This window comes from Saccostrea echinata, unplaced genomic scaffold (assembly GCF_033153115.1).
Source record: "Saccostrea echinata isolate AGI-Se365-2 ecotype Australia unplaced genomic scaffold, CSIRO_AGI_Sech_v1 ptg000029l, whole genome shotgun sequence".
NCBI lineage: Eukaryota > Metazoa > Mollusca > Bivalvia > Ostreida > Ostreidae > Saccostrea > Saccostrea echinata.
This window is the reverse complement of record NW_026889778.1, coordinates 44,551,350-44,623,438: the sequence shown is the minus strand read 5'-3', so window position 1 is coordinate 44,623,438 and position 72,089 is coordinate 44,551,350. Positions and strand designations below refer to the sequence as shown.

At 32.2% G+C, this 72,089-nt stretch overlaps 4 protein-coding genes across 5 annotated transcripts; 3 read left to right on the top strand and 1 right to left on the bottom strand.

The window, feature by feature from the left end:
• Positions 1–1,486: 1,486 nt before the first annotated feature.
• LOC133194295 (uncharacterized) lies at positions 1,487–4,269 on the bottom strand. Its single transcript, XM_061330278.1, has 8 exons — positions 4,264–4,269; positions 3,542–3,659; positions 3,294–3,397; positions 3,023–3,097; positions 2,779–2,898; positions 2,204–2,335; positions 1,745–1,940; positions 1,487–1,571 (listed from the first exon to the last, which is right to left on the bottom strand). The coding sequence occupies exons 1-8, from the start codon at positions 4,267–4,269 to the stop codon at positions 1,543–1,545; spliced, it is 780 nt and encodes a 259-aa protein (XP_061186262.1). The 3' UTR covers positions 1,487–1,542.
• Positions 4,270–4,564: 295 nt separating this feature from the next.
• Positions 4,565–12,918, top strand: LOC133194862 (uncharacterized). 2 transcript variants are annotated; one of them, XM_061330770.1, is made up of 16 exons: positions 4,565–4,984; positions 5,903–6,028; positions 6,240–6,337; positions 6,557–6,743; positions 6,900–6,973; positions 7,358–7,490; positions 7,693–7,822; positions 8,282–8,399; positions 8,487–8,634; positions 9,403–9,575; positions 10,566–10,758; positions 10,908–10,985; positions 11,107–11,250; positions 11,466–11,662; positions 11,776–12,061; positions 12,527–12,918. In XM_061330770.1, the coding sequence occupies exons 1-16, from the start codon at positions 4,604–4,606 to the stop codon at positions 12,851–12,853; spliced, it is 2,793 nt and encodes a 930-aa protein (XP_061186754.1). In that variant the 5' UTR covers positions 4,565–4,603; the 3' UTR covers positions 12,854–12,918. The 2 variants fall into 2 exon arrangements, with proteins under 2 accessions (XP_061186754.1, XP_061186753.1); XM_061330769.1 differs by lacking the exons at positions 7,358–7,490; positions 7,693–7,822; positions 8,282–8,399 and having other exon boundaries at positions 4,567–4,984.
• Positions 12,919–35,449: 22,531 nt separating this feature from the next.
• On the top strand, positions 35,450–42,185 carry LOC133194861 (uncharacterized). Its single transcript, XM_061330768.1, has 2 exons — positions 35,450–35,890; positions 42,151–42,185. Exons 1-2 carry the CDS (start codon positions 35,485–35,487, stop codon positions 42,168–42,170), a joined length of 426 nt encoding a protein of 141 aa, XP_061186752.1. The 5' UTR covers positions 35,450–35,484; the 3' UTR covers positions 42,171–42,185.
• Positions 42,186–45,085: 2,900 nt separating this feature from the next.
• LOC133194294 (heat shock 70 kDa protein 12A-like) lies at positions 45,086–68,227 on the top strand. Its single transcript, XM_061330277.1, has 5 exons — positions 45,086–45,332; positions 61,384–61,691; positions 61,850–62,071; positions 62,167–62,323; positions 67,101–68,227. The coding sequence occupies exons 1-5, from the start codon at positions 45,086–45,088 to the stop codon at positions 68,225–68,227; spliced, it is 2,061 nt and encodes a 686-aa protein (XP_061186261.1).
• Positions 68,228–72,089: the final 3,862 nt, after the last annotated feature.

Here is a 72,089-nt window from a genome sequence, read left to right as displayed (position 1 = left end):
AAAAAAAAAAAATTAAATTAGGAAGTACAAAATTTCAAGGCCATAATCTTATGAACCTCTATGCTTTAAACAGAGAATGTCTGTAATGGGGTTCAAAATATTATGGCCACAAGGCTATAATATATTGAACCCAGGGTTCAAAATATTATGGCCCTAAGGCTATAATATATTGAACCCTGGGTTCAAAATATTATGGCCATAAAACTATAATATATTGAACCCTGGGTTCAAAATATTATGGCCATAATATTTTGAACCCCAGGATCAATATTTTATAGGGGGGTTCAATATTTCGCAGCGATATTTTGAACCTGGGTTCAAAATATCGTGGGGTTCAATATATTATATGACACCGGGACTGAATTATCCAGGTGTTATTTTTACAATGGACAATCACCATGGCTGCCTAGCGGCAGAAAAGGAACTTCAAAAAGTTGTGGGGGGAATCGATTACTCTTTATATCGAAGGTAAATGTTGACTAAGTTGCATATTTTATATCTCAAATGAAAGATACAATTAATATTTTTTGAATGAAAAGATTCAGCTGATTGATCAAACCAAAGAGCAAATACAGATTTGGCAGAAAAAAAATCCACCTGGGGGTAAACTGAATGGGTCGGTCGGGTTACAGTAAACAAACATAATTTTTTTAGACCCTATATATGCACCATTTGGTTCTTAATCACCTCTGCTTCGTGCTAGTTGGCTAGTATCAGATGCAGACGCCATTTTCTTTCATTAAGGAGAAATAAATTTTAAACCAGAAATGGAGAATTCCGGAATGTATTGTATTAGAAGTATGTTTCCGATGATCGATTATGAAAAATTATAATCGATCATCGGAATCGGTAACATTTTTTCGTCGACAATCGATGTTTTCTGATTATCGGTACAACACTATCTAATATACAGCTGATATAGGTGCAGTTAGATCTATATGTTATTTTCGTGATGCCTAGTTATGGGGAAAACAAAGTTTTGCATAAATTTTACATGAACAGATGAAACATACACTTGTTAAAACATCAAACATATCCTATTTTTGTCATTATTTAGTATGTGTAGACATGATATACAGGTAAAATTGCAACGTATGTTAAACATATGTTAAACATACGTTTTACATATGTTTTGAAACATACGTTAAACATGAAAAACGAACAACATATGCTTAACATATGTTTGAAAACATATGTAAAACGTATGTTTAACATATGTTTAACATATGTTTTTATCACCATGAATGAACATGTGTTTCATAATACACATGTTGAACATATGTTATACCACGTACTACGGTTTCTGGATTGTAATACATTGTTGCATTTATTTCCTCTTCTTTCCTGGGAAATGTTTTTTTTTTACCCGTTAAAATATTTCATCTCTTCATCTTTTGCTAATAATGTGCAGGGCACCAAGTTTGACATGTGTACTTCAACAATTATATCTTTTGTGTAAATGATTTAAATGATAACAGAACACAAATTGTTATCAAGTCTTATTTATTATTCTACATTTTTGCTACATTTTTTCATCTGTCATTAACTAATGAGTGTAGAGTTGGCAGCATCTAAAATCAATAAAAATGTATTTATATATTTTGAAATTAGCATTGTGTAATTATGCATTTTTAATAAAATCTTGCTTTATTTTTGAAATACCGGTAAAATATGAAGTAATGAATTGTACTGTGACATTCCAGAGTAACTCATAAATATCTATTTGTATCAGGAAAAACCAAACCTTGACTGTTGAGGAACTTGTTTCTTCTTCTTCCATCAAGCTCCTCCATCTTTAACCATTTATCCTCAGTTTGGCTGCGATGCTCTTGAATGTATGTTTTGAAATCATTCCAGAAATGGCTTTCTTGCTGGGTCTGGTTCTGGGTCTGATTCTGGTTTGTATAGACAAATATTTTTTGTCTATACAAGAAAGTTCTCTGAAAGTGTTGATATGAAACGGAAATCACCAATGGTCTATATTGTGTAGATAACTAGTGTATTATAAAACAATCTGCATGCATACCAATAAATTTACCAAATATTTAAGATGGAAAAAATGCTGCATCATGCGAGTTTTGATGCTGTGATGAATAATTCTTGTTTTTCAAAATCTTTACATGACAATCACGTACAAATTTTGAGTAACAAGAATTTAAATTTTGTAAAGGATACCAGTACTTATCTTTATACATGTACTTACAAACAGCAGGGCATTTCGGCGTCTCTCAGTGGAGCAAATGTCCTCCCCTGATCTGCAGAATGGACTGAAAACTACTCTACAGAACTCTGCCAATTTCAAACTTCTAAGGTCCACTTTTCTCTTCTGCACAAGCTGTAATCATTATACATTACATGTATTATACATATGAGAGTATGAATGAAGTAAAAATTTTGAGGTTAATTATTACGCACGATAACCCCCATTGTTAAAGTTATGCCAGTTTGAATCAATTTTTAATCCTTTGTTGAATTCTAGTACTTTTATAATGAAGGAATGATATCTCAATTTTTTTCTTTAAGAAAAGTGAACTGAAAACTTCATCTTCTAAAGAGAACACTGAATGTTATATTTGTGAAAATATAGTTGATGTATGTCAGCAATATCTACCGATCAAAATTAAGTTCCATTTTGTCATCGATCTGATAATTAAATATCTAATTTTCCAAGAGCTTCACAATTCCTTACTGATAAGGAGCATGTAAGGAATGCAGAACAACAAAAATGTACTCTTGTCTAATTGCATTGGAATAAAGTTTTTATTTATAGAAACTTACACTCCTTCTGAATTGGTTTCTGAATTCTGTGAATTTCAGCATAGAAAACGAGTTGACTTTTTTCAATGCATCAATATCCGAGGATCTGCCATCCCTCTGTAAGCATTTCTTCACTTCAGACTTATATAGAATGGAAAATAATTATTATAATTAATATTATTATTACTAGTTTATGTACTAAACAATCGTCTTTCAATTTTCTTGTAATGCAATTATTTTGATGTCTAAATGTAGTTTCTCTCACCTGGTATTCTTCATTCTGGAGATCAAGCCACATGTTTTTTGTAAACAAATGTCTCAGAAATAGATGCAACTTCTCCTGTAAACACAGAATTTTTAGATAAGATATTCGATGGGAATGTTCACAAAATATTTAGAATTTCTCTATTAAATTCATATCAATGAATTTAAGAATTATCCATAATAATTTAATTATAAATAACTGTTATGGGCATTAACACCTGAATGTATTAAACCCAACTTTGTGTGTGGGGGGGGGGGGGTGGTATTATTACTTTGAATGAACATGATGCCATATGGAATGGTCTCTGTTGGACAGTACTCGATAACATCTCTTTAAGTTCTGCAACTTCTGATCGTAGAGACTTTAATTCCTTCACTGTAATTTAATGTTTGAAAATTATGATAACTATATAAATGTGACTGTCGTACAAAGAATAAAAATATATCTAATATATTATATATATTGACTCAACTTTTTTTTAGTTTATAATTTGTAACAATGCTATAAAAATGTACTTGCATATTTCTTTTAAGTCATTCTGTTGTCCTCTCCCTAAATCATCGTTCTGTGCACCATAGCCTTGGAAAAGATCCTGACTTTCGGATACTTGTGTTATCTGCGAGTCTTGACTGAGTTCCTAAAATTGAATTATAAATGTAAGTTTAATATGGAATACATAGAGACTGAGAGATGAAGAAGGGGGGGGGGGGAGGGAATATACAAAAAGCAACGATTTAGCAATTATTTATTTATTTATTTATTTTTTTTTTTTGGTTTTTTTACATCCCTAAACTACTGAAGAACAATATTTCTGTGCATTTAAGTCTTTAAAAGTTTTCATATTTAACTTTTTGTATGTATCATCTTATTCATTGATTTTAAATTTAATCTTTAAAAAAAATTGAAAAGATAGATGTAATTATTACATGACTTGATATATGTTTATACTGTCAATGTAAGCGTGTTGTCTTTCCAAAAATATTTATTCTAAAATAAAAATTGGTGGCCATGCAAATTCATTTAAAAATAAAAAATTGTTTCAATTTCTTTCAAGAGAATTTTCAGGGCATTGAATTTCTTATTATTTTTCAATATACTTTAAATCTTGCTTCTCTAAAAAGTTTTTTTTGCGTTAAAAAGACAGTTTTCTCATCAATTTATCTATCATAAATGTATCTTTTTCACTTATTGTGAATGTAAGTCAATAAAAAGGGGGGATAGAGTATAGAACTTTAACCTACCTCCATCCTGCAACGATACCATACGACACCGTCTGCGTCATCAAAGAACCGAAGGGAATTTTGTAAACTGCATTTTGTTGTAGAAAACTTTTTAAAAAAAATAACTATTTGGTCAAATTCCGATCGATTGTAAAATGAAATTAACACAAATTGATGAAAACACCGAATAAAAAAAGAAAAGCTAAGCAATAAAACTCCAAGTTTGTAACTTTTTGGCCGGATGTTACAAAGTGTTACCTTTCGGTTCTCATTGTTTACATTTTAGATAAATCGGAACTCATCGGATAAATCCAACACTTGTTTGCGAGATATCCGAGGAGTTTTGTTTACGCTATTTGAGATGGCGGCGAATTTAACAAATGCAAAGTACCTGTGCAGTTTATGTGATTACTCGAGTGGTCACCGTGGAAATTATCTTAGACATCTTCAGTCTGTATCTCATCAGAATATCTTACATTTTTATTCCGATGCAAAAAGCGATTCGTGTGAAAATATTCCAATATCCACGGAAGATTCTCAAGAAGACATCGTTTTCGATGAGCCGACAAATTATACTGAACATGTGACGTTTCGAGATGACCAGCCATCGAAATGTAATCAATATGTGTCCGCTGAGGAAAAAACTAATTTTGATCACGAACAAAAGTCAGAATGGTTTCCGTTTTTATCCAAAGCAGATTTTTATCTGTATGTTCTCATGAATTCTACCACACATCCAGTGGTAAGTAAAACCATGTCTAGGCCAAGTCAAAAAAAAAAGAAAGAAAATATATATAGTGTTCTACAGAATTTTCAACTACAAATGAAATCTCTCTCTCTCTCTCTCTCCAGAATATCTCATTTTCTACAATGATTAATGACTGATCCAGCAATTTTAATAGTAGCTAGCATACATGTATAACATGTTTAGTCCCAATTTATTATTGGATTATTTTGTTCAGTCAGATTTTCATAATTAGACCTACTTGATATATATTTTTAAACATTATATTACATCTGAAGTCTAGCATAAAATTTTCAAACTCAAAATACATATATATTTGTCCAAAAATAATGCATGCTTCATATTGATCTACAGATCTGTGCCAAAAGTGAAGGTAATTTTATTTGTCCTCTATATATTTTATTGAAAACCACATATAGTTTAATTGCTGACAAATGGTCAATTTTTGTCTAATTTCATTATTTATTTCAGTACTTCAATCATAAAATGTGTAGTTATCTTTTTCTAAGAGATCATTACATATTTCGTTTTTAGAAAAAGATAGTTCATCACTTACCATGCTTACATCAGTTCTAAAATTCAAGATCAATTTTGACTATATAATTCATTGTGCGTATATGAATTAAATTTTCATGTCGCACTTAACATGCTTAAATTACAATATTTTTTAAGTATTGATGCTGATCAGATAAAAACTAATGTTTTTTTTCTGATCAGCATAATGTTTTTATCAAATATAACAATTTCTTGGATTACCAAGAAATTTGTGGTAAAAAATCTGGCAAGAAATGTTGTCATTCAAGTGATTTTTACAAAATATTGTTTTCAATGAAATATATAAGGAAAAAATAAAATTATCTTCACTTTTGGCACATATCTGTACAAATTCTTACACTTTTTATTATTCTTTTTCAGAGTGATGAAGTAGTTAAATATGTTGTTTTCATCTTAAAACAGTGTGGAGTAGAGGATGTTCCTCCCTTTTCTTCAATCAAAAGGAAATGCTTTGGTTCCTTTGATTGGAATGAGTTCCTAATTAAAGTAAATATTCAATTTATTGAAGTATTGCATGATGAAATAGAAAAATAGAGGATATCTATTTTAATACACTGTCTATCCTGGACAATTAGTGTTAATGGTGTACATGTATCTCTCTCTCTCTCTCTCTCTCTCTCTCTCTCTCTCTCTCTCTCTCTCTCTCTCTCTCTTTATCAGTGAATTTGTATCACTTATAATTTTATATTTTGTATAGAGCCATGATGATGACAGTACTCCAATGTGGGCTATTAAACCATCAGCAATAGTAAAGATGGCAGTTGCTCACCCTAATGTTTCCAAAACAATCATCAGGTAAGTGTAAATAAATTTCTTGATATATAATGAGTAAACTAGCCAATGTAGTGAAATGAGTATAATTACAAAGTCTGTAACAAGGTGATTGATTTGCATTTGTTTTAAATATACTTCATGCATGTTGTCACTCTTGTGATGACCAAAAGTCAAGGTCTATATTTTGATCAATTCATATTCTTCACATCTACAACTTAATGTAATATGTATATATAATAGGTATCCCAGAGTAGATTCATTAGGAGAAAAAAGTCATCCTGCATATGGAGAGAAGTGGATAAGTGATTTAGAATTCTGTTATGCTGCAGATGAAAACACAGCTTTTTTTAAAAATGAGGTGTGCATATTTGAATCAGATGAAACTAAGCAGATGGGAATTATTGAAAGCTTTGTAGAGAATGTCAAGGTAAACAGTCTCATACTAAACTTCAAATAAAATCAAAGCGAAGACTGTGAAAATTAACACATCATACTTAACGAAAATTAAAACTTTGACATTCTTTGTGCAAATACATTCACATTTACATTTTATTTTATATATTGTCCATGTTCTAATTATCAGGAAAATGTAAAAGAAGCTGTTATTTCAAGTGTAGAGCCCATGCTACTAAAACCTCCATGCTGCCAAAGTGAAAAGTAAGTCTGATTTAATATTAATTGAATTTTTACAACGTAATTTTTAAAAAAAAGCACAAACTTTTTAAAATATGCTATGCTTGTATAACAAAAGTGAAAAAAACTAGAATTCATTCCTTAAAATTTATTTTTGTACTATAAAATTCATAATTAAAAAAAAATCAATAAAATGATGATTATAAAAATTTTGAATGGGACGTGAAGCTGAGTAATAAGTTCTGCATGAACTTTATACTGAGATGTAGGCAAGCTATGTAATTTAATTTAGATGATACATGTATTTTTCAACCAATAAAGTATTGCTTTACTGTACAGTAGATTAAACTAAAAGTACCTAAATTTAGATTTATAAATATTCTGACTATTATTTTTTTTTCTCAATAGAGCATTTCTTATATCAAGTGATAGAAAGCATTGTAAAAAGTTACAAAGCTTAAAACACAGAAAAACTTATGAAAATGAATCATACTACACAAAAGAAAGTTCAGAGGTGGTTTCTGGACCTATCAACCAGAATGTAAGAAGCGTATAATTTAAAATCCTTTTTGCATTCATGTCGTAAATAAATTTTAAGTTTGAATATATTTTATTTTATAAATGGTATATTAAAGGTTTCTATGCAAGTTTGAATAGCTTAATACAAGATTTCTCCATGTTGTTAGTTGAACCTGTGTTTGAGTTTGGGATTATTATGTAACAAGCAAAATGATATTTTTCAGCACTTTAATCTGTACTCAAGTATGAATATGCCAATTTTGACTGTTCCCGTAAACCTATTTTTGGATGACACGTCAACTCATAGATCAAAGAAATGGCTGGCATTACATTGTATACAGTTGCAACTATCAGGTACTGGTTATTTAATTTCTTGCAGAGTAAAACATACTTATAGTGAACTTGCTTAAAGTGAATTTATGCTTATAGTGAAGTGATTTTCATTCCCCTTGCTTTTGAATAGTATTATGAACTTAACTATATAATTACTGGGACGTTTGTTACGAATTGTCTGTCCCCTGGCACTTCATTATAAGTGTGTTTTACTGTACAGTGATTTGGTTGTAAAAGTCAGAATATTATAATAGGGAAAAAGAATTTGAAACTATATAACCCATGGAATATCATAATTGTTACACTGTCTTTGCTTGATAAACCTTGTCTACATTTCATTCATATTTTGGTTTATGTAGAGGTATAAGAAATTGGCAATCTATAGTCAGGGAATTCATACATCTCTGCAAGATTAAAATAAAGAAAAAGAGGATAGAAGTAAAAATCCATACCCTAGGTTCTTTGGATGTATATTTACAGGAATTCCAGTTGATGAACGGCACAAAGAAAGACATGTACATTTTGTTGGAGCATCAGAGAAAGTAGAAATACTGAAATTGGTGGAAATAGCTATTGCCGATATAAAACAATGTCAAAGGTTATAATTATTTCTAATCTTTACTATGTTTAATGAAAACGCTAAGAAAAATTTACTGTGTTTGTCAATACTTCCCTTTCATTTCAGACATGGTGTAATTTCTTTTGATGCCCTCAACCAAGAAGAATGTATGATAAAGTGTCCTCTGGATGTTATTGTTGCAGATTATAACATGCTTTCACACTGCTGCAACCATCTTGGTGCATCTGCAGACAAATATTGTCCAAGATGCCTTGTGAGTAAAGATTTTTCCAAGTCAAATATCAACTTAAATATGTGAATCATTTCATTTCATGTGGGTTATGTTACAATATAAATTGTATTTATATTTGCAAATATCTTTCCTCATATGAACATATTAACTAGCAAAAATATTCACTATAAATTTGTCATTAATAGGTCAAATTTCTGACATCTCACTGATTATTGATTAACTGATAAATGGGTGATCAAAGTTTTACATAGGAATGCATAGGAAAAATCTTTAAAATTTTCCTCTTCAGAACAGCAAAGCCATATGATTAGTCATTTTTATATGCAGGCATCCTCATGTAGCGTAGATTCAAATTTATTCAAATCATGACCCCAGGGGTAGGGTGGTGGCACAATAGGTGATCAAAGTTTTACATAGGAACACAAAGGAAAAAATCTTTAAAAATCATCTTCTCAAGAACAGCAAAGGCATGATTGGACATATCCTCAAGTAGTATAGATTCAAGTTTGTTCAAATCATGACCCCCAAGGGTAGGGTGGGGCCACAATTAAGTTCAAATCATAACCCCCCCAACCCCCCAACTACGTTGATGCACATGGACCTTGATTGATAAGTCTATTTAACTTATCATTGACTGTAAAAGGCTGCTCTATACACTGCATCATTTCAATTGAGATTACAGTTTCTCATTCCTCAATCTAAATCTGGTTTTCCAACAAAAACCTTAAGAGTCTCGTTGAGATTTATTTACAAGGAAAAGAATTATTTCCAAGTTCTTTTTTTTTTCAGTCATCCTCTGGGACATTTGATCAGGTTATACATTCTAGAAAACCAAAGGAAACACTTCGAACAATTAACAGATTACATCTGAGGTCTAAAGAAGTGGATAAAGCCATGCTACGCAAAGAAACAGGTGTCAAGGAACACTTCAATTGTTTATGGGATGTTATTGACCCACACAGGTACATATTAAATTCTAACTTTTACCAGAGTATAATTAATATTATACATATATTGCATGATCGTGAGGGAAACATGAAGATTTATTCAGTCAAGTAAAATCATATTTCCCGAGGGGAATATATTTCTTGGCAGAATAAATCTTCATGTTTCCCAAACACTCATGCAATAAATTGTTTATTATACCGAAACAAGCAAAAACTTTAAAAATAAACAAAAACTTTCAAATTCAGCACCGCTCTTAAATTCACTTTCAATTTTAACGTAGAGCTACTGAAACAATTTACAGAAGTCCATCATCAATTTTGTGAAGTGAACCAGGCTATTGTGACGTCTTAACTACTCTCGGGAGTTTTCGTTCAACGAACGATTACTATTGCGGGAAAATGCACCAGGTCTCCGAAGAGGTTGAATATGATGAAAATCATGACAGGACAGGGAAATATGAAGTTTTATGGCCTTGTCATGTGATAATCTAGAACCAATTAGATAACGCATTGTATAGAATAATTATAATGAGGTATAATGATACATTGTATTTTTGCTTTATATCCATACACATAGATAAATTCCCTGTTTATATATAATCCCTTCCAGTGAAACTGGAGGAGCTGTAGTCCCCTTTCAGTGAAATTGGAGGGACTATAGTCCTCCCCCAGTGAAACCACAGGGACTATATATAGCCTTAATTGCTGTCTTTCTATCTATTGGTCAGTCTGTACCAACATTTTTTTTTATTGTTTGGAGAATTGATTCAAAATTTGCTGTGTATCTTTATAATGGAAAACCAAAGATCAGGTTTGAGTTTTGTAATGATTGATCAACAGATAGTAAGGAGAACTCCAATTGTTCAAATAACTTTTTTATTATTTTCTTAAACCTTTTTTCAACATAAAAGAATGTTCCTTTAAGAAACTGGTGGTGCCAGTTGCAGACATAAGCAGTGCTCTCTGAATGTTTATTTCATTCACATGTTCTACTTTATCATGCAGAGACATACCAGTGGGATTATTACATCTTGTTCCCCTTGGTTTGACCAAACATCTTGTGACATACATTGTGGAACAAGTAGATCAAGAGAAACTTAAGAAAATGGGTTGCCATTTAGAAACACTTCAACCTTCCAAAGGACCTGAGTTTTTTCAACATATTGGAAGTCGACAAGGAAGAGACTTCAAAAGTTATGTAAGTCCATGCAAGAAAATGTCAGTAGCTGAAGTATATGTTCAAAATTTTTGGTGAGTCTACATGACTTGTAAATGCTAATAGTGGTTTTGTTATGTCACTAAAAATTTTGCATATATATATATTCTTTATGCATCTTAATTTTTTAGCTGCAAGTGGCTCCCTTTAATTTGCTCTTTGCCAAGGTGGATCAAATTTTTATCAAGCTTACCTGCTGTTTGGCCCTTGTAAGTAAAAGTGAATCTTACATCTATAGATTATCGAATGTTAAAATTTTTAAAATGACCATTATTTGTACTTTGTTACAAACATCTTTGTTTATTAAAATTTCTGATTAAAAATCAACAGATACAAAAGCAACTTTACATGAAGAAAACAGATGAGCAAAGTATCAAGAACATGACGGAAAATATTGCAGCGTACCATCGAATGATCACAGAATTTTTACCATCCTTTGCTAGGAAAGCCAAGACTCATCTCCTACTTCATGCTGTAATTATTCTTCAGTGATATATTTTACTTTAAATGGTATTTTTTTAAACCATCTGATAATATTTTTATACATGACAAAGTTTAGATTAAGGATGATGGCATCAACACTCTATTAAACATCTTTATTATTGTAATCAAAATTAGAATTGAAGACTCACAAGTAGCTTGCTAACAGGATGTATCTAGTTGTTATGTATTTTTTTTTTTTTAAACAGATTGATGATATCCATAGGCATGGGCCATTACCTTCTTATGATGAAGAAGCATTTGAAAAAAATCATGGCAGAATTAGGGATCAGATTTTTCTACAAAATCAAAAAGCCCGCAGTCGGGATACTGCTGCGAAATATGCACAGCACATTCTTTGTTCTCATGTCATCACTGGTGGTTACTTTAAAGAAAATGACACTTGGTAGAAACTTATTCTGATTTGAAGAGTGTTTGTAATTTCTCACTTACATTGTACATATACAGAAACGTCAAACATGTAAAGTTTATATTTATCAGTGTCTAAACTCTTTACAGGACACAAGCTGCAGAATGTATTTTAAAAGCTGCTTCGGAGCCATCTGTAAAGTCTTTCCTGGGATTAAAAGAAGACAGCAAAAAAACAGTAGGAGAGCTTTCAAAATTTGAGAGACAATCCAATGGTCATATTAGGAAATACTCCGTTATGAATGATGACCCAATGATTTCTTGTCAAATAGGATTAGACAACACTGCAACATATCATAAAAGCCAGAGTGTAACAACACAGTCATTGGATCTCATCAACAGTGGTGACTGGGTGAGATACAAGAACAGCAATGGCGTAAGTTGTATTTCTAACCTTAAGTTTAAATATTTACATTTGCAAATATCTTTCCACATACCTGTATGAAACTGCTTCAGAGCTACATTGTTCATTTCTGTGTTAACATTTTAACTGGTCAAGAGGTCTAATACATTATGCCTGAAGGAACTTTTTCATTCATGTTTTGAAAAATAAAATTCAGTGTTAAATTTATTACATGAATGATATGTACTGCATATGGAGAAGGCAAAATGATAAAGTATAGTGTTCAACCACTGCTGGCAATGCAAAGTTGTGAAGGATATTTTGTGTCTTCATTTATTGAACATATTTATGTTTAAAGGACTCTAAAATATACTACTAATTATTTGCTAACAGAGTCATACATAATGAAAATATGATTTAGTGTTTGATTAAAAGGTTGTTTTTTTTTTAATTTTTTGACCAGTTGAGATTAACACATTTCTGATTTTGTCTTTCCAGGACACGTGTCATGGTATCTTCACTGGGGGGTTTGAATTTAGTACCAAGCAGACGTTGGTCCGTGTACAGAAAGCCCAGGAATTAGATCACACTGATCCTTTCCTGGATTGTCCATTGCATGAACTTACTTTGAACTATGACTATGTTCCATCTGTACTATTGGAATGTCCATGCTCATTTTTCCATGACTGTTACAGAGGAAATTGTAGAATGACCTATATAATCACTTCAGCTCGAGTTGAGCAACAAAATTTATCAAAGCGTAAATTATCTATTAAACATAATGAAGAACACAGGATATACTTATTTAACAAATTTCACTTGTAAATGTTCTACATAGGTAGATCAACTGTAGACTTTTCATTTAGGTTTGAAGATAATGATAAAGAAAAATTGTTGACAATTATACATGTCTTGGAGTCATTTTTTGTAAAAATGGATCATTTAACCTTTGGGAAAAGGCCACAAAGCCATGTATAGTTATATTGTCAAATAATTTAATTTTGTATTCTAGCCTCTGATTGGTTAATATCCAAAAAGGAACACAAATTATTTCTGTATAACCTGGTTTGGTATGGGGACACCCCCCCCCCCCCCCCCCCCCCCCCTGACAACCAGCTGAATCATCTGTATCCATACAATCCTCTCATTTCCAGTCCTAGGGATTCATAGAAAATTCCAGATTTAATAAATGTACCTTTAACTTCAAACAATAATTCGATCTTACCACATGTAAACAAACAACAAAGCTGCTAGGCCTATGTATCAGTTTTTACCTCCTCTCGCTTCCCATCACTTCCGTTACTACGGTTGTATTATTGAGCGGCAAATTAGAACTAATAAAATGCAACGAAATTTATTCAAGTATAACCAGGTTATACTCGAATAATTTGGCCAAGAATTAGAGTCATTCCTAAAATATACAAACATTATGTATCGATTGTTAATTAGATGCATTTAACAAAAATTGTCAAATCCATTTTACTTTATGATTATGAAGTATGGGGTTTTAGTAAGGTCATGAACACCAAATTTTATGGTACATGGAGAACTTGGATGACGTTCTTCAATTATTAAAGCAAAAACTGGATTATGGTAATTTCCATTTAATACACTGATTATAGGAAAGAAACAAATTTCAAGCTAATAGCCAAGTAGTGCATTAAGCCAGCATTTATTATTTAATGTATGTTTAACATACGTTAGGATTTTCATATGTTGAACATATGTTAAACATATGTTGAACATAGGAAAACCCCAACGTATGTTTAACATATGTTTCGGATCAACATTATGTTTAACATATGTTTAAAACATATGTTTAACATATGTGTTGAACATATGTTAAACATACGTTTGGATTACCATATGTTTGACATGTGTTTAACATATGTTCAACATATGAAAATCCTAACGTATGTTGAACATACGTTGCAATTTTACCTGTTTCTTCAATGAGTACGGTTATAATTCAGTGTACCTATCCCGCATGGAGGATTTGGTATTCGTGGTCTGATTCTTATAAAGAGTTTAAAAATTTTGTTCCTTTTGTCTACTTTATCATAACATTAGAAAAGTGTCTGCAATCTTTATTGTTTCCCCATTTTTCTCTCTCTAATTTTAACTCCATTTATTTTTCGTAGAGAACAAATTCGAAAGAAATCACAAATACCTTGACGTCTCCCGATCATTGTTAGTTTTGTTTGTTTGTTTGTATGTTGTTTAACGTCCCTCTCGAGATTTTTTCACTCATATGGAGACGCCACCACTTGCCGGTGGAGATTTGCAAATTTTGTCCTATACTTGGCACATACGGCCATTGAGCAGTGAGGGATCTTTTTCGTGCCAGCACCTACTGCGACACGGGACCTCGGTTTATACGATCTCATCCGAAGGACCGGTCTCCACGTCCCACAGTGGGATTTGAACCCGCGACGTAAGGATCAACTCCTTACTTCGCGACTCTCGAGCAGATGCTCCAACCACTGCGCCACGCGAGCGACGATCATTGTTAGTATGTAAAATTAAACACAAATAAAATTTTACTATATTTTTTTCTTCAATTCTTCCGAAGTTCCAATTTCTTCACATGTTCGCTAGATCAATACTTGCCTACATTTTATTACAATTCTTTTGTTTACATTTTAACTGTTTACTCGCAAATTAATTCATGTGGGGTTTCGGAAATTAATGGAAGTCGATCTCGATTATTTTTTTCTCCATTAAAATTTATTATATCTAAATTAATTACATAACTATAACTGATTTTTATTTGATGGTCATTTTATAATTTTTTTTTCGTTTTGTCAAATTAACTCATAAATATTAAAAAAAAAACTGAGAGCAGCAGGATACAATGTAGGATAGGATAGGATTAGACTGAAATGACAGGATAGGATTGTGGATGCAGGATTCACGATAGGATAGCTAGGATAGGATTGTCAACTTATAGGATAGAGCACTGTATTGAATTGAATTATGCATGTCACAGAGGACGTCTGATTGTATTTCCTGTCGAGTATCGTCTCTTTTGTCTCTTCCGTTTAAACCGGAAGTGACTATAAATGATGTATTTCTGCAGATATCAACAAAAATTAAATGATTGAATTCAACCAAGACTTTTGACCCAATTTTTTGTCGATTGGGAGTCACTTCCGGTCAAACCGGAAGTAGTCTTGATTTGCTTTATTTAACGAAAATCAGCATAAAAAACCAAATACAGAAAACATCATTTTTGGTCTGGAAGCCTTCTTTTTAAGTATACTTTACTTCCATTTATCCATCTTACAAGCAGTGCTTCTGAAACTTGGACGGAAGACCTACTCGTTGCTTTGCAACGAGCTTTGCTCTAGTTATTATTATTTTTCTTCCTGGGTACTTTTTTGTCCGTGAGTGATCTCCGAAACTACACATCCGATTGAGGTGAAACCTTTTTAGGGTTACTAGGCATGTTATGTAGATTTGCGGAACGAAGGTCATTTTGCGCGTACGCGCATGCACGTGCGTGCGCGTGCAATGCGTAAAATGACCAATATACTTGAAATAGCTGTAACTTTTAAATTTTTTGATAAAATGCTTTGATACTCAGAATATAAGGATATATTAAAAGTATGAACAAGATGACATGGTCAACATGCACATGCATGCACGTGCGCGCACGCGCAAAGCGTAAAATGACCAATTTACTTGATATAGTTGTAACTTTGAAACTTTTTGATGAAATGCTTTGATACTCAAAATATTTATATGTATTTAAAGTGTAGACAAGACGACATGATGATCATGCACATGCATGCATATGCATGCACGTGCGCGCGCGTGCAATGTGTTAAATGACCAATTTACTTAATATAGCCGTACTTTTTATATTTTTTGATGAAAAGCTTTGATATTAAAAATATACAGATATATTAAAAGTGTAGACAAGATGATGTGGCCATCATGCACATGCATGCACATGCGCGCGCGTGCAATGTGTTTAATGACCAATATACTTAATATAGCCGTAACTTTTATATTTTTTGATGAAAAGCTTTGATACTAAGAACAAACAGACATATTATAAGTGTAGACAAAATGGCATGGTCATTATGAACATGCATACAGGTGCGCATGCGCGCAATGCTAAGATGACCAATATACTTGATATAGTCGGAACTTATATATTTTTTGATGAAATGTTTTGATACTGAGAATATAAAGATGCATTTATAGTATAGACGGAATGACATTGTCAACCTGCACATGCATGCACGTGCGCGCGCGTGAAATGCGTTAAATGACCAATATACTTAATTGCCTTATTTAATGAAGCTTACAAGAAATAAGACACCAAAAGGGAGTTGGGGAGCGTTTGGGGAACATCTGTAACGGTCCCCGTTACAATTAATACTAGTTATTTTTAATGTTGTTTTACTACAATTGAAACTCTCAAGAGAAACAATTGCAAGTGCTCTAAATATGTTAAAACACGCATAATTGCCCCAACACAAAAACAACAATAAACTATGGCGGCATATTTCTGCCCCATACAAGCAAGGTAAACTATGTCAACATGCATGTCAGCATGCATGAAAACTGCATTGACATTCAAGAACCAATCTTTTTAGAGAAATTGATTTTAATATGGCTAAATTTACTTACTAACACCAGTATCTGACATACATGCAAGATGGAACATAATTATGTAGACATGCGACTTATTTTTGTCAACATGCGATATAATTATGTAGAAATGCGACGTACGTATTTATGTCAAAAGTGATATAATTATGTAGATATGCGATTTATTTATGTCAATGCGAGGGATGTAATGATACGTATATACATGTACATACAGAGTATTGCACTTCGGGTGCTATGTTTCCATTTCAATCAAGGATAAAGGGATCGAATATGGACATTTTACTTATACATTTATCACATCAACTTACTAATGGTCTTCCTATACATAAATAAATAAATAAATAAATAAATATATATATATATATATATATATATATATATATATATATATATATATATATATATATATATATATATATATATATATATATATATATATATATATATATATATATATTATCACATGTTATACGATTATATTCTATCCGTAGATACTCGCAAGGGGGGGGGGGGGGGGTTACCCCTGTATACTACGTCACAATAAAAACGGTTGTGACCCATAACATAAATGATATATGATGACCTTTTTTTCTTTTTGATTGTCAAGAATTTCCGTAAGGCTGTGCTCCCACCCTTGAATTGATTCCTGTATTTCATTCCCATTCAATTCCAAATAGTGATTAATTCTTTTTTTTAACACCGGGTTCAATGCCATGACATTTTAGAAATTTCCATCAAAACTAAGATCGGGGGGACTGGCGAAAAAAAATATGCACATTTTGTTTTTAATCACAAGTGACTTCTTCTTTATCATTTAAATCAAATGTTAATTGAATAATACACTAAGGAAGTTTTATAAAAAAAAATTAACGATTATTAGTCTTCAGTTTCAATAAAAATTGCCAGCAGCAAATCAATATGTTCTTTTCAAACACTGACAAATATAACTTTACTGTATGCCTACAAAAGTTCACACTCAATTTTTCTTCAAAAACTTGTTATGAGAATAGGATATTACATATTTTATTTTAAAATAAAATATTAGAACTTTTTGACATCCAAAAATATAACTATGTAAACATGATAGTTTGATTCTTATCCTTCTTTATTCTCGGATTGTTGGGACTTTTTTTTTTTTTTTTTTTTTTTTTTTTTTTTTTTTTAGATTTTTCATGCACAAGAATCTTTACAACAGTGAGATATGTTGTATCATCATCTTTTTCAGAAAAAAAGAATTTGATCTGTTACAATTTATAGACAGCTGGCGTGTGATCTTTTGGATGTGTGCTCCTATGGAATACATACATGTTTCCTGAGCCAAAGATTAGTCTGCCCTGTGATCATATGATGATCTTTTGGATGTGTGCTCCTATGGAATATATTCATGTTTCCTGAGCCAAAGATTTGTCTACCCTGTGATCATATGATGAAACTGGTACACCTTTCAAGGGAAACAGGAAAGTCTCAATGGAGAAGAAAACACTCACATTACAACTTTAGTCATTCATAGATTTTCACTGAAGTCCTGTTTTTTTGAGACTCATACATGTATTCTTTGATATCCTTGGATCTCCTACTTGTGACCTTGAATAACAACAACACAGACAGGGCATCTGACTTTGAATCATTCTTCTGCGATATCCATGTGATATCAATATCATACAATATAGGATGGACAATTCATTTACCTTTTCCATTGATTTCAGATTTGGGTGAATGCAAAAATAATGACTGGCAAATTGATTTTTTTTTTAATTCAACGTACCATAACTTATTTTTCAATTGTAACATCATACTCTGTATACATTCTAGTTAAAATTTCTGAAGTGACAACAGAATAGACAATTTTTTATTAGTAGAACTTTATTTGAAAAAGGAAATATGATTACATCCTAAAAGACTTTCTGAAATACACAATTAAAAGAAATTATAAGGATGTTTATTATTAGATCTAAACCTTGATCGAGTTTCTTCTATTGCATATGTGAAAATATTGGATATTTGATTGTTATTTTACATTTGATATTAATTAACTCGAATTCTAGTTTGAAAAATTAAATATGAAAGAAATATGATGCAATAAATTACCCAAATATTAATTTTTTGCCTTTTATGTCAATGTTTTAAATCTAAGCAGAGAAAAAGACACATGTTTTCTAATTACTAGATTTTGAAGTGATCTTATTTTACCTTATTTTGTTGCACTCCTGACATCTGATATGTTGTAAAGAAGTTCGTCGTTTTGATATTTTTTTTTTATCATTTTCTTAAGTTTTTTTTTCATTTTTCTTGATTCCAATATATGATTATTTGCTTATGTAATATGCATTTTAAAAATTATATTTAGTGATGAAAACTGTTCTGTGAATTGACTGTGAAATGTCCAAAACTGTTTGTGTTTGTTGATAGACATAAATATTTCAACTACAAATGGTATAAAACATTTTCTGCAATTTATTTTTTAGTAAAGATAGAAGTCTGTTGATTATTGAAAACATATTTGCTGCATTCCTAACTGCAGTAAAATTTAAAATTAAAAACAAAGAAGCCCAGAATTCATATAGTTATGGCAACATCAAGTTGTAACGAAAGTGTGCGATACTCTAGTTACAATATGTGATGGTTAAGATGCATGGAATTATTTAAACTTGGCTTTATCTGGAATTACTCCCAATTAATGTCACAAAAATAGCTAAAATATATTTAGAAGAAAAAAGTATATTTTATAGGAAATTTTACTTCATGTGACACTGTTAGCAATTGGGGCCAACCAGAAACATTCTACTCATCAATTTTTGTTTACATTTATACACATTTGATCATCAATAATTCTAACATTTTTGTTGCACACCTGACCAAGAGCCCTCAAAGACTTTAAAGTAGAATAATGAAACATAAATTACACCAGAACGTGTTCTGTTGTTTAAATGAAGTTGCAGTAGAATTATTTAAATTTTACAACAGTTTTCAGTGTGTTTTTTAATTTCATAAAGAATTTAAAGAAAAGATAAAAATACATCTGGATTGATAATATTGAAAAAAAGACACAGATTTCAATAACAAAACTGTCAATAATTTTGTATTTAATTATTCAGATAGATGCTTATTGATCAAAGAATGAATGGAAGTCATTCCATTATTGAACTTGGATCTTTGAAAAAATGTGTTGCTCTCCTTACCGTAGAAATACGGTTCTGAAATACAGAAAGATCCTGTAATTGATAGATTTCCTTGATAAAAATGTTCTTTGAGTCTTTATTTTCCAAAATAGAAAGCAAAGAACCATATACTGATAAAAGTTTTTCCGTGTTGGGGAGCAAAACATTAAATGATCCAATCCTGGCCTTAATAGGTATGCATAGATACTTGACTCTCATTAATGCTGCTTGTGGTTCACATAACATTCTAAACATTTAAATGGTATATCAATTATTGTTTTACACTCTAAAAATTCTTTTTTGGCTTAATTGATTTTTATGATCAATGTTTTTGGCAAGATTACAATTTTGTTGTTGCACTCGTGACATGGAACATGTATAACATTTTTTGCAGCATCAGCCGTGACCATAATCTGGTCAAACAAAAGTTACTACAGTCTGAATTTTAAAGCTCAGTATGTTGATTTTTTTTTAGGTTAGTCTTTCTTTCCAGCATAAACCATTATTTTTTTTTTATTAATATCTCAAAATGTCTCAAAAAGTTGTTGCACTCATGACATTTTTATCACCATTTTTGGGCATAACTTTTTGTGACTTTAGATATCAATGAAATATTTGGCAGGTATTTAGCCAGTATCAATCGACACATGCTGAGCTATAGAAATGTATTCACGTCGCCTATATTTTTAGTGCAGGTTGATAAATATATTTCCAGTCATTTTTATTGACTTAACCCATTTACTCATTACAATGAACAGCAGTTAAAAAATATTAAAAACAACCTATGTCGAATAGTCTTATCCACCATTTAAATTAACTGCTACTGTGTAATATTTGAAGAAGCTAATATTAAAAAAAAAATAATTTCAAAATAATATATCTTGAACAAGTTATTGTCTAGATTTTATTATAATTATAGTTAATTTAATTAAATATATGCATATGTACTTGTCTGTCCAATGTGTTCCTTGTGTGGGTTTTCGGCCTTATAGTACTGGCTTCAAATAAAAAATGCAAAATTTATCTGCATTTTAAGATTTTATCCGATGTTTTTATGTGATTAAAAAAAGTGGTTTTGTAAAATAAATATGTGAAGATTGAAGAACTTCAGCGATAGAAATAAATTTGAGCGTTGACACATTATTTCTTAGAAATGTTGAAAAATATATATTGCCATTTTCCTATAACATGTATAACTACATGTAAAAAAAATCACATACTAATTACCTCATTAATTTTTTTTTTCAAATGTAAAATCAGTTAAATTTTCCCATAAAAACCTTTGAAAAGTCTATGAAATTTTTAAAGGGATTTATACAATTTCTATACGTCATATCTTTTTGTTTAACAGCACACATTTAGTTGGAATATTTATGGAGACACATTAGGATGTTAATTTGTTTAACTTCTCATTGGTCCCAGGGTCTGAATTTACCCCTGTTTTCAAAAGGGAATGCCAAAGATTATTAGTGACGTAATTTGTTGCAAACAACAGAACACACCAGAAAGCATCGTGTATGTAATGGAATTATTATAAGAATATACTCTCTCAAGACAATATGTTCGATTTATTAGAATGGTTAATGAAAAGTTGTAATCAATGATAAATTTCAATAATAGAATTGTACTAGTACTTATAAAAAAAAAAGGTGAAAGTAAAATAGCAGTAATGGATAAATTTTTCTATAGCCTCGATTGTTTTTCAAGCTGAAACTATTATGCACATGTAACTTCATATCGGTTTTAAAATAAGCCATACCTATTCGTATTGTCCTATTAGAATAATAGGTTTTATGATAAGTAATTCATAGTTTTTCTATCAGGGTATGTATAGTATGTATGAGATGTTCTTTGCCACTGATACGTCTTTGAGTATTAGGTTCTCGGTAAGTCTCGGACGGTATGGGTTTGATGATATTGTTAAGTACAGAGCATTCACGAACATGTTAATTAAGCCATCATGTCATTTCAACTAAGTTACGGAAAATCAAGAATATTGTTGGATCCCTTTCTATTGGACATAGTTTTGACAATGCTTAATTCTCATGCGTAGGCCTTGAACGTACCACTGTGTCATTTTTTAAACGACTCAAAAATCCCAAATAACAATTAGTCACGAATACAACAAAAACATACAACAAAAACAATGAACAAGTTTTTATAATTAGTTCCTCAATTTATATCTATTTTAAGAATACTTATATGCTTTTTTCCAGGACCATGGGCAATGTCGTAGATGGCAGAAGATGAAGAAGTGATAAAAGAATGTAATATTATTGGAAATAAATTGGAAATAATATGTTTTATGCATTCATATGTATCTAAGCATTTTTGTGTTAAGAATTTAGCTATCTGTATATTATATAATGTGTTAACTTACGCTTCGTAAACTACCTGCATGTTATGTAATGAATAGTCTCAGGTTTTAGGGACCTTGCGGTGTTTAGCTAATAGTTAGAATGTGATCACGTGATCAGTATCAATGTTAGATGCTCAAGCTGCCTGTGCACGCTGAAATTTGTAAAGGAAAACATCGCCTAATAATTATCCAGCGGGTTGTCAGTACATAAGGACTTATATGCACAATCGGTTTAATATGTCAGTGTTGATGTTCTTTGCTTTGTGACTGTTTTTCCTCTCCATCAGAGCCTGTGAACAGTGAAGGGTCAAAGTTCACTGTAATGGCGGGTCGGACGATTGTAATTGGAAATTCGTTGGTAAATCGACTTGGCAAGTTTATTGAAGCTAACACGCCAGTATTGAACCCTGTTTGGATCAGGACCGATTCTTTGTGATGATGCGTGGTCAAGTGGGACTAACGTTTAAAAGTGTGTTGACATGAAGAACATTCCGAATTTTAACCCCCTCCCCCCACAGCCCCATGCATTTGTTTTTTACTTACAAATCAGGGGTAACGATGTGTCTTTCAACACCCCGGGAAAATTGTTCGGAATATCAGTTAATAACTTTTTTATTCACGGTACGGGTACCCAACTGGAATCTCTCAAGAATCGTCGCCAGTATAATTATGGCGTATTGGAATAAATCGCCTTTTGAACAATGTTTTTTATACCTCCGTACCAAATGCGACATTCTGAGGACACCGAGGAATTTTATCGGACTGTCAGCACTACAGGCTAAATGGAGCTCATCCAGGGCTACAAAATTATTCAGTACCGATCCAGTACACATGATGACAATTTTCAGACATGGTCAATACATCAATGGAATCAAATATACAGTGAACAACACTTTCAGAAGTCTAAGGCCAGTATATAAAACTTAATATTGAAGCAAAAGATATATTTTAATATATATGTAATGTATAGGGAATAAGTTTGAGAGTAAGATATAAAGCAATAAAGAAAAGAAAAATATTATTGCATCTAACATTGTGTCAAAGATTACTCTCTGTCAGACTAATATGATTTTTCAAAATTTGTGCACACCATGCTATAAGGTTTGTAAGTACATGAACTTTCCATACATGATGTCTGAGTACATGTAAATCATGTCACATCCTCTAATGTATTGGTTCTCAATGTGAACTCGCAGTATACATGATGTCTAAGTTTTCCATGTTACTGCCTCTAAGTTATTGGTTCGCTATGTGAACTCGCAGTATACATGATGTCTAAGTTTTCCATGTTACTGCCTCTAAGTTATTGGTTCGCTATGTGAACTCGCAGTATACATGATGTCTAAGTTTTTTATGTTACTGCCTCTAAGTTATTGGTTTGCAGTGTGAACTTGCAGTATATGATGGCGAAGTAATTCATGCTACTGTCTCAAAGATTTTGGTTCTCAATTTGAACTAACAGTACATAATGTCTAAGTAGAATTAGTTGTGTCACTGCATCTATTCTAAGCTATTGGTTCTCAGTGAGATCTAGGAGCACATGATGTATAAGTAAGTCATGTTACTGTCTCAATGATTTTGGTTCTCAATATGAACCAGCTGTACATGATGTCAAAGTAATTCATGTTAATGTCTCAAAGATTTTAGGTCTTAATGTGAACTAACTGTACACATGGTACTTGATGTCTTAGAACTCAAAGTTAGTCTTTGTTACTGTCTCAAAGATTTATTTCTCAATGCGAAATAGCAGGATATGATGACTAAGTAAGTTTAGTTCATTGTTTCTTAGTTATTGGTTCTCAACATGAAATAGCAATACATGATGTCTAGGTAAAGTTAGTCATGTCACAGTCTCTATGTTTTGCAATTGGTTCTCAATATTGAACTAGCTGTACATAATGTTTAAGTTCTAAGTCATGTCAAATTTTCTAAGTTATTGGTTCTTAAGATGAACTAGCAATACATAATCAATGTCTAAATTACTTGTGTCATGGTTGCTGAATTATTGGTGCTCAATATTATCAAGCAGTACATAATGTCTAAGTTAGTCATGCCATGGTCTCTAAGTTATTGATCCTTAATATGTACTAGCAGTACATAATGTCTAAGTAAAGTTAGTCAATTTACTGTCTCAAAGTTATTACTTAGTTACTTATGTGCACTTCTATTCACATATGTATATTGAAGTAAGACATATCTCTCTCTCTCTTTTACAAGAAGTAAACAAGAATAAAGTTAGCAGTACATGAATCTCAATATCACTTCAAAATGTTTAAGTCAAATATCAATACAGAATCACAAACAAAGCATGGCTTTTAATTTTAATTTAATTTTTATAAATCACCATGAAGTGATTTATTTACCATTTTCTTATGTCTAAAAATATTTAAAGTTTCTTATGCTTTTAAACCACTGTCATGATTTTATCAAAGTATATGTATAATAATGAAACGTCAATATAAAATTTTTTTGATGAGGCATTTCAATCTAAAATGAAAAAGTACCAGATGGTGTTTTCCTGGTTAGATAATAAGTTTAATATAGAGGGAAAGTAATATATATACATTGGTAACATATGAAATTAGAATTTGCCCTTTCAGTTTCATCTGTCAAAGAAATGACTAGACACAGACGATTCCCCAGTAAGTAGAAAGAGAGTAATTTGGCAGCCGAGAATTGGAAACAGCAGAATGATGTCAAGTCTCTCGACTCTCAAAGTGCCATCACCAATGCCGAACCTATACAAGTGGATAACAAGAGTCATCAAATACACTTTCCACTGAACCCAGTGATCAAGTTGCTAATCATCCTGGACATTCTTGAGATTCTACTATATATCCGCTTTGCTTAATCATTGGTCACATTGAAGGGGTTATTTGAAAATGTTATGTTTTATGTATATCTAAAATTTGGTACTACCCTTCCATACAGCCATGAATCATTTCATTCTTTGTTTTCCAAATTCAATGATATTTAAGTTTAGGAATGTATTTGTTGCTTCTTGGTTAGAGGTTAATGTATGCCCTCCAACTCAATCAAAAGAAATGAATCTGTCAAAGATACATTAATTCCATGATTTGGTAGATAAACAGTAGTCCATCTAGCTTTAGCATTTTTAGAAAAGAAGAAGTCAGACTGCAATTAATTTTACATATAAACCATTTTTTATGAATGTTGTATCTGAACAGGCAGAAAAAGTTAAATACAAGTATTATAATTTATAAAGTTAGAAATGTTTAAGTTTATTAGCACATTAATATGTTCGGTCTACCCACAATTGAATATAATTTCAAGTAGATCAGTTGTGACACATTTACACTATATAATGTGTTCAGGTTACCTACAATTGAATATAACTAGAAGTGGATCAGTTGTGTCTCATTTACTCTAATGTAATATGTTCAGGTTACCTACAATTGAATATTACTTGAAGTGGATCAGTTGTGACTCATTTACTCTAAATACATAATTTAAATAAAATTTCATGAGGCATGTAATTTTATTCTGTACATGCAGGTTTTGTTTGGAGAAATCTACTCAAACTGATCAGGAATTATTCTTAAAGGTTTTGTTACAATAGTTACAAAATACCTACAGCATGTACAGTAAAATATATTTTTAAATTTGGCTTGACATATTGTTTGTGCAGAGATGAGCTTATTCAATGATGATCTGTAGTTATAATGAGTATAAGAATACATAAAAAAAGGTAATGGTAATTTTTATAAATTACTTTTGCAAAGTAGTTGTACTTTAATTAATAAAATGTAATTTAAATGTAACTTAATAGAAGAAAAAGTCAAATTGATAGTGATTGTAATGTTTTTGCTAATCTTTTTAATAACTAATATTCATTAAGCAATTAAGCATCATTTGTTTGGCCAGTTCATTCCTTCATAAATTATGAATTTGCCAGAGCCATCCCAGGATTTTCTTTAAAAGGCAGTCAACATGGTCAAAAGTCATGTCAGACAGCAGGCTCCCATCAGATGGGGAAAATCTCTAATAAAACTTTTCTATGTGGATGCCATTAATCATGCATGTTCTATTGGGAATCACTGAAGTGAGTGTAGTCTTCAAAAAGTGTTGTACGTTTCTTTGGGTTTTTATGTGGACTTTATTAGGAGAATTAATTATAAGGACACCCCAATCTATAGATCAGGGGTTGCAAAGTTCAGACATTATAGATACCATTCATTTGTTTCAATACACTTAGAAGTAGCTTTTGCAGTCATATTTTAAATCCAACAAAGTACAAAGGACATAGTTTTTATATTAGGGCAGCATCACAACCAGCTGGGTAGGTTTCTCTGAAAATTACATTCAGTGTATGGGTATATGGAAACCTGATGCAGTCAAGAGATATATAAGGACAGGATCTTTTACTCTTTTTCTCCAATACATTGTCCATTTTCAGAATTATTTTGGTCAGACAGGGTTACCCATCTTCCCTCAAGTATATTGAGCATAATACCAATCATCCTCTTACAAAGGTGTTTATGCAAATAGTCTCAGATGAGTCAGATTAGGTCTGCTATCGCATTGTAGGCTATTCCTAGATCAGCTTTTGGTGGCCCAGATTATGTCTGTCACCCTCATGCAGGCTGTCCCTAGATTAGCTTTAGGTGGTTCAGATTATGTCTGCCACCCTTAGGCAGGCTGTCCCTAGATCAATTTTAGGTGGTTCAGATTATGTCTGCCACCCTCACACAGGCTGTCCCTAGGTCAGTTTTAGGTGGTTCAGATTATGTCTGCCATCTTTCTGCAGGTTGTCCCTAGATCAGTTTTAGATGGGTCAGATTATGTCTGCCATTCTTCACATACATTATCAGTTTCAGATGGGTCAGGTTATCATATAACTTAGTTGCCTACAATTAATTATTAGGTAGTAGGAATTGAAAGCATGAAGTTTTGTTTGTGAATAATTCGTTTAGGTCAGAATAACGTCAGATATTCAATTGAGTTGTCAGAAAAGTTTCACTTACTTAAATCTTTGCTGTTATTATGCAGATAATGCCAGCCCTGGTACTGCAAATTAATGCTCTTCATTTATTCAATCAATATGGTAGGATTAAGGATGTGTGTAGAACTATTTGTCATTATTTCTAAGATACAATATTGTGTTTAGAAAATTCCCTGTGATGTAAAATAGATGTGAGTTGTTTCCCTTGGGTGGCGGAAAATCCAATGAAGTTGGATTTTGGTGGCCTATTTTTGGTTGCCACCTTATTTTTCACCATAAGTGTTTGATAAAATTGTATTTTTGATTACTATCATGCTGTACCTTTAAGTTTTGGGAGATCCAAATCTTGGTGTATATACAAATTGTAGAAAAACATAGGATCTCCCAATTTTCATGTCTTACCTTTGTGTCATTAATAAATGACATATTGACAACTACATTCATTCTTAGTTTTGTATTCTGGCTGAAAAATAACAAAGCTGCGGGAAACAATATGTTTAAAAATTTTCATTCTGAGCATATGGAAGGCATAATGTAATATTATTGGAAATAAATTGGAAATAATATGTTTTATGCATTCATATGTATCTAAGCATTTTTGTGTTAAGAATTTAGCAATCTGTATATTATATAATGTGTTAACTTACGCTTCGTAAACTACCTGCATGTTATGTAATGAATAGTCTCAGGTTTTAGGGACCTTGCGGTGTTTAGCTAATAGTTAGAATGTGATCACGTGATCAGTATCAATGTTAGATGCTCAAGCTGCAAGTGTCTGTGCACGCTGAAATTTGTAAAGGAAAACATACCCACCACCACCCCGTTCAACCGTCCCATTGGTAGTTAATTCTTTACATAGTGTTATCATTTTGTTTGTTGGCCTATTTAAAAAGGGAGATACTTCTAATGCACAGTATTAGTTAATTTGTACCTACTTTTACTGGTAATACATATCTTGTCCAAAATTGAAAATTAACCATTTGATATAAATCAAATAATCTTAATTGTTTGTTACCACCTTATTTTTCAACAAAAGTGTTTACATTCATTCTTAGTTTTGTATTCTGGCTGAAAAATAACAAAGCTGCGGGAAACAATATGTTTAAAAATTTTCATTCTGAGCATATGGAAGGCATAAAAGACTTTTCATAAATCACCATTGTTTCAATTATATTTTTAACATAAATTCCATTACTATTCAAATAGTCTTTACATTTAAAGTTTTTGGTGGTGTGTAGAATACAATTTTGGATAAACAACAGAACAACAATATGAAAGACGTTTTTTATCGTGTGTGATCCGATTAGAAAAAGAAAAAAAAATTCCTAGGAAATTAAACTGTTTTCCGTATTCAAATTATTCTAGTTTGCAATTCTAAATTATTCTAAAATCATCAAAAGTTTACTGGCCAATAGAGTGGCTGTTTTATTTTTTTAAAATTGGAAATAGAAGGTAACGGCTAACGTAAGTATTTGTACCTTTGGCTTGAGACCATAAATATTATCAACAATATGAGAGAGAGAGAGAGAGAGAGAGAGAGAGAGAGAGAGAGAGAGAACTGCTAGTGCACGCAATAGCATATGTCATCCTGAACTGATTAAAGACGCAATTTTGGAGTTGAATGCAGAGCAGCAACTTCAACTCTAAAAATTATAAAAAGATTCAATTTAAAAAAAGAAATTAAACCAATTTTGTTTCCATGGTTACGAAAGCCGTTTTGTAATTTTTGAACCCGAGGAACTTGACAATACATCAATATTTAGCAGTTTGAATACTCAAAAGGAAAAAAAAGTAAAAAAAAAAAAAAGATCTTTTAAAGTTTCAAAAAGATTAGATGGTCAGTTATTCAAAAAAATGAAATTAAAATTCTTACTCTGTTTTCATTGCAAAGATCGCATTTTCTTAAAATTTCAAGTGTTGAATGCACAACTAGACTTGGTGATTATCAATTCTGTGAAATTTCATTAAGATTGTTCGAGTTGTTTGCGAGAACATCTTCGGACAGAATTATCAGTGGAAGATGGATTGATTGATTATTTGTTTTCACGTCTCTTGGAGGAATATTTCCAACATTTTAGACAGCACCAAATACCGGTAAGGGCTTCAAATTTAGACCTTTACTCGGCACTCAAGGCCATTGAGCAACGAGAGTTCTTCAGTTTGCCAACCCCAGTCGAAGCACGTAACTCTCATCCGAAAGACTTTTACTTCAGTAGATCCACGTGCTTGGCAAAGATACAGTAGCTATATATATTTTTTTTATCGACCTAGGTTTGTCTCGAACGGGGCTCAACCCACGATCCACAACCTACGGAGCGAACGCTCTACCGAATGAGCTACCTTGCCGGTTTATAGCTGGATAAAAAGCAACAATCACTGGGGTGCCATATTTAACATTACTCCAATGTGTCACAATGCCTACCTGAAACTCTTTGGTCCTCTTGCTCTTCTTCTGTAGATTTTAATATTTCCTCCTTTTTTTATCCTCATAAAAAAAAGACCCCATATTGTGGCCCCACCCTAGCCCAAACGGGTTTTGATTAAACTAAACTTGAACCCACAAGACACTCGGAAGCTTCCATATTAATATGACATACATGGCCATACTGTTCTGAAAAAGATGATTTGCAACAATTTTTTTGTTGTGTGCATACATAATGTTCTTTGAATTTTGGTCCCCTGTCTTAGACCAAACCAAGTAGGGACAATGATTAAAAAAACTTTAATCAACAGAACATATTAACCTCTATAATTAATATGACCAATCAATACCCTGGCCTGTTGTTTCTGAGAATAAGATTTTCTTTCACAAGCTTATCTTTTAAAAAGATTCGTGAGATAGCGCTTTAGCATAATAAAATACAGAAGAAGATATCTGAACCATTTGTTAAATTTGCTGAATCGATTAATTATTAATAAGAAGGCAGATTGGTGCACTGGGGGTTGAGTTTTGTTTTGTTTTGTTTTTTTTTTTTTTGGGGGGGGGGGGGGGTCACAATTCAGAATGGTGAATCTAAGAGTGTGCTTCACGTCGGCTATGGCATATTACTCCTAACTGTGCTTTAAGCGTTCTGTATTTTACTGTAATTTCAATTTCGAGGTGAAAAATAAAAGGTCAGTAGAACCAATAAGCACCTTCGGGCCTTTCCGGCAAGCTCGGAAAACATATCCGAGGTTGCCGCGGTTTTCCGAGCTTGCCGGAAAGATCCATGAAGGTAGATTAGAAAAGCTATGTATTCATTACAACTTTAGAAATAACAGTCTTGGTTTTATAAGACCCGAGTTACTGTTACTTTTTGTTCATTTACGTGCAGGTTAGACAACAAAACACGAAACTTCAGATCATATGTTTTTTCAGATGATAAACACTAAATTGACATGTCTTTCCGACATACTCTGAAAAAGATTTTTGTTGTTGTTGTTGTTGTTTTTTTCCGAGCTTGCCGGAATTATCCACTAAGGTGGTAAAACTGTAAGGAAAGCTAGATGTCTAGAATCATGGCATTATATGGCCAATTTTTTTGTACTTTTATGTGTAGGTTAGACAATAAATTAAAAAAATTCAGAATCCGGATCTAGACTGGTATTTAGTCAGCCCGGTCTCTAACCTACGAAATGTATATCGCGCAACAGACAGGAAAGGCCAGTGTAAATTCGGATCATTTCTTTTTTTGTATGACAAAACGAAATTGTTATCGTACAGTCTATCTACAGTAGTTTTCCTAGAATCCCCGACCGTGAAGTCGAGCATGCGTATTTCAGAAATATAGACTAACGTAGTTGCTAGCGCTCGAGAGCGCTAGCAATTATAGTCGATGTATTCCAGTGTATGACTACGATCCCCTATTGTTGACCTACCCTATCCCTGGAGGCATTATTTGAACAATCTCTTATTATCGGAAGCTGCTTGCATATTTAAATGATAAATCATGAATTTGTTGTTCTTGCGAGGAAAACTTTTTTAAAAGACTTTTTTTCATATATTTCCATGTTAAGCTTTGATCCCCTGTTATTGCCAAACCTTCCCCCTTAGGACCATAATTGGAACATTTTTGAAATATCACTAACTAAGCTTGCTTGCATAATAATATTATTTTATGCAATAATATTGCTCCCTTTTTTTAAAAATGAGATTTTCAAGATTTTTTCCCTATTAACTTCCATTTGATCCCCTATTGTGGTCCCAGCCCGGGAACCCACCTGACAATTGTATTCACCGATAGTAAAACAAAGGAATACAGACACAAATCGCCTTGCAGTATGGCTTTGAGAATTCCACCTTTATTTAACAAATGAATTTTTAAAATTATGAACATGGAATAGAATAAGAATGGACAGATTGCTATTCATCTACGAAATGCATGGAAAGAAAGCTCTTTGTGTCTTTCCGATCGCCTGCATTAGATTTGTTTTTTTTTTTCAAGCGTAAAATTCCTGTAGTATCCGTAGTAACACATAATACAATCAACTCATTCAGCTGATATGTCTGTTTAAGCCATGTTGCTACATCATTTGTTAATCTGACGCCAAAAATATAGTCCCAGTTCCCATGAAAGTAAATTATATGTTTGAGCAAAAAGAAATTTTAATACATAACTGCAGAAACTAATGTCATAAAGAATACTTAATGAAGTTTGAATGAATTCAAGAGAGATTGAAGTACATTTCTACAGATATAATACAGTGGTGAAAACTGAAACGCAAAAGAATCAAAACTGACTTCCGGTGTAACCTAGACGAAAGATAGCGCTTTTGGTGACTACGCCATCTTTCGTCCATTTTCTGAAAATTTCTGACCGTAATGTCGGATGGGAGTAAGCATATATATATATATGAACCCTCTCACAAGAAACATAAGAAATCATCGATGCATTCAAATGTTAACAATAAACACATATTTTTCTCAAAGTAATTTACAGCTATTTCTCTATATTTTTTTTTTAATTTGTCAAATTTTGAAAGGAAGGAGACAATTAAGTTAAATGATTAAGACAACAAGTAACTCTACGAAGAGAAAAGAAAACAATCACGAGCAATGGAAATGATCCACATAAAATTTCTTTGACTGCGATTAACTTGATCGAAATTTATTTGAAACAACTTTGTGTAGTCATTACAACAAGTATAAAAAAAAAGCAACAAGAGGCCCATTGGGGGCCACAACGCTCACCTGAGTAACTATGGCCCTTCTGTTCTTCTTCAGCAAATTCCCTACACATTTTTATGTAAGACTTTGCTGTATATTCCTTTGTAAAACTTTGATCCTTTGTTGTGGTCCCGCCCTACTCCCCCAACCCGGGGGTGGGGGTGGGGGGTTGTTGGGGGGGTTATGATTTGAACAAATTTGAATCTACACTACCTGAAGATGCTTCTGTATTAATCTGACTAATAATGTCTTTGCTGTTATAAAAAAAAGATTTTAAAGATATTTCCTATATATTCCTGTGTAAAACACTGACCTCCTGTTGTGGTCCCGCCATATCCCCGGGGGTTATGATATGAACAAACTTCAATCTACAGTGTATAATGAAGTTTTCACATAAGTTTCTTCTTTTCTGGCCAAGTGGTTCTTGAGAAAAAGATTTTTGAAAGATGCAATCAAATTTTTACGAAGTCTTAATTATCTCCCCTTGAAAGAGGGCGTGGAACTTCCTGTGAACAAAGTTGAACCCCCTTCACTTAAAAAAGCTTTGTGACAAGTTTGGTTGAAATTGGATTAGTGGACGAAAATGTGAACATTTTAGAGACACACGAGAGACAGACAAAATTTTTTTTGATCAGAAAATCTCACTTGAGCCTTCGGCTCAGATGAACAAAAACTAAAGATTTAAAGAAATTCAAAGTCTTTCAAAAAGTATATGAGAACCTTGATAAGACGACAGAATATGTTTATTATACATACTTTTTAAATTGTTTTTACTATCAATTTACTGGATACTATTTTGCATGGCTACCTGTCTAGCTTTTGATAATTTAACGTACGTGATAAACACTTCACATTATATATTAAGTTTACGACTTAAAGTGCACATTTTCCTATTGCCTGTGAATTAAAAATATATGGTAGGGTAAGCTTACTTGTATATCCGGTTTGTAACGTTAACACGTGTTACTTAATTCCGTCGATTAATGTTTCAACTGATTTCTAACCATATACAGTCTGAAATACACGTAGTTCGATATGGAAACAATCCATTGTAGATTTTATCTTTCCTTAATCATTCTTTTTTTAATTACTGTTAGCATTTTATTTTTTGCAAAATTTGTCAAAATGCCAAGTATTATATAGACTGTATGTACATGTTGGATTTTGCCTCATAAACAGAAAAAGATGGTTTAAAATAATACTAAGTATATAAAACTACCTTGAATTATTTTTATTCAATTAATCATCGGTAGACTTCTTTCCTCCTTTTATCTTTTGATTAATATTAAAAATTTGAGATATGTACATATATAGATCTTTATACGTTTTGTGAATTCACCTATCTTGATGTTTCGGCCATTAAGATAAATCTCACATGCAATAGAAGTAGATAAGTCAAACGCAATCATTCGTGATCATTTTCAAAATACCTCAGTCACAACAGCATGTATTTTAAAAACCGGAATGACTTACTTTTGGATAATCTGTTTGACCCAGACCCTTATAAAGTCTTCATCAACTCGACTCCCGCTGATATTTATCAATGTGGCAGTTTGTATTTTAAACGTTTACAAACTGTTCATCGTTCACCACTATTTTGTACTCTATGTAATTCATCGATTAATTTGAAGAATGTTTTATAAAATTCAATGTATTCTGATTCAGAGATTTTTTTTTTTTTTATAATTTCACACATTGAGTTTGGCTAATTTGTTTCTGCAACATGCAATGGTTTTCTCTGATTTTCCAATTTTATTATTAATGAAAATCACTCAACCTTATAGTATAAATATTTATTCATTTCCTTATATGTAACCATGTAGATAGTGAACTAGTACAACATAATCATTTTTCGACGCTGAAGCTTGAATGGGATATGACCCATTTTAACACCGCTATCTGAAAAATATGCTCCATTTGATATATACATGTACATGAACATGTAGATGATTGTAAATTATAGAATAACTATATTGTGGTGTCTTCATTAGATACTTATTACTTAGAGGCAAACACTAATTATAACATGGAGGTAAAACTGTCCTTTGGCAGCATCTACCTACTAGTACAGGTAGTTGAAAAGTTTTGTTACATTTATCAAAATTATTGCAACATGTAAGTGCATGTTATCGTGATTGTAATATTTTTTGGTTACATCACTATACGTATAAAAAACTGAATTACTTTAATTCCAAGTCTGTTTAGACAAGTATACATGTAAAATAGACAGGATTAAACATAGATTAAATACATTTATTATATACCCAAGTGTGTATCACTCAATTTTACTGTAGATTTCGTACAATCACGTGACGGTGTGATCCGACTTTCCGGATCACCACACTGTGGTTTTCTGAATCCATATCACCCCTCTCTGAAACTGATGACGTAGTACACAGAAACATGACGTTATTTTTCATGCGCATCAAAAAGTTCCTTGAAAAATGCTTTGTTTAATGGAAAAATCTTATATAATTGATCTCAAAAGTTTTTTTTAAAACTATATTTTGCTACTTGTAAGGGAGGGTTTAATAATATTCGCGTCTCGTTTGATCTGATGAACCGCGCCTGTCAACTCGACGTGATACGACTCTTCGGATCAAGTTACTGTTATAATAATGTATATTTATCATAAAAAAATGCACTACATGTATATTGTCTAGTCTACTAAAATTAATGCAATCATTAATCTTATTAATTGCATTATTATATACTGATGATTTTGCCATGCTTTGAATGAAATTAAAGTAAATGTTACATGTACGAATTTGTCTAATATATATATATATATATATATATATATATATATATATATATATATATATATATATATATATATATATATATTCAATTTGATATTTAATAGCTTAGTCTAGTCAAGTATTTCAAGATAAACACGATTATAAGGTTCGAACTTTTGAACCAAAAATGCCTTTTAATACACATGTTATAATACGTAATAAAGTGAACGATAAATCATATTATTTGCATTGACTATTTAAAAGAAAACATTATCGATATATTTAGATTAACTTGACAAAAACATAAATGTTGCTCCATTAACTGAAAAGAAACATCAAACCACTTTCTGGAAATTGCACATAAAACGCGCTTTTAAGATAAAAATAAAAGCGAAACTAAAATGTATTTCTCAGAAACGAAAAGAAAAATAAATACATCTCACACGCTGACTGACAAGGCTGCACAATGGGAAACGGAGAATCTGTTGCGTATATGAGACCGTCTGAAATTCGTTATACCCACGATAGCATCCAGGCAAATTTTCGAGATGGAACACCCCTTGAATCGACTTTTCACCAACTTGTTTATAAAAAAATCCAAGTAGACACGTTACCTATGATTGAAGTCATGCAGTATAACGGCTACTGGTTTGTAGTGCGTGGAAACAGAAGACTTTTCCTGCTGAAGAAATTAGAAGAATATGATCAAGTGTCAACTGTCCAGGTGCTTAGAAAACCCTTCGATCCAGACGTATTCGAGAGACAGTTTACGACAAACAATATGGGAACTAGTGTCAAAATAAGAGGCGGGATTTACGGTACGCCTTTGGAGCTGAGACTGAACGAGATTTGGACTGAGTACCAAAATTCTGGTAAGTTTTACAGCTAAATATCCGAATTATCTTTATATCACATGTTTACTCTTTTATACAGTGGATATAGTTCATATGATTATGATATCGTTTTCATATTCACGGTTGTGACGTCACAATGGTTTTTGCGTGAATTCGATCAAGTCAAATATTTTGTATTGTATAAAACAGTGTAATCATAATAATCATAAAATAACATAATAAAATAAATATGTGATGAAACATGTGAAGGATAGCTATGTGTAAAACATGTGATAAAAAAAAAATCTCTCATGGTCTGTGGTTGAATATTATTTATTATATAACTCGTTTGTTTTTATCTCCTCGCCAAGTCTCGGGGATAAAGACACGCACAACTCGCTGGATAAAAAATCATATCCAACCACAAACCATGGTAGATTCTATATATATTCCACATGAGCACGTCTACTTAACTGTAATATTAGACGATTGCTCATCTAAAGTAAAATATCTTCAATTTTCTTTCATTTCCAACCTTCAAACATTCCATTTTATCACAATTTTTCACGTCTACGGAGATATTTGTTGATGTTGGCAAGTGGTACCGGTCCAACCATAGACCTACATACATGTATGCTGTAAGCCCATGTCTCGCTAAACAGATGAAGCTTAAGTACATTAGGGTACTTAAAGCAATATCTTTGTGGATGTTTAGACTTTAGTATAACCAAATAAATTTAGGATATAAACCCAATTCTCTTTGGGCACTCGGGAGTACCGTGTTTTTTTCTTTCAATGCGACTCCAAAAAATCTTAAATATAAAAGGAATTAATATTTAACATGTTTTTATAAATGATATATGTGTAAAACTATAAGAATTTCAACGTGTTTTTTGAGATTAAAAAAACACAGTTGTACAAGCTGCAGATAATGCACTCCACCAAAGACGGATGTTAAAAGGATGCAAGAATGCCGGGTTTTGTGTTTTTTTCAAAACGTAAGTTATCAATCCTATTTGTTTTACTACAATACGTATACATGTATATATTATAGATATACATGTACGTATATATGCAGGCACTCAAAAACCCAAGGTTTCATATGCATGTAGATGCCAAAGAAAATATATTTAGCGAAGTCATATAAGTGCACACCTATTTATATCAGTAGAATGAAAGTAAAGCTCGGAAAGTAAAGGTCATAAATATGAGCACACTTTTGGTTCTATTTCACTTGTCAGGTTTTCAATTTAACCATGCACTGTACACAAAAAATTGTTCAAGTATGCAAATCTAAACAATCTGAATGTCTAATCATTAAACACACAAAGCAAACTTTGATAGCCTTTATTTATGATAAAATTTTATTTTAACGCTATTCCACGTTTTTTTTCTGTTTAGCGCCCGCCTTGGTTTCTGATACCACAGATCAGAGATAAATAAACATAATCAGGTGTCGTGAAATTGATAATTTTGGTGGATTCTGTCAATTTATTTCTTTATATGTCTAAAATCTGTCAGATTATGTATAATATATAAAAGGCATTTAATACCTGGATATTGCCAAGGACTATAAAGTCTGTATTTTATTTTTTTGGTTTTTTGCGTTTTTGTGAACAGGGTACGTCTTTGAAAGATGGGTGGACGCTGAACAGAGAAATAACTTGGAGTGGCCTAGTGGTTTTATCTTCTGGAGTATAATATTCTTATGAACAGACAATGTGAGTTGAAGGCAAATTAAAATTCTGAGGACAGTACAATTAATTTTTGATCGGAGGAAACGTGATTGTATCAGGTCCTTCTTTTTTGACTAGTAAGTTCATACAAATGAAAATGTCTTGACGCTTTTCACAGTATATATATATTTTTTTTTAGATTGGAACTTATGCTATTAGAAATCTGAAATTAAAAATTGCATAAGATCTTTTTTGATGTACACGTTGGCACATACTCTGTAAACATGATACATGTACAGGTATAATCATTTAAACTTTATTTTCATTGTTGAGGATTAATTTTGCTAGGATTTTATTATTTTCCTGCAATAGAATCTTTGCAATAGTAAAATGTGTTTAAACTCATCTATTTACAGAATGGGATGCTTGCTCTTGTGGGTGATGTGATTTGTAGGATATATTACATAAATGACTTGACTTATTGGCTGGACTAAAGATTAGTTTTCTCAGTGACCAGTGGATAAGATTGGTACCTACTCCACAGAAGTATGAATGTTTCATTGGAGAGAGAAAAAAAAAATTCTTGATGTCCAACTTATTCACCAAGTTTTTTTCTCGTAGTTATAATGCCTTTGATGACATATTCTTTTGTACCTTGGGACTTCCTAACCTCGGACACCTAAAGAGTCACTAGACTTTGATTCATTCTTTTGCATTTTCCTTGTAATATCGCCAACCCCTCAAATTCTATCAATACCGTAACTCCGTCACTCTCGGGAAACTCCGCGCTATTTGTAAACGAATGCAACTGTGACGTAATTTTTCTATGCAGAAATATTTACAATCATATAACAGCCAAGTTCAAGAATGCGTCAAAAACAAATATTAATAACACTGAATCTATTGTATCTATCATATTTTATGTGAAATCAATAAGCACCTTTTCCTTTATGCGCTAAACCATCGACACCTTCAACATATACCTCAACATGCTCATTTTCACATGTCAGACATTTTTATAAAGGTCTGTATCAAAGGTTCACAGCACAATCCATATTGAATACCGCTAAAAGTATTTTATTTTTCTCCTGCATTTGCCCTAATGCACTAAACGTTATAAATCACAGGCACTTGGGGTCTGGACCCCCCCCCCTTTTCCATTTTTTTTTCTTTTTAAATATGGGGTCGAGTCACCTATTTTTGTATTCTAATATGCACTATATGTTATCAATAATGTAACTCTTTTGTCTCTATATGCTGTTTTTAAATATACCGTTTTCGACTGATACATAAAAAGAGAGAAGGCTTGCAACTCTTTTCTCGTCGTCTGCCTCACCTCGCTTAAACTTCGCCTGATTATTTATCTAAAGCATAAGAACACATGGAATATGCATACATCAATAAATTTGTTACACATTCTTCTTCCTTTTCATATTTCCATTTAATTTTTATGTGCCCCCGATTTGTAAATATTTCGATTAAATCAACCGCATCTAGGGTAAATATTGTTGATGTGCACTAGCTGGGACGGAAGTGTCCGGTATTTTCGGGCGTCATCATTAAGTGTAACGTCATTCGGAACATTAAATGAAAGAGGGAAAAATCCCGAATTTTCTCTTCTTAATATATGTAACGGTAAGTTTTGTGTATAACAAGATAACTCTAACTAGCAGATTCTAATGGATGAATATTAACATTTAACATACGACTTAGACAACCAAATTTCTCAATATTTTTATTTCAAAGCTTGGAATTTTTATTTAATACAGAACATTTGTAAAGTTAGAGTTACCGTTATTGCACTTCCGTCCCAGCTAGTGCACATCAACAATATTTACCCTAGATGCGGTTGATTTAATCGAAATATTTACAAATCGGGGGCACATAAAAATTAAATGGAAATATGAAAAGGAAGAAGAATGTGTAACAAATTTATTGATGTATGCATATTCCATGTGTTCTTATGCTTTAGATAAATAATCAGGCGAAGTTTAAGCGAGGTGAGGCAGACGACGAGAAAAGAGTTGCAAGCCTTCTCTCTTTTTATGTATCAGTCGAAAACGGTATATTTAAAAACAGCATATAGAGACAAAAGAGTTACATTATTGATAACATATAGTGCATATTAGAATACAAAAATAGGAAAAAGGTGACTCGACCCCATATTTAAAAAGAAAAAAAATGGAAAAAGGGGGGGGGGGTCCAGACCCCAAGTGCCTGTGTTATAAATTACAATTTTATACTATTTTAAATTTTTAAAACCAATTTTATGCTTACAGGTTCAAGAAACAGGGACAAAAACTTAACTGGAAAAAAAATCTATTTAGTAGGTTGATATATTGTAGAGGACCCTGGTTACGGAGTTAGGGTTCATTGGACGTAATGTACACGGATGTAATACACGTTCTATTTAGAGGTTTAACATAAGCCCAACATTTGCATAATAAAAAAATATGTTTGAGTTCATTACTAAGTGAAGCAAACAAGGAACAAATCAAAAAATAATTCAGCGTGTTTTCCGCTTATGGTGATGGAGTTGGAGTAATCTGGAATACCCTAAAATAGGGTATGCATATTAGAATAATTCATTCCCTTTCTCCAGAGTTGTCAAATTTACTTAACAGTTCAAACAAAGAAGTTGAATACAAATTTAGCCCTATACTTTTCTAAAATATGAAATTGTTTTTGAGAAATCAAAACTCATGCTTTCTGAAATGTTCAAATTCCATGCAGAATGATCATACAAATCTTTTTCCTCAAATGACTTACCTATTAAGTGTGACGTCATGAATTTGTGCATTTTCCCGTGTTTCCATAAAAAAAGTTGCAGTAAAACATCAATTTTCAGTGGAATTTTCTTTCAGACAATATATTCCACATGCATCTACAAAGATTTTAAGAAATGTGAATCTTTTTAACTTTTTACACAACGATTCCGAAAACAGAAGTGGGCGACGGCTGTGGACACTGTTTTCTTAAGGAAAAAACTCCTGAAATAAGTCATTCAGAGGCTTTTTCTTTTCTTTTTTTCTGTTTACAAATTAATAACATATTTTCAGAACAGTTCCTCATTTATGTCATCTTCTTTCCTGATTTATTACATTCATACATGTATTTTCAACTCATATTTAAGCATATTATAAAACTTTTTGAAAACGTAACACTTTCAGGGCATTAAAAAGCCGAAAACGTTACCATAAGTAATTCTTTACAAGCAGATTATGAGTATTCCTACCCTGTAGTATCACTGATACTAAAATGTATAATTAAATATTTGAAGTAACTAATATTTTTACAAAGAGATAAACTATTTTTTGATCAAGTTGTTATTTAAATTTTCTTCTTATTATTACAAGATTTGTTATCTATGTCTACGGTAGACCTATGTAATTCAAATGTCTGTTAAATTTAAGGTGATTTTAGGTTGCCTGTTTTAGACATGTACCTAACGTATGATTTGTAAAAAAAAATTGGGATAGGCACTTATCCATTTCATTTTTATAACAGAGAAGAACTAATCTGCGGGTACTGAATTTGCTTGTACCTTTGATTAAAGCTGAAGAAATTTCATGTATGTGCTTGCATATCTATAATTTTTGTCAATATTAAATTAAGCACTGAAAAAAGAACTTACAATAATATTGTTTGACATCCAAGGGTCTGATGTTTTTGCCTTTGTATTCTAAGGGCAAGGTCACAACACACTGGGGACGAAAGGCATCACATGTAGATTTAGCAATAAGTGTAACAAATCCAGGAACCATTGTGCAAGCATATGCGGGGTGTTTAAGTTGACGTGATACGATGTTTAAATTTCGTATTCTGTAATGAAAGTATAGTACTCGCATATGTTATTAAAAAATATATATATATAAAAAGGTACCTAAACAATAAAGCAGTTAAAAGGGAATTTTGCATTAGCCTCCATTGCTTTTAACGTAACAACTTACCTAGATTTCATTTCGAAGTGGGTATCATTTTTGCAATGTTACAATGTAAGTTTCCAGAGACTTTGAATATGCCGCCGTGTTAATATACTATATGAACTTGATGGATACAAGTAGTTTCAAAGCAGAAATTATAAGGAAAATACTAAATTTCTTAATTGATTGAATCTAGTTTAAAGGCTACTTAAAGATATTATGTATTTCAAGCAACTGATGACATGGAAGAAACTAATAACAAAAGAAAGACTTTGTCTAATAGATATTATATTTTGTTTATATTTTCTACAATATATGAATTTCGGTATGGTCTGATTTTGATTTTTTTGACTAAATTTCCGGCAACAAAGGATGTACGTCGTCGTTTAAGTGTCCATCAATGAAAGATATAAAAGTCCATGACCATAACAAAATATTGAACAAATCTAACAAGTTCTTCACTTGATGTTTATTTTTTTGGCCCAATTTCATGGCGAATCATGAGAAAGACATTAGTACTAAGTTTTGAAGTGTCTTGACTTTGCTTCTTTGCTTATATTTGAATTTCTTTCAGGAGATAGAGTCATTCAATTTTTTTGTTCCCATACTACACAATGACATATATATTCGAATCATAAACTTGACATTTAAATATACAGCACTGTAAAAGCTTACCGGTATTTTTTTTTTTTTATTTCAGAGTCATGTACAATTTCGTAGCTGGCAGAGGACGAAGGACTGGTTAAAGAAACGAGTCTATTGATTATGTAAAATCTTTAGTTTTCATGATAATCACTGATTCTAAGCCTTTTAATAAATTACCATTGTTTCAATATAATTATTCATTTTAATATAAATTCCATTGCTGTAGTCAGTCTTTCATTTCTATTTTAATTTAAAAAAATGTCCAGAATAAAAAAAAGTTTGGAATCTTGTGATCGTATTTAAGAAAATGAGGGAATATAATGTTTTAAAACATTGTTTACCGTTGAAGTTAAATCCAGTTTGCACTGGCAAGTTTTAATAGAACAAAAGAACTCTGAGTCGTTAGAGTGGCTATTTTGAAACGGAAAGTAACAGAAGACATAAGTACCCGTGGCTGGAGGTGAAATTAATTGAACATTAATTTAAAAAAAAGACTCACGTTTTTACTCGTATAAAACAATTGTTAGAAATTTTATAAATCGAATTTCTTATACCAGAACGTCTTAATGCACAGCATAAACAATTTCATAACGATGTCTCATATATGTATTAATAATTATCATAGATGTAGAAATATGGGTTTCAAAAATTCTACGCTTTATTTAATTCGTATAGGAAACGGTAATAAGCAAATCCAAGAATTGCATTAATACAAATTTTGATGGCATAAAAATGCTGTTAAATGTTTCATTGACATCCGAGACACGATTTCTTCACTTTTATATCTAAACTATTTTTGAAACATTCAAATCAATAAAAAAGATCATGACTGCAACTTATTTATAATTGTTAATTATTAAATTAAAAAAACAACATTTATCAAAAGTTCATAATTTATATTTGACCCCCCCTTTTTTTTTTTTAGATCAATTAACGTCCACCGAAAATCAACGTCTCTCCATAAATTATGAGTGAAACATGAAGGAAACCAAAAGAGATCATTCTCAAAAGCTTTTTTAAACAATACAAATTTGAACATACAATTACTATTTTTTCACGAAGAAAAAAATATATGCAATCCAATTTATTTAAAAAACCCATCTCCTTTGAAATAATGAATTTAAAAAAGTTTAGTTTATTTTTTTCACAAAAGTAAAGTCTTGCAAGGAGTTGAGCCTAACAAAACAATAAAGCACTTTTACTTATATTGAAACCATATTATCAGGTACTTGATCTCTGCACAATTCTGAAACTCATATTAGCAAGTTATTTTTCACCCATATTTTAAAAGCCACCTTTTTAAAACATTTTGGGAAGATTATTACATTAAGAGTGTCAAAACAATTGGAAAAATATAGTTAATTTTGGGACAAAATTAAAAGAATTAAACGTGTTACAATATGATGTTAAACATGTATGGCCTCACCTTAAAAGATTTTTTTAAGTACAACAATTTTTCAGAAAAACACTTTAAATGTCTTTTTGTCGAATTTCGAGTACCAAGATCAGATCGAGGCAACTGATAAGTCTTCTGTAAAGTAGGTCAAGATAGAGAGGATGGGTCGTCAGATAATAAAAAGAAGAGACCCATTGAATCAAAACGCTCACCCGAGTCACTATGGCCATGTTCTTCAGGAGCAGAGTTTTCCTTAAATATTTTAATGTGAAACTTCGATCGCCTATTGTGGCTCCATGTTACCCCATGGGACATGATATGAAAAAACCTTGAATCTACGTACATTACCTGATGTTGCTACCATATGAATAGACTAATTATGCCTTTGTTGTTCTTGGGAAGAGGATTTTAAAAGATTTTTTCCTTTTTATTTCTACGTTAAAATTTGATTTCCCATTGTGGCTCACCCTACCCTTGAGGGTCATAATTTGAACAAACTTGAATTTACACTATGTAATCAAGCTTACACAGAAGTTTCAACTCACCTGCCCCAGTGGTTCATGAGAAGAAAATTTTTGAATGATGTCATTAGATTTCCAACAATTCCTGATTATTTTCCCCACGAGAGAAGGCGTGGGCCTTCATTTGAATAAACTTGAATCCCTCTCAACCAAGTATACTCTGTGTCAAATTTGTTTAAAATTTGCCGAGTTGTCTTGGAGAAGAAGGTGGAATTGTGAAAAGTTTATAACAACGACTGCGACAACAACGACAGACAACGGACATATTTCGATCAGTTAAGTTCACTTTATTCTTCAGCCCAGGTGAGCTTATGATATGTAGTATGAACTGGATGAAAAAAATATCATAGTCATACATGGATTAAGGTCTCAAAGTCACGGTATGTAAACATAAAATATACAGTGATAAATTTTTGAAAAGTTAAAAAAAATATTATATGTACGTATTCATGTAAGCAATAAATTATCAAATTTACCAACATAAAACTAAATGTGAAAAGTGCAATCCAAATAAAAACGAGCATCACTGAAAATAATAAGAGTAAAAAAAAGTTTCACAAAACTTCTGATCACATGTAACAGTTAAAGAAATAGTTTTTTTAAAAAAACATTTTAGAAAGTTTGGAGAAGTATACAAAAGGATCTTAATTACCAATTGAAAACAATCTTAAATGAAATGTTTAAAAAGTCAAAGAAGATTAAGTAAAAAAAACCGACTCTCATATCAGAGATAGTTTCCATCGTGGTGTCTGAACAAGTTCCAATATACAGTCCACGTGCAAATTTGATAGGAGTGCAAGATAACAGTGCATTGATATACATGTAGAATAGATATGATAGCGATTTAAGTGTTTGTTGTAACAAAAGAAAAACTGAAGAAAAGCACACACCCTCATAGCTGCATCATTGGAAGCGGTGGGTCTGTTCAGATAGCGTCAGTAAGACCGTCTGAAATTTGTTTCTCGCACGACAGCATCCAATCATATTTTAGCGATGGACGATCACTTGAAGAAACATTTCGTGAACTGCTATGGGAAGAAATCACTGTGGAATCACTGCCAATGATAGAAATTATGCAGAACAATAGCTATTGGTTCCCTCGTTGCTTTGTGGTGCGCGGGAACAGAAGGTTATTTCTGTTGCAGAAACTAGAAGAACTAGGGCGATTGAAATATGTCAAGGTCATCAGGAGATCTTACGATGAAGCAATATTTAAAAGACAGGTCACAACAACTAATATGGGGAAAAGCGTCAGAACAAGAGGTTCGTCCTTGGATCAGAGACTTGACGACATCTGGAAGGAATACAAACGCCAGAAAGGTAAGTAGTCGTGAACTATTGATCAAACTTCATTATAAATATATCTTGATTCACTCTACGCTTTTATGCCTTCGTAAAAAAGCGATATATATTTTAAGTATAATTATACTTACATGGGTAAAATTTAATAAAATTTAATTTTATGATGCAAACATAAGAATGAAGAATGTAGGTGAACGTGAAATTGAAAATTGCCTTCTGGATGTAATAAATTAATTCTATTTTGAAGTCATTCATTATTTTTTAAAGCAAGCTTTTTGATGATATACTTTGGTGCTGGCTTTATTTTTTCCAGGGTCCTGCACAATTTCTTAAATGGAGAAAGATGAAAAGTTGTATGTTCAGATGACAACCTTTTCTTTAATACAGTTTATCATAAAGTAAAATGTCTTTACTTGTGAAGATTATTACATTATTTTATACCAGACATGTGTCAATAAAATAATTCTAGATTAGAAATTCTGAAGGGCACATATACAGCACTACTTTAAAAAACATAATTATGGAAAGGCGGCCAGTCGAAAATGCAATCTCTGCCAATAGTTGTCTTTGAACTTGCATGGTGAACTCATTTTTGAAAAAAAATGATCTTTTTTTTAAAAAAAAAATCCCATTGTGTAAATGCATTGCTTAATTGTCGTTTTAAAATCCAAAATGTTTTTGTGACAGTGATAGCTCAGTAGTTTGCGTAACCAATATAAAAGCACTCGGGAATGAAGAACATTTTTATTCGATCCTTGAACGTTTATGATTTTTTATACAAACAATCAATTCATTTGTCAGTTTAATTTTATTTACTGGTTTACTAGTATTAAAATTTCAAACTAGATAAAATTGGGTTCAGTTGCACCAAGAGGGAATGCAATTTTTCTAACTTACTGAAAGTTGTCATAGATGTTTATCATCTATGTGAAGTGTTACCATATCGTAAATATTAGATATAAGCGGACTTTAATTTTACAATTTGACAAGACATTAAATGTAAATGTACGATTTTCATACCCCCGCTCCGAAAGAGCTACCGTACCTAGTCTGTCTGTGTGTCTGTATATTCGTAGCAAATTTTTGTCGCAGTTTTCTCAGCAAATGCTCATTGCAGGTGCTTGAAATTTTAGCACACTCTTTGTTTAGGCATGCCATATATTGGGATTCATTTCAGAACGAATCCGATTTCAACTTCCTGTTTATCCGTGCGTCTTTCCGGAGATGTCTATTCGTAACAAATTGTCTTCGCAGTTATTTCAGCAACCATTCTTTGCAGATGCTTGAAACTTTAGCATCCTCTTTGTTTAAGTATGCCATATGGTGGGACTCATTTTTGTATGAAACCACTGTCAACTTCCTGTTTATCCGTGTGTCTGTCCGTACCAAATTTTCTTCACAGTTTTCTCAGCAATTACTCGTTGCAAGTGCTTGAAATTTTAGCACTCGCTTTATTTGGGCATTCCATATGATGGGGTTCATTTTTATACGAATCTGATGTCAACTTCCTGTTTATCCGTGCGTCTGTCCATAGCTGTCCCTGGGCAACAAATTTTCGTCGCAGTTTTTTCAGCTACTGTTCTTCGCAGATGCTTGAAACTTTAGCTCCCTCTTTGTTCAGGTATGCCATATGATTGGCTTCATTTTTGTATGAATCTGATGTCAACTTCCTGTTTATTCATACATCTATCCGTATCAATTTTTGTCACAGTTTCCTCAGCAACTACTCATTGCATATGTTTGAAATTTTAGCACACTCTTTGTTTAGGCATGTCATATGGTGGGATTTGTTTTTGTACAAACTCGATGTCAACTTCCTGTGTATCCGTGCATCTGTTTGTACCAAATTTTCGTCGCAGTTTTCTCATCAAATACTTATCGCAGTTCATTTGATAACATAAATTCACATCAGAGCGGGACTATTACTAGTGAGCATTGGCTCGCAGATTTCTTGTTCTATGCGTGTAACTTTATCTGTAAAGTCTCTCTAGCTATGGTCAGCCTACAAAGTCTTAGACATTGCTACTTATTTCAATGATAGGGATCGTCAAACCACTATTTGATATTGACAAAAGTAAGCATGAAATTAGTTTAACTTATTCATTGGCATTGATGTATTTCATATGTGTACCTTAGTTAGTTTCATCAAGATCATTACAATTTATTATTTTTTTTACTATGCAACGACGCACGTTTTGAAACACAGAAATTGTTTCAACGAAGACATCATCATATTCACATATTCTTGATATATCTTTGATGGAGAAAAGCAAAAAAAAAAAAAAAAAAAAAAAAAAAAAAAAAAATACAAAATAATAATAATAAAATAAAAAGATAAATAGATAAAAAAAAAAAAAAAAAAAAAAATAGAAGCAAATTAAAATATTAAACAGAAAATAAGTTCTAGCTTGGAAAAGTACGAGGGGCATTTGAAAAGTTCTGAGAACTGTTTGATAAAATATTAATCGTTTAACGGAAATTACTGATTATGCTATCATTGGACAGATCACAAAAATATACACATATTGTGACGTCACTTTGTAATATTTATTACGTAATAATTCGGAAAATGACGTCAGAATCTCGAATGTCTAGCATACTGACCATAAAAATGACGTAACAAGAGACACACTTTCAGTGAAGTAAAATTTTAAAGTCAACTTTTGTTCATTATTTGGATGCACGCTAAGAGACACAACTAAGAGTTGGAAGAATGTTTACATAGACTACAGTCTATCAAATGGAGGTTATATGCTGGAGCTCCTATAGTTCTGAGGTGGTTTAAGAGTATGTCAAACATAGCATGTTATTATCGAATTTCGCGCAAAATATTGGGTAAAAAAGACGCTGCTGTGAGAAAAACACAAAGTTTACAATCACAGGAGAAAAGTGGACGGTGTTACAAAATTTGCTGGCATTAATTCGTCAGGTGTTTTAACCAAATTTGCGGAAATGATTAAAGCTCAAGAGAGTTTACGTTAAGGATGTTCCCTATTTTCTCGTAAAAACCAAAATGGCGCCGTTGTAGTTCTAACCCAACCGTAACTCGATATGTTCGAAAATTTTAAATCATGGAAAACAAATAAGATTGTACATGACAATGAAACTCATGATTTATTTTTTTGAATTGAAAGTCAAAAGCAATAGTGAGTTTTGGATTGCCGAAGTTGAAATAATATGAAAAAATTCGCAGAGAATCTCGTCCAGGGGAAGACTTTTGTACGTCTTATTTGTAAACGGTAAAAGTCCTGATACTCAAGATACGTACATTTGTGGAAAACTGCATTATTACACTTCAGTTTTATACAGAATTTGTTTTGTTTAATACAGTGAAGAGCAATATAATAGAACGAAAAACCAGCTATATCATATAAATAAAAATCTTTTATGAACGCCTAAGAAAACATTACTGTGCTTATTAACCAAGCAAAAAATAAAAAAAAAAGGAATTGCTGATTTACCGTACCATTCTTATAGTCTTACTCTACTTCCATGCAAATTTTCTTTGAAATATCTTTTCAAAGAAGCCTTTGACAGCACTTTTTCGATGTTCTTATGTGGACAAAAAACATTCCAGTATGCTACACATTCGAGATTCTGACGACATCATTTTTGGAGTTATTACGTCATAAATATAAGAAAATGACGTTCATATAAGTGCAAATTTTCCAGCTCTTTTCAATGTTATCAGACTCTTTAAGTTCTGTGAAATGGTTAATATTTTAGCAAGCAGTTCTCAGAACTTTTCAAATGCCCCTCGTAAGAGTTCAGAGTTTGCAACAAACAGTGTCTAAATTTGGCATTGTAAGTTTTTAATAAATTTATTTCAAATACTCCCAAAGAGTCAATTGCAAGGAAGTCAAGGAATGGACGAATTGATAAGTAAACTAAAGTCTTAAAAAATGGCGACACTTATCGGAGATCATATCGGAGGACAAGTTGATAGTTGTGAGCGGAATAGTTCATTTGGCAGAAAGTTGTTCCACCCATTTCACAGCCAATGATATTTGAGTGCTAGAAGACACATGCATTTACTCTGTTTTTGTGTCTTAAAGTCTTTTTGAATACTGACGTATATATCAATCATCGGGAAGTTAAAATAACGATAAGTGAATTTTTGAAATTTAAGATCGGTTCAAAATCATTTGTCAGTTTTGAATATTTTTAATATTCCCAACAACCCAAATAAATTTAAATTACCATACTAGTATTTATATTTACCACTTCCGTATTTATTGAAACAGTAGCTGTCAATGATATCAAAAAGCCTGGACTTTAATATCTCGTGGGAAATGGTTGTATACAGAGTTGAAAAGTCGTAAGTTTTTATATTATTGATTTTGGTAAAATTTTGTGATTTCAAATTTTCCAAATTCCCTTGGAATTTTTAAGTATCAACATCTGATTTACACCACTTCTCGAATATATTGTTGAACAGTACTCATGAAGTTTCTCCTTCACTACTGTATATATTATAGTGAGGAGTAAAGAAAGAGGCTTGGGAGAACATTTGCTGGAACCCGCTATGTATCTTTGTTTGTAAGGATTTTTATGAAGTGTCGGAACCCAATATAAATATGGTAATTTATATTGATTTTGGTTGTTGGGAATATCAAAAATATTCAAACTAATACAAACTGAAATGCCTCTCTTTTTAATTTTTCATTGACCATTCAGTCGTTCTTTGGCAGATATATTTCAGTTACCATTCAGTGTAAATTCTGATCGCCACATTTCAGAGATCATTGAGTAGACATTTCTGTCATTTTCCAGTTGCCTTTCATTATTTGCGTTTTCTTTACTCGATTTATGAGATTGATTACTTTTCTCTCCCCCTTTTATACGTTATCTTTCAATCATCATTCGAGAACCTTTCACTAGCCTTTGATTGATATACAATGTATTTATTATTAATTATATTGATTACAATTGGTTAACCATTAGCAATATTATACCTATCTTTTTTGTTATTTAATTTTATAAAGAATATATAGGTAGAATATTATACATTAATCTGTTGATGACCAAATTGTGTGAATGAAAATGAGAATTTTATGATTGATTTAAGACGTTATGGTTGCATAATAGATGTCAAGTAGTATTGAATATAAAGTTTCATGGGGCGTGGAAATCGAGGGCGCGGAGAGTCCAAGACTTCCGCGCTCCATGAAACTGTATATCCAATAATACGAGATATCTATGATGTAAGGAACTTGTCACATATCTGATGACACGTGTGTCACGAGAAAAAAAAATCAAGTTTAAGAAGCTGTTAGGGAGCAGATCGGACGTTATGGAATTGGATTAGATCAGTTTGGAATTTTTAACACTTTTGGAAGATTTGTTGTTTATCAAAGCGCTTGACTATGATGTACGAGAGTCGTTCAATAAATAACAACAAACAGTATATCATAGTAAATGTAAATCTATTTGATTTCATTTTTTTTACAGTTAAAACGTTCAATTAAAGAGCTCCTAATCACAGAAAAAACCCACGAATTTTCGTATTGTCCTCGCGAAGAAATTCACCTTTAAAGTATACATGGTCACTACACTGAGCTAAAAACTGTTTAAAATGATCTCTGCCAAGAAGATGAGAATGAGAGCGTATGTGAAAACTGTGCTTCTTTACATAAATCGCCGAAGAACTTATATAAAAGATATGATTTTATATGTGGAAAGAATAGTCTGTATAGTTTTCAGATTGGTTAAAAAATTCAAAAGTAAAAAGGAAAGTTAAAATATAAAAGTCAAACTGGTCGATTGAAATTTGGAGGGACACCAAAAATTATCGATGAAATGTGCAACATGCTATCTGAAAATGTCAGATTTACATCCAAAGACATTGCTAGAACATTAAGTATTTCATCGTCATAACATTTTATAGAATTTTGACAACGGAAAGGAATTAAATAAAATTTCTTTCAGGTATGTGCCTTATTTTCTTAAAATTGCCTAACAGAAAAATACACATATGCCAACGGTCTACTTAAAAACAAATATTTTTACAAAATAGAAGATTTGGTAAATGTGCGTGGTGGATGACGACACATGGATGCACTTTTTACAGCCAAAAAGGAATATCAATAATAAAATATGGAATCAAAGAAAAAACTATCGTTTATATTGTAAAAAGAAACAAGGGCCTCAAGCATGTTGAACAAGTTTTCATTTTTTTTTTTTTTCATGAGGTCCAGTAAAACATGTAGATACACCAAAGGAAGGACTGTCAATGGTAACTTTTATGCTCAAATTGCACTGAGGAAAGATAAACATATTTCCTGCAAAGGAAGTCCAAATACTGCCACCAGGGTAATTTTCTTGCACCTGGCAACGCTACTGCAAATAAGCACAGAGAAATAAAAGAGATTCTGAAGAAAAGAAAGTTTATTTACAGAGCTTTGCCATTCCCCATATTCGCTAGATCTCATGATCAGCCATTGTGAGATCTTTTTATTCTAACAATGCATGAAAACAATCAAAGGAAGATTGTACAATATTAGATATGTCATGGAAAATGATATTCATCAGTGTCTTTGGGGCATCCCTAAAGATGGGTATGGTGAGGTTTTCTGGTCATAGGTACAAAGACATGAGACATGTGTAAAGGATGACAGTTAATGCTTTGAGGGAGTGAAAATGTTTAAATTATGTATTACGCACTTTTCTTACTTTTAGATGACCTATTGAATTATGTATTGAACGACCCTCGTAAATTCATTTTGTTCATTTTGTTTTGAAACATGAAGAAGCGTTAAAATTCATTTTTACATTAATATTGTTTGTAACAATTTTTCTAAAAGTAGGTGTCACGTGCAGTGATATATGAGGAGGCGTGGAAAGTATTATTGCATATGTGATATAGGATATATCATAACAGAAAGATCAAAGAAAAAACAGCAGATATATGAGAATATAAAGATATGCTAAATATAATTATAGATTTATTAAATCTTATAATCCAACTACATGTAATTTAAACGGGAGGACTAACAGACCAAAATTATTTACAGGATTTCTTATTCATTGCCCTAAAACATCTTGAGAAATCCACACAATTAACACAAAATAATAGGCAAAAATAGGTAAGTATTATAGTAATATTCCGGTTTAAATTTCGCACAACAACTCGACGGATAACAGGTGACTCAAAAGTCCCAATGCATTCAATTTTTCTATAAATATATTGGTATTTTTCCATTAAATGATCAAGCATCCTATATGGCGTAAATTTGGATCCATAATTCCAAAGACATTTTTAAAATTTACCTTTAAATACAGCTAACTTCTTGTATGACAAAGGTTTTTATGTTAAAAAGATTCTAAAAAGTGAAAAAAATTATAAGGTAAAACATAAATCAGCTTGTAAAATAAAAGAAGGAACGATTGTAAGATAACTGAAAAACCACTAAAATGTTTTTATCATTCAGTTGACAATAGTCACTGGTCACTGACAGACTCCTTTGGTGATTTTTATTGACATTTTATTTGTTAGTTACTATTCAGTTGACTGAATGGTTTTATTTCACCCTATGTCAATTTTATCACAAAGTTCATTGTTACATGTGGATTTGTAAATATCATTTACCCATCATATTTTTTTTTTACATTGACCATGCTTGATTTATTTCTGCATCAAAACTTTTTTTCAGTGTTGTTAAGTTGTTGAGCACTTATTTATACATTAACCGTTTGTTTTCATTCCAGTGTTGTCATTGGTACCTGTGTATTAGGTACAATCTTAATAGGAACCTAAAGGTAACTTATTTCACACAAGCAAAACAACTAATATTATTAATTCTAGTTAAGTGTGCCGTTTTGCCTAACCGCAAGCTTTGTGACTGGAAGTTTCTTCTTATCCCTGATTGGTTGCTCGTGTAACAGACTATTCCCGTGTCAATGTTGATAAAATGAGTGACCAATCATACAGCGGGGGCATGAATTATTTACGCTGGGTGCATCTGTCGAAAAAGATCGTGATGTAATGCGAAACGGCACACTTAACTGGAATTAAAACTACTTTATTGAGAGGGTTGCAAAAATGTTAATTGAATATAATAGATATAACAAAATGATCTGAATTTAAGAAAAACACTTAACACATGTACATGTATGTTACTGATTAGTGTTAATTACTGGCATATATGTATCCATAAAACAAAGTTATCGAATATATTATAAAATCATTTCGAAGATAGCCTTTTAGTATCACTCTATTTGATATAAAAAATAACCTATCAACAAAATCAGATTACTGCTCTCCTATTCGAGACAATATATGTAAGTGATATAAAGAATATTTTTGTACAATCACGAAAAATAATACGGTTAGCGAAATAGTTCTTTTTACTGCTTTACCTTGTGGTTAAATGCATTTCAGAAGATATTTAAACATGTCTTAAGATAATCAATATAGGATATTGGAGATGTGCCCAATAGGTATACGATCGGAAGAGGCGACACTTAAATAGTTTAAACCTGCATTGACAAGAATTTTGGAAGATGGCGTCAGATAGTACAGGTATTTTTCTTTTATATCTATTGTTAACATATTCAGTGGCATTCTCTTTATCGGCAATATCGAATCAAAGTTTTGTTTTTTCCTATTTTATGCTTTCGTTCATTTGTATCAAAGTACGTTAGTAAGTTATCATATTGTTGATGCAACGTTTCAACACTATGTATTATTCAACCATCGATTTTGGCTAATGGAGACGAAGTGCAATATTATACATCTGTTTCCTGGTCTCGAAGTCAACATTGTTTTGTCGGACCCAAGACCAAACCGTCTGTCTCTTAGGAAAGCAACATTTTGATCCAAAGATTTTGCAAAGCACATTCTGACCAACAACTAATGCAATAAACATTTTACTTTCTATTGTGGTGTATATCGCGCTGGCTTACGTTCCCGATGCAAGTTGAAAAACTTATTAATTCATTAAAATTTTGTTTGGGCGCAAATCGGATACATTTACTTTCCAGAACAAATCATAATATACATGTAGCTTGCTGACTCGTGTCGGCTGATACCGCTTCCACAGAGAATTAACGTAGGACGTGAAAACGGTGGACAGTCTAACTCAGAGCTGATTTGTGATGTCTTCCTTCTGAACTGTCAATAATACTTTTATTATCCTGAAGAATCTAAATTTAACAAGTAATAGCTTTTCAAAAAGCTTGCCTGACTAATCAATCATTATCTATGGAACGCATAAGCGAGAGAGGTGCTAAATGTTTCCGTCATCAAGGAGCGACATAGTTGCGATACTTCATTACACAAGATGTACAATTGCATTGCCGTAGGAACCGGGGGAGGGGGCACGGGGGAGCCGCCCCCCCCCCCCAATAATTTTGCCGATATATAGAATACTATAGAAAGCATAGCTGCTATATGCTTGTGCCCCTTCAATAATAATGTCTGATGACTTTTGTTTTGCTTGTCAAGGAATTTTGGTAGTTCATAGGTTCATAGTGCCCCCCCCCCCCAACTGAAAATGTATGGTTGTGTCCCCTCAAAGTGAAACTGCTTCCTACGGGCCTGAATTGACTTTCTCAAATGTCATAACCAAATACTACAAATTAACGAATATCTAAGACATGCCACTATTTGGTCCTTTATTAGTTAGCCCACGGGCTGTCTAGTTACGTTGGGATGAAACTGCAAGTGCACTAGCGTAGATTATAATTCTGGGAAAAATAGATGATTCGTTATAAAGAAATTCATATCACATGTACTCTCTTACCAGAGGGCGTGGTTCTTTATGCACACTCTCGTCAGTGATAGTTTTCCGTCGTTCTCGATCGACGACGAAGTAAATTATGAACACTTTTAACTGTGAAAGTTGTCTTGAAGTGTTTGAGACAAAAATGCTTCAATGCTGCTCTAGAACTCAAAGTAAATGGCCTGTACAGTTTATAGCTAGAGCAAAACAAGATACTAAATAAATACCCCCCCCCCCTTCCGGAAAAAAACTCACTTTATGATGGTCTGACCATGCTTACCGTATGCATGTATTATAAATGACTTTAAAATACATCTTTATGTACAGTTTTAAAAATTGTTTAGTTTTTCTTTTTAATCGATTTCAGGACCTTTCTCATAATTTATAATAACGTGCTTTTTTATGAAATGAAAACCAGTACAGATCATGATGTCTTCTTCATTTTGCCGTTTCTTTACTTAGAACCTTACGGGAATGAAGCCCATTCCTGTACGGGTACCGACCTACTCTCTTATTAAAAGGAGACCCTTGTTCGTTACAAAGCATGAAATAATATGCTACTGGCTGACTTTCTAAGCTTTTTTTAAAAAACCTAACCTTGAAACACACATTATTAATAAATGTAATTTTGAAAGAGACTGAATCAAGAAGGGATGTCCCATTTACTAGGTGGAGGGAGTTTGTTTATGATTGGACTAGTCCATTTATAGGATAAATAGTAAGAATAATCAGCAAATCCATTGCTTCTGTGTTGCCTGCCCATATACAATGTGTTCTTTTAAAAAATAAAATAAAATTTACTGTTAATAAAAAATCTGAAGCATAAGAATCGGGTTAAAAGAATAAACGTTATTTATTTCCATAGAAGTTATCACACCCATTCAATAGAACAATCCAAGAAAAAGGCGCGAAGATAATTCACGTGACATTTGGCGCGAAATGATTGTGTTACCCCTTTCGTAGAAGGCAAATGGACTGATCCAGTAGTTTAGAAACGCAGAAAAAATGTCACACGGACATGTCCATACAAAGAATTGCAAAGAATAAACATGTGCATGCAAAAAACTGAAGGAATTAAACACATCATTAATTTGCATCAGTAATATGATTCCTTCTTCTCAAACTGTTTTTCTTTAAATGCAGGTAACAAATTCCGTTGTAAATCAGCTTGCACAAAATCTAGTTCATTAAGAATGATCGCTTAGTTTCGGATCTTGGAAATATTAATCCTTATACTGCCTGACGCACGTGGCGTCAGGCAATAAATTAGAGTAGAAAATATCAATGAAACCTCTTGTGTTCTCCTAACCCCTGCTCAAGCAACCCGTTTGTCACTTTAAATTCAATTGACCAGTAAAGGAATTGACGCAGTAAATATTAGAAATATTCTTAATAACTAAAAGGGTAGTCTTGTATTCCACCATATTTCAAGTTGAAGTCCACGCCTTTTATTTCTTACAAATGTACATCTATTATTGCTTCCAAACTTTTCCCAAAAAACTCAGAATGGATTAAAAATATCAGGTGGATGTTGAAATATCCCATTAAGCGGCTGAGGGACAAAGTGAAAAAAGAGATAGATTACATAATAATTTGGTCCCAGTTGACAAAGCAGGTACATGCAACAACATTGTCATTGTTTGTAAGACTCACAGTAAGCGATTGAGGGGCAATATGAAAGCCATCTATCATTCTGTGTTCAATAATTCAGAAGTGAAAAAAGAATAAGATATATTACTCGACCAGTATGTACTGGTACCAGCTGACAAAGCAGGTAACAACAGTGTCTTTATAAGTCTCATTATTTCAATTGTATTTTAGAGGATCTTGGACTTATGAGGTCATTCAAAAAGTTCGTAGACTTTTGTCATAACTTTTTTATTTTACGTCATATTACAACCAAATTTATTACACATATTTTAACAACAGATGCAAATAATTTGAATAAAAAAAATTGGAATTTATCTTAATATTTACCAAAATTATCAAAGATTTAAGACAACAGAAATGGGGTCACGGAGCAGAGTCAAAATTGAGTTATTTACTAATTTTACATTTTATTATGTTTATAGCCATACCTCTAATGAATGGTGCTTAAACAAAATAAAATTTGAATGTTTAAATTAAGTATTGTTCTATTACTTCAGATGCTTAAAGGTAATGTAATACATCGCTTTGTTTAAAAGATATGAATTTCTAAAGACAGATAGACTTGAATTAAAAAAAAGCAAAAAAGCATGAAGTCGAAGGACGTCACGGAGCAGCGAGTAGCAATAAAGTTTTGTTTTGCATTCGGGAAACCTCTAAAACAAACTCTTAAAATGCTGGAGGAACTAGGAAATATATTTTAAAAATGAGCTGTGGATTTGTATATAATGGAAAAGACAATTTTTTGTGTGGGAGAGACTTTGAATCGGACGATGGACGGTCTGCGAAGAAACAGATTATAGTTAAAAATCTTATCAAAAGACATGAAACGTCATGTGCTCTTCACTGTTGTGGAACTTTTGAAAGCAGAGTTACGCGGTAAATAATTTGAAAGCATTGAAAATCCAACTTCAGCTACTCGAACAATTGTTAGCAAACTTGGTGTCAAGTGTTATGGATACGTTTTTAACGATTGGGAAGACGTTACAAACCGTGTATGAAATGAAAAGGCAGAGCAATTTTGAGAAACTTTCTCGAATTTGTTTTTGACGTTACAATGTTGTTAACCGTGCCCTTTGGTGACAAAACATGTTGCTTTTAAAATTGGCTAACATGAGTTCCATTTAATCAAATGGAATGAAACATCACCTATCGACAAAATAAATGTTTTAAAATAGGAAAATGTGTTGATCTTTAATCTTGGAAAAATAATATGATGAAGAGGAACATTGTCTACGTATTTTTTTAATGACCCTCGTACTTCTGCAAGTTGTAATCCACTTTATACCTACTGTTCCATTTCTAAGGAGGAAATTTTTCAAAATCATATGTCGGTTTAATTTTTTTCTTTAAACTAGACTTTGACCCGTGCGTGCACGGGTTGACATTGTTATGAATGCATCCATGTGCATATCGGACATTTACAAAATATTGATATTGTAAGGTACTTTTGAGATAAACAATGAATGTGAATATAACTCTTTTTTTTTTGTTTTGTTTTGTTTTGCTTTTTTTGTTTTTGTTGTTTTTTTTGCAAAATTGTTGCGTAATGGCGTAGCGCAGAATGGCTTTGACCATCAGTTAGCTATAAATCAGGTCATGAGTTAGAATCACGCCGGAGCTTACATAAATTTCACCTTTCCAAACAAATTTAATAAAAGAAATTATGGATATTCATTGAAAATATGACAACAACAAAGAGTTCAGCACTGCTGATACCTATAAAGCGTACTTACCATGACAACCTTTACATATTTAGAAGAACAGGCTGTCCCTTCTATATAACGTACTGAAGATCAATAACAATAATTTACATATTTCACCCACTTTTTTTGAAAGTTAAAGAAATTTTTAGAGGTGAATTTAGATATAAACAATAGATTTAAAATGCTTTCTTTGATGGTTCACGTGGGAAATGCACGGCGCAAGCATTGCAGAGGAAGTTCACCGTATTGTTGACAGACCAGGGTCAGAGGTCATTACATGTATTTACATAACAACGCTATAAGCCTACAATAATGCTATTGATTTCACTGCACTTCTTAGAAATATAATGTGAATTTTTTGCATGGAATCAAATATTTCTTTGCCCTTAGTTTATGTTTCATATTTACCGCGTTATAAATTTCAGCAGTTAAGGTAATAGTAAACATGGCGAACAAATTCAAGTTGCAATCATTTAGACACATTTCAAATTGAAAATATGGGTTATATTGACGTTATTTAATTACTTCGATTTGTTTCAAAGTTAAGAAATGAAAATAATGTTATTGTAATTTTTGGTGGAAAAAGAATGCTTACTTCACTAAGATGTGATTCTAGCTGGAGTTGTAACCCCCCCCCCCTTCCCCTCAAAAAAAGCATAAAAGAAAGGAGGGATGAAATAAAATCGGGTAGTTACATTAATATTGCTCCTACGATCATGAGCTTTTTGCCCCCGTTGAGATGGCCAGAGACATAAATAACATATAATAAATGTGTCTCCGAGATGGCGAATTATTACCCACGTGGCCACAATATCACATTTGTATGGATAACCTCGGAAAGATAATACAAATACGTGTAAATTTTCATTGGAAATTTGCTCTATATTCTGTTCATATAAATTATATTTATGATTTCTTATATATATTTATGATTTCTTATTTTCTTATTTCTTATTAGAGAAATTATAAAATAACAAATATATAATTATCTACTTGGTGCTTCTTTTGTCTTCTCTGATTTGAACACCGTGATTTACCGTGAATGTAATGCGCACGCGCAAGATTGTAAAATCCAAAAAATCCAGATGATTTCCGGAATTTTTTGTGGAATTTTCGCTGATTATTAACTAGCGAAGGCTAATTGAGAAAAAATAAAAACAAATTGGTAATCTTCAAGTACCAATTATGTTTAAAATATATATATAAAAAAGACAGTACTCTTCCGATTTATCGGTATTAAAGGCCAAAAATTCGAGTCTATTATTTTAATATAGTAGTATAGATTCCCAACAATCAAAATAAATTTGAATTACCATACCTATACTCTATTCCTTAACTACATAAAAATCCTTACAAAGATACATAGTGGGTTTCAGTAAATGTTCTACGAAGGCTCTTTCTTTTCTCTTCACAAAAATTTTAACAGCAGTGAAGGAAAAACTTCAGGAGTACTGTACTACAATATATTCAAGAAGTTGTAAAATCAGATGTGGATATTTAAAAACTCAAAGGAAAGTTTGAAATCACAAAATTTTAGCGAAATCATTGACTTCAAAACGTACGACTTTTTAAAACTCCCAACGACCATTCCACATGATAAATTAAAGTCCAGGCTTTTTGACATCATAGACAGCTTCTTTTTTCAGTAGAAAAGGAACTATCAAATTTACTCATCTTGCCATGGATCATCTGATTAATTATTTTCTTAGAAACATTCTGATCGTACATGCAAGAACTCCGAAGTTGATATTAAAAAAGATGCTCGAGTTTCTGATTGACAGTATCTATAAATATATAGTTTTTGGAGATCAAGTCTTCCAACAATCTGTCGGATTCCCATAGATACTAATAGCGCCCCTTTATTAGCAGACCTATTTTTGTATTCAGATGAACCAGAATTTATTGAAAAAAATCAACATGGAAAAAGGAAGTTTCATGTTATGGCCTTCAATTCAACGTTTAGATAAATCGACGATGTACATGTATTATCAATTGACAATATTTATTTTCATTCCTACGTTAATTTGATATATCCCTTGTAATGCGAAATAAAAGATACTACAAAGTCTGACACATCGGTTTCATATTTGGATATTTTACTTGAAAAAGACGTAAATTGTAACCTAACAACAAAACTTTATGATAAACGTGATGACTTCAACTTTTCTTAACTCCATTATTTATGTAGCAATACACCTGCATATGGAGTTTATGTCTCTCAGTTGATTCGAAACGCTAGAGCGTGCTCTCCATACGAACAGTTTCTAGAAGGAGGCAATTGCAAGCTATTGACAAATAAAGTGATAAAACAAGAATATTAACAGTCGCGATAAAGTCAACATTTTGCAAATTCTATGGTCGATACAATGATTTTGTCAGCAAATGCAGTCATTATTCTCACACAGAATTGTCTACGGATTTTCCGTTTGCCTGATCATGACAAGGAGCACTCGGCGGGTATGACCGGTTGACAAGGGATACTTATTCCTTCATGACACCTGATTCCACCTCTAATGTTTTAAGAGGTCTGTGAATGCTCTGTTCCAAATTTTTACTGTTTCAATGGACTTTGAACTTGATTACTGTTCGTTATCTTCATATTTCATTTCAAAATATATCAACAGACACCTGATATAACCATTAGAATTTATTGTTTGCGACCTCGCATATATTTTTGATTTATTTTATAATTGGTAATCTCGCTTACAACACACTCTGCATGCTCGCCTGCTCCATTTCATTGTCATCTGAAGGGAGACAGCACAGTTGTCATCCTGCCTGTGACATGCTCTAAACCAATCAAATCGACCACCTTATTCTGAAGGATAAAAATATTAATTATCCCACGTAATGCTGCGTTTTTATTTTGATTTATTACTTTAGGTTTTTGAAGATGGTTCCTTACAATGCTTTTCCATACCAAACTACCTCAAATAACAACTTTCGTATAAAGTGCTTTGCTTATTATACGTAACACTGTCTTTATTTTGACAGAACCAAACACAGAAAAGAAAGGTGACCAGAAAATAATATCTGTTGCAATAGATGTTGGAACATCATATTCTGGATATGCTTACTCTTTTCGAAGCTCGCCAAATGAAATTTTCACAAACAAATGGGATACACATGCTTACGAAGGGTTTTCACATAAAGCACCCTCTTCAATCCTTCTTGATTCTACATACAATTTCAAGGCTTTTGGATATGAAGCGGAACTGGAATACTCAAGACTTGTTTCAAATCAAGAATCAGAAAAATATTTGTTCGTAAAGAATTTCGAAACAAGACTAATGAATGATAAAGTATGTAACTTGAGACCCTAAATATAAATCATTTAATCGTAATTTTAATATAAGCACGTAAAAATCATTGTAAATAAATATAACAGATTTTGTGCATTTGTTGAGAGAGGATATAGTCTTGTCTTAATATAAATGTTATATGTATGTTTTATTTCCAGGGACTTGATAGAAATCTCCTTGTTCGAGACGTCTTGAAACGGTATGTTCCAGCACACGGTCTTTTCATCGAAACCATTCGGTTCCTCAAAAGGCACTTTTTAAAAGCATTGGTTTCTGTAAGGGGACTCGATTTTAAGGAAGACGATATCCAATACGTTCTTACAATTCCTGCAATTTGGTCTGATGTGGCGAAGCAGATTATGAGAGAGTCGGCGAACTTTGTAAATACACGCTCTTACTCATTTATACCATTAAGATCTAACATAGCAAACTATATGATAAAATATTTTCATGTTAAAACTGTCATTCAATTTAGGCTGGTATCAAATGTCAGAACCTTGAACTGGCTTACGAACCAGAAGTAGCAGCCCTCCATTGTAGAAGTATTCCTCTAGAGAATTTATGCGGATCTTCAAACAGTTTACAAGAAATGCTTCAGCCAGGAAGGAAGTTTGCTGTACTGGATTTAGGAGGTAATCTAAAGAAACAAGAATTTGCCTATCAATGTGTATACCGTGTAACGTGTATATTCAGCGGTTGTCCATTTTTTACGGAATTTTACGAAAAATGCAATCGCAAAATATTCATAAACTACTAATCCAGATATTATGTAAATGCATCATCTTTAATTTATTCTCAAATGTGGTAAGTGGGGCTGACGTCAAAGTAGTTTTTAGCCTGACTTAGCCTGTAATTTTATAGCTTATAAGTTTACAGTTATGAAATAAATTGCTTACTAGTGTAAAAAATAAATGTTATTTGAACACCAAGGTAGTTGAGTAGCAGAGCTTATTTTTAGTTATGAATCTCCCTGACCACGATCAGCATGTCAATATTATAGCAAAATACGTAAAACGTTGCAGTATTTACCAATTTTGATACTCAGTAGCCATATCCCGTTACGATTTTTTGCGGCATAATGCAACCGCAGGAAATAAAAAACGCAGAAATTAATTTGCTACCTTTAAGGGGTGAAATCGCAAAAATTTCCACCCGCGTAAAATACCCGTTATACGGTATATAGAGAAAGAAGTGTAGACTTGATTGCGCCTTTTAATCTATGGATTGTAAAACAGGTTGCTCAAAGGTCTAAAAGGTGAATATCAAAATTACTATCATCGGCCACAAAATTTACATGCTTTATAACAAGAAACAGAGATTTTCAAAATCTAAAGAAATCACTTTAGAAGTATATGACAAGCATAGCCTCATCTTAGGGTCATCCTAAGGAACAACAGATGGTTGTCCATATCCCAAGATTTTTAAAGGTGTATTTAATTTTTTATAATAAAACATAATTATATTCCCCGCTCCTGGACTAAAACGCAAAGGTCAAGGATTGAAATCATGAACATATTATGATTATAGTTACAAAAAGTTTCCCTTGTTAGATATCCTTGAATAAAATTGGAAAGGACAAAGAAAGATATTATTTTTTCCAATATCCACCTTCGGGTCAATTTTTAAATTATCTCAAACTATTGAAAAATCATGCAACTATAATGATGTTTTATTTAAAAAAATCTAGGGGTTGGTAAGATAAAATAAGTAAAGGATTTTATTGCTATAAAGATACCATGCAAGTTTTATTGAAGATAAAGGATATAATTATTTATCGTATATACTCACACATCTTTTCTGGTGACAAGTTCTTGTCTAAATTTAAAGTCACTCAAAAGAGTCTGTTTAATTCTGTTAACAAATCATTTTCATATTCAACAGTACTAAAAATCCTGTGATATTTAAAGGATTCATTTTAATTGACAAAATTTTTTAAATCCTCTATTACAAAGAGTTGTAATAAAGAACAACTAATTAATTAGTGCTGATATTAGAATTTATCAATGAATTACTAATATGAAAAAAAAAACCCCTCCAAAATATTTGAGACATGCATGAGTGAAATTTAGGCTGTGATCGAAGTTAAGGAGGCGTAGATCTTTAAAAAGTACATGTAATATAGGTTTTCCAGCATATAAAACATGGACCTCGTCCTCGGCCGAAATCCTGAATTAAGGAGACCAACTTGAATTAAAAAATTAGGAAGAATGAAATATTAAGATAACGAACAGTTATCAATCTCAAAAGTCCATTGAAACAATGCAAATTTGGACCTCTAAAACATCAGAGCTGGGATCAGGTGCCATGGAGGAGTAAGCATTCATTGCATAAGGAAAAATATTTCCACAAGGAAAGACAACTAAAGCATTGTTATTGGTATAGTCAATTTCTTTTATCCATTTAAATAAATATGTTCTTAAGAAAAACAAGAGAGAGATTTGTATGAAGTGAAGTATATTAGTGCCTTAATTAATCAGGATCACATTAATTAGATATGCGTGATAAATGTGGCATCATTAATTCTCTGATAAATAAGAACAACCACAAATAATTCTTTATCAGTTACCTCTATTCCAAACAGTATGATTGCTATTAACAGCTGACAAAATTTATGGTGTAAATAAACAAAAAACATGAGTAGAGAAAATTTGGCAGGATTTATCAGCTTCTGGTAAATTTCAATCTCTTGCAGTTTAAAAAGTAACATGTGTTTCTCACGAAATGTAAGGAAAAATAATGACTTTGACTGTGATATCATATAGGGTTAGTTAACCATGCATCGGACACATACCTTGCTTCGGACAACTTTCAGCAATAAACTTTCATTGAACCCGAGTCTTGTTTCTGTCTTAAAGGTAAAGATACAAACTTTTTAATGATGCCGATTTTTATTTCCATGTTGTGATAAAAATACCACAAGAATGGCCTTGAAATTACGTCATATTTTGCATCATCAAAGGGGAGTAACCAGAATTTTACGATTTTGCAATTTTTAGAGTTGTCGCTCTTTTAAATAGACTTCAACGGAACGAGTCGGACCTAGGTAAAATTTATCAATGATTGATAATTTTACAGAAATTTTTCAAAAATTTTACTTCAATGTTTGTAAAATAATTTTTAGAGTTGTCTTTTACTAGTATGTTTATTTCACCGTACATCGGACACAAATTAACCATGCATCGGACACTTTCCGATGCATGGGTAATCACTTCCATTTTCATGTAAAACCCAAATGACAGCTGTTTTTTTACGGAAATAGAAAATAGAAACTCTAAATTTTCAGTGAAAATACAAATTATCGATATATGACGACTAGAAGTGGACTCAATTTACTTCTTTAAACTAGATGATTTTAACCCACGAGACAAAGGCGCGAGTTGCCATATTACTAGCATTGTAAAGCCTTTCTAAGGCGATGTGATGCAACTAAAATCTCTTCATATTTGTGGATCGAAATAGTCATTCAAATTTAATTAGAAGTTTAATTTTTTAATAAAAGATAAAAATGTTTCGATATCAGTAATTTTAAAGAACCGAGATCAAGGTATGATATTTTTCTGGTATAAATATCGTATGTCCGATGCATGGTGAATATTGTCCGATCCATGGTGAATTCTGACTTATTTCGAAAAAATCGGTTTTTAATGATATTTTCTCAATAAATAGGGCACGAATGTGTCAAAAATTTATAATTTAACCACATACTACATGTTAAGTTCCATTTTGATAATATTCGGTCGGTAGCGATATCGATAGAACTTGTTGAAGTGCAAGGGTGTCCGATGCATGGTGAATTCACCCTACCTACAGAGCTGTGTAGAAAGGAACTATACCACACCTGCATATACTCTTCAACTGAAAGCATCCAATAAAAGCATTTTACAAACTTTCCCATATATATCTAGCCATTTTGTGCAACAGGTAACCGAAAAAATACATTGGCATCTACTTACAAGCTTTTCTGATCGCTAGATCAATGAAAGTGGGTCAATCTTCACGACACAACTACTCCCTTGCACGTGCAAAAATGTGTGTAAAATCGAGAGGTGCTGTTTTGACACTTTTGACACTTTCATGTACAATACCACATACCAGAATGAAAAACCTCTTCCAAATTTTCAGTTTCATGTAAAAAAAAAAAAACAAAACATTTGTTTTTCAACTTTTTCGCAATTTAAAAATCTTGCTATTATAGATTGAAAAACAAAAGTTTACCTCTTTCTTCAAGTTGAACATTTCTCTCGATTTTCACGTCTCGCATCTTGGTCTCCTCGAAATCTCGTGATGAAAGCTGTTAGGGCGTTTAAGGAATTTTTTCATATTTCAAGTTGTGTATCTCCGAATTATGATTTATGAATTCCGATTTATGCTAATAAGGTTAGGAGATGTGAAGTAGTAAATAGGTTGCCAGATAAATGCGTTTGGTTCATCAAGATTTTTAAAATGGATATTGCGTTTTCAATGTATGACCAGTTTAAGTTTGCACTGGTCCTTAACCCTAAACCATTGGGAATTGAGTTTTTTAATAACTAAAGGTAATACTGCGTGCTATTTACCTTGGTTATTAATGATACAGACAGGCGTTTGAAGATTGATGAAGTTTTAATATGACTATCTTAATTTTGGTGAAGATCCTGAAACCAAGATATGAATATTACAATTTTTGGAGGACAGCTTACTAAAAGATTTCTATGAACAACGACGACGTTTTCAAAAGATATAATGCATTTTAATATGTGACTATCTTGGCCAAAATCCCGAACAGAAAGTCAAGAATTTCTAAATTTTTCTTGGAAGCGATATGATCATTATTACAATGAAAACATTTTTCTTGCTAAAGGTTTAAAAGTAAAGATGAAATTGTTTAATGATACATGTATAATGGGTTTTTAACAGATGACCAACAAAGTATCTCCTTGGGTGATAAACCTTGGAGCCAGGGGTCCCGACTTTTAAGTGTACAAATCTGATTGAAGATTGACCACTCATTATTATACTGCAAACATTTTCTTGCTAGAAGTATAGAGGATAAAGGTTGCATAAATTTTCAATAATTTTGACTCAGCTTATGTCGCCCTATCTGTCGCCCCCTCCCACCACCAAATAAGAAAGTCGCAAGACGGAACAAAAATGATACAAGACAATAACTGACAGAAATTTCTTCTGAACTACTTGAAGGATTTCAAAAGCTATGAAAATATACTTAATATGATAATTGCTAAACGCAAATAATTAAAACCCTTTCTGCTGTATAATAACGTTTTATTTTGGGATCAAATTTTTGTGGTTTGAGGAAAAAATTGAGATTCGATGGAACTTCACTACACTGATTCGACCACGTATTCCGTGGTTGAAGTAGTGTAGCGTTACCTCATTAAAAAAAATTAGTATGTTCTTCACACTAAATAGGTGGCACAGCAGACATGACTGTTGAACAGAATACACTGGACGGAAGGCTGAAGCATGTACTTAAAGCATCTGGAGGTTTGTGGGGAGGAAATCGTGTTAATGAAGAATTTTGTAGCTACATATCTGAAGCAATTGGTCAGGATATATTCAATACCTTTATGACAGAAAACATTTGTGACTTTCTTTATCTAAATGGCCAGTTTGAAACAAAAAAGAGACACGTTACCAAACATTCGACAGATAAAATAATAATGCATCTACCTGTTACATTATCTGAAACTTACACTGAAAAATCAGGCAAACTTCTTGCAAAAACCATAAAAAATACGATATACAGTAAGGATATCGATGTAAACAGGGGAAAAATTGAAATATCTGCAGAAAAAGTGCGTTCTTTTTTTACAAAAACAGTACAGGGGATTGTTGATCATGTACGAATGGTCATGAGCAAACCAGAATGCAAAGACATAAAGCATATTCTGATGGTGGGTGGCTTTTCAGAGTCACCTTTGGTTGTTGAAGAAATTCGTGCTCAGTTTCCAACAAAAAAAGTTATAAATCCTGTTGACTCCAGCTTATCTGTTCTGAAGGGTGCTGTTCTTTTTGGGTTCAATACCGAAGTTGTTACGGCAAGAGCTTGTCCTCTTACTTACGGAATATCTCTCTATGACTCTTTTGACAAAACGAAACACGATATTTCGAAATCAGTAATGATGGGAAAGGAAAGAGTTGTCCTTGGATGTTTTGAAAAGATTTTTACGATTGATGAAATAGTTGATGTTGGAACTAAAAGATCTATTAACGTTTATGAAAGCTACAAAGGACAACCTGAGGCTCTGAGAAAGACAAATAAAGAAATAGAAATCTTCTCATCATCTGAACCCAATCCACTGTATGTAACCGAGTTAAATTGTTCTCGTCATGGACGAATCATAGTACCACCACCAAATAACAGGTGGCCTGACAAGGTAAGAGGCAGGATTGAATTTGAATTTGGACCAACTGAACTTATTGTTCGATACGTTGACAGAGACACTGAGTATATTGTTACAGGAAATGTAGATTTCCACGCAACAAAAACTGAACTGGATTTGCTGAGCTCCTCAGTAAGAAAATCAGTACAGTGAAACCTGTCTAATCCGACATGCATTGGGAGCAAAAAATTGTGTCGAAATAGATAGGGTTTCGGATTACACAGCGTAAAGAACTTGGAAAATAGTAAAATGGAAATGAAAGTAAAGATCGGACTCCACAGGGAAACGGATTGTACAGGTGTTGGATTAGACAGTTTTCACTTTATAATGAAGAGAACATGACATTTAAAAAAAATTTAATTTTTATATCTGTTTCAAGGTATTTTTCACATAAGTATGAAAAATACACAAAAGACTAGAACTATTTTATTAACATTAGGATCTTTTTAAAATAAAAATGCCGCTTGTTTATTGACATGCTTTGAACTGAACTAACTTAGTGAGTAATAAAGCTGAACCATCCATCATTAAACTATGATCTTATTTTTATTCTCTCTATGCTTCATGAACTGTAGATTTATGTGTCATATTTTAAAAGAATATAGACTGCACATTAGAATGTGATATTTTGCCAATATCTTTATATTTTAGATGTCATAAAATGCAACGTTTTATTTTTGTCACTATTCCTTTATATAGGAAATACATGTAGTAAGTAGCATGAATTAGCTATATATTTGTTAGTTTCATCTTTATAAAATTTCTTATTTTCGATATTTATGAATCATAAAACTGAATATATTTTGTTGAAAAGAAAGGTCACAATATACATACAAGGATGTATTTGCAGAGGTATGCACAAGATCCATAAACTTGGAAATATATAATTTTACTTTGCATAAATCAATACATTTTAGAACGCTTTGGAACCCAATCTTCGGTGTTTTTGTATCATTCAATTTCCAAAGAAGTATGAATAAAGAGCTCTTCATTTTCATTGTATTATGAACTACATCATAGAATGAACATTTTATGTCATCAGGAAAAACTAAAAACAGAAACAGCTACATGTATTTGTAAATAATTTATGTTGAAAGAAAATGGTATGGTATCCAGCAAAACTTGCCAAAGAGCATTCTTCAGTGAAAAAGATTCAGTTTATTTCAAAAGAAAGGTTACACCCTTTTGAAAGGATATAATTCAGAAATAGTGAAATATTTTGAAAATACACATGCAGTACATTGTATTCAGCCAAAGGCGTTATTATATAAATAGTGCACGTTTTTGGGGGTAACAGTTGAAATTGACACCCCAAGGAAACCATTGTCAACCGACGCGTCAGCGGAGGTTGACAATGGTTTTCCGAGGGGTGTCAATTTCAACTGTTACCCTCAAAAACGTGCACTATTTATTTTATTATACTGAATGTCTTATTGATTTCGGATGTCATAAAAATAATCGCATATCGTCGTTAAGTTCACACTTAGAAAGCTTTCAAACTCCCCGCTTCTATTTTTCTCAATAAGAAAGCTTCGGAAAAGATTTACCAACCTCTTTATTGTTTGTTTGCTACTCAAAAAGTCCTTTATCATCTAAAGTTTGCACTTGCAAGGAAGTTTCGTCTGTCATTTGTTGTTTTCAAGTAAGCTACATCGGACGCAAGCTATTATTGACGTCGTTTATTTGGCTTCTTTCAAACGTACAACCGACGTTTTGAGAATTCTACGGTGAACCGTAGTACCGTACGCACATGATTTGAAGGCATGTGACATTTTCGTAATGTTACCCGTTGTCAAGTGTGTTGCTAACGCTGAGGGTAACATTTTGGATTGTTAAATGCGTCTAAACCAATCAGATTTTAGTATTTAACATGAAAGTATAATAAAAAAGGAATACACAACCAAATGAATTACATATACAGTATTGAATTCTGTATTGTCACAAAGGTGAACACTCTGGACCCATGAACTTTGTGATTATTTGACTGTATTTTTTTAATGGAATTTTAATTTTGTTTCTGGAAGCTGTGATGTTACCTGATATACTTTATCATATTTAAATACGGTGTCAGGCAATGCAGTATAGCTTTGGTCTTAGGCAGTGTAGTTTTTTATGTTAATCTTGTAGGTTTTATGTAATAAGCAGCGACGTTTTGTTTTCCTTTTTTAACTCCTGGAGCAATCTGCATACTTCATACTTAGAAAAAATGACAGATTTTTTAAAAAAAAAGAAAAGAAAAGAAAAGAAAGATATTAAGCCTTTTGCATGGAAAAATTTAGTTTATGCCCCTCCCGTCATATCAGTTCATTTTTCAATTAAAACATAACTTTTGTTCCCACATGATGAATTTCTTTATAATGATATACACTCTTCGAGCAAAGTCAATAACAAAGAAAGAGAATGTACTGTTGTAAATGTTAGGAGGAATATTTATCAAAATTTACCAAATGTTCGAGTCAGAAAATGTTTCTGCAGCTAAATAAGGGATTCAGCGAAGACATTTGATAATATCATAAAATGAACAATATATAAGGTCTTCACATTCTATACAACTTCTTTAAACAGTAAAGAAAAGAGTTCCTTCAACAATCGAAGATTAATCTGGAAAGCCATCAATATATCTAATGTTTTTGATTTGTTATACCGGTCCGCTCACAATTATTGTATTGTTATAAAATACTAACTGTACATTGTGTGAACATACCTGTAATTAAAAGATGAACATGTTTCAGTTAATAAAATGATATATTCATTTTTTTTTGTTGACATGTAATATTTGTATTCTAACATTTGTTTTCATATATTATACAAATGCATTTTAATGTATTCATATTGTCATTCTTATTGATATCTCCTGCAAATTATTTCCAATAGATATTTAATAAATTTCTGATTATTGTCAATATAGTAGAGACTGTATTATTCTCATGCATGCAAATATACATTGGCACTGTGATTTGTCATTCATGATCTGGCCAACACGCGTTTTACCTTGTATAGACTCTTGTGATTTTTTATCGGTCATTTTGTATATTCGGTTCTTGTACTAGGTATGATCAGCTGATGTTCAATGACAACTCGATAAGATCACTGTGCAAAGAAATATTCCAAATATGTAACAATTGAAATTGATGTTTAGCAATTTTATTTAACAGGAACAAAGACATCCTAAAGTTTAGAATTATTTAGAAATAGCGGAGTCTAAAATTATTTAACTTAAGAGGCTATGGCTATGAGTTTTCGTGTCACATGTAAGCAAAAGTTCCAAAAGTGATTTCTTTTTCGCACAAGTCAAGAGAAATTATGTAAAAAAATCGTAAACTAACTCCTAACAAATAAATTATAAATTTATATATAAAATATAATTAATATAAATAGTTGGAGGAAAACTGTTCAGGCAAACAAATAAATACGTGAAATGGAAGTAATACGGGAAACTTTGAAGGCCCTTCTTTGAGTCATACTCTCAGCACCCATCATCGTTGTCCAGGTTTAGGGCACTGCGACAGCTAGAAGGATGTGTTCTGGAAAAATGACTTTTCAAGCTTTGATGGCACTGTGACCTAAGAACAATTAGGCACCAAGCATCTTTCCACGCCCAACAAATGCAACTTAAACGGCGATTGGCGCAAATCGCCTCAATGTAACAATTACAAAGTTGTTTAATAATGTCAAACCTGTCAAGAAAAATGGGCCTTTCATTGCAGTAGTATCCTGCAAGAGGCACCTACAAAGTCATTTACACAGGTATGGAAATTCCAACATTCGGCAAAATGATCAGCAATCAATTAAAAATGTTCAAATTAGAATACATTTTTTTTTTTTATAAATAATTGACAATCTCAACTTCAGTTTTTTTGAAATGACGTGGTAGATGCATCTCATAGGGGTGTAAACCTTCCCCTGAACATTTCAAGGATGGACAAAAATGGGAAACATTGATCTTGGAGTTAGCATCGGCGCTACATACTCGCAGTAATGTACACTGTAGATGAAAAAAAAAGAACTTTAAAGA

Bases quoted from the DNA above. Each gene is read 5' to 3' on its own strand.
- LOC133194295 (XM_061330278.1), bottom strand. The intron at 3,398-3,541 runs GCAAGTACATTT...ATTAAATTACAG, and splicing joins GAATGACTTAAAAGAAATAT to TGAAGGAATTAAAGTCTCTA. The intron at 1,941-2,203 runs GTAAGTACATGT...CAACACTTTCAG, and splicing joins GCCGAAATGCCCTGCTGTTT to AGAACTTTCTTGTATAGACA.
- LOC133194862 (XM_061330770.1), top strand. From the start codon at position 4,604: ATGGCGGCGAATTTAACAAATGCAAAGTACCTGTGCAGTTTATGTGAT. The intron at 7,823-8,281 runs GTACTGGTTATT...GTATATTTACAG, and splicing joins TATACAGTTGCAACTATCAG to GAATTCCAGTTGATGAACGG. The intron at 11,251-11,465 runs GTAATTATTCTT...TTTTTTAAACAG, and splicing joins CTCATCTCCTACTTCATGCT to ATTGATGATATCCATAGGCA.
- LOC133194861 (XM_061330768.1), top strand. From the start codon at position 35,485: ATGGGAAACGGAGAATCTGTTGCGTATATGAGACCGTCTGAAATTCGT. The intron at 35,891-42,150 runs GTAAGTTTTACA...TTTTTATTTCAG, and splicing joins GACTGAGTACCAAAATTCTG to AGTCATGTACAATTTCGTAG.
- LOC133194294 (XM_061330277.1), top strand. From the start codon at position 45,086: ATGCAGAACAATAGCTATTGGTTCCCTCGTTGCTTTGTGGTGCGCGGG. The intron at 61,692-61,849 runs GTATGTAACTTG...TTTTATTTCCAG, and splicing joins CAAGACTAATGAATGATAAA to GGACTTGATAGAAATCTCCT. The intron at 62,072-62,166 runs GTAAATACACGC...CATTCAATTTAG, and splicing joins TGAGAGAGTCGGCGAACTTT to GCTGGTATCAAATGTCAGAA.